The sequence below is a fragment of the Stegodyphus dumicola genome, chromosome X1 (genome assembly GCF_044657685.1).
Source record: "Stegodyphus dumicola isolate Sdum_Otavi_A_Nest chromosome X1, ASM4465768v1".
Classification (NCBI taxonomy): Eukaryota; Metazoa; Arthropoda; class Arachnida; order Araneae; family Eresidae; genus Stegodyphus; species Stegodyphus dumicola.
In genome coordinates, this window is record NC_140780.1 from 132,844,302 (window position 1) to 132,916,390 (window position 72,089).

Here is a 72,089-nt window from a genome sequence, read left to right on the forward strand (position 1 = left end):
TTTTTTTTTTTGTTTTGTTTTGTTTTGTTTGTAACGTGGAAACGAAACAGTTTCTTTTAGAATGATCTTTACGAAAGTATCCCTATTCTTAGGTAGGTACGACTCGCATAATCAGATTTGCCGTAATCAAGTAAACCAAACTTCCAAAAATTCCCAAATTTAATCATTCGGATTTCTTTGAGGAATTTGAGATCCCTGATTGATCGCCAAGCAGATACAAAAACTACGTTTGTAATAGTACTTAAGCAGAATTAAGAAGAATTAATACAGGTACTTTAAGACCCATGGTAAATCAAATTATTTTTACTCAGCTGATAGTCATTTTAAATGAGCCTTAATAATGCTACTGGAATTTGGTTCGATTTTTTGTCACAGGCTACCATTTTCTGTGTGAAAAGGCTTCTCAGAAAAGGGAGGCATGGGCTAAGAAATTGTGACTTGTTGTGGAAGCCCACTGTAACATAATTTCTGTTTGTTTTATTTGAATATAACAAAGTACACCACAACTGTCTGCCTAAGAGAAGGTATGCCTTCGCAGAAGCCTTTCGAGGGGGAAATGGCTCGTATTTTAAACTGCACATTGAATAAATGTGATAATATCCACGCAGTCAGCTCGTTCATCGAGATTCGCAGCAGAGTAGAACTACCAGTGACATTATAAAACGTTACAGCGGCTCATTTCAATATTTGTAGCATTACTTATTATATAGCTTTTCGCACATTCATCTTTGCTTGTATGACAGAAACTAAAGAACTTACAATAATAAACATTCTATCCTAATTGACATCTTATCTCTAAAAATGAATCAGTAACATCTCTCGTTTGGGCCATTTCCATTTATGAGAATAATAGATAGCTATAGCTACATCTGAAAATTGCTTCAAATAAGCTTTTTTCCTGGAGTACTTACTATAAAATATCTTTTCCTTACTATAAAAAAATGCACCAGAGACACCTTCCGTATAGGGCAAGAAAATATCTTCATCTTACCTTGAGAAGCACATTTAGTAGACAATCACAATCAATAGATTCTAATTTTTCCAGTGTCTTTGCTTTAACTTTCTAAGGCTGTTAATCCACTGTTTATTCCTGCCTCTTATTTTTTTTTTCTTCCCAAATAAGATGAATAAATTTTTCATCAATTAAAACGAATTTAGGAGAAAAAGTTTAGATATACTGTTTCGCGTACAAAAGATACTTAATTAAGATTATTACGATACTTAATTAAGATTCTTACCCTACTTGGTTATTATAATTTACAAAATTATTTCCATTACGTTTTGCGCTAATAAAGACTAGTTACTAAACACTAGGCAATAATTACGTAAAAAATGTCATGAAAAACGAAAGGTATGCAATTGAGATATACAATTAAGCGATTCTTATCTTCCTTTCCAGCAAAATATTTTCTTCTACTTTGACGTTTTGAAATGCAGTTAATGTTCAAGAGATTCTTGATCACGTTGAAAAATCTTCCACGCATTCCACAGTTCCCGCCCACAATCAATGTAGCATCAGACTAGAGAAGTTCTTTTTTCCCTGCTATTTCTACAATCCACACAATTGTGGACTATGTCATTTCGCATATACAAATAAAACTCAATCCATCTCGTTAAGATCTACGCAATTACTTCACGTTAATGCAAATAGAACCAGGAGAAAAAGTAAAAGTAGGTGCGGCAAATTGTGATTGTCAGGCTTAATCGAAATTCCCCGCAAACACATTCCCCGGGGTAACAAAACTTCTCATTTTCCCTTATTTCGTTGAGGGGCAGAATGGGAAACCTGATATTCTGAATGGAGCTCAATTAGAACATTAATTAAACTAATGGGCCCTTACTCTGTTTAATAAATTTCCCCGCGTAGAAACAAGCTTGAGGTTGCCAGATGCACTTTGTTTCCTACACCGAAACGAAAAGGGTTTTAATTGCCGTGCGCAGTAGACGATATAACTGAAAGAAAGAAGAAAAAACATAGCAGACAAAAGCGCTGCTGGCTTGAACGTGTTGACATGGTAATAGACTAGATTAATGAAACCAATCTTTTGTCCAATCGATTTAGTGCAATGTATCATATATGGCGATGTTAATCAAGCCGAAGATTAAACTTCGCATTATAAAAGGCTCATAAATTACTAAAAAAATATGCATTGTGTGGTGAGAAGAAGAGTTTTTTCTCCCACTAGGTTCAAAAGGCATGCGAGTGCTAACATTGTTGTTAATGTTACAGCCGAGTGAAAAGTGTGAAAAATAAATGGCCCGAAAATGAAGCAAAATCAATTTATTTCTACGCCCTTACAATAGTTTCCGTTTAAATTCTAATAGAGAAAAAATGAATATTAATCTCGAGGGGAAAAAGCAAAATGCATATAAAAGTCTTTTAAGCTCGTTTCGTGGCATTAGTTTTATTTTACAATGCTTTACAGGAATTCTTTTTCGAAGGCTTGTAAAAGAGAAAATTAATATTACTCTAGGGACAAAATTAATATTACTCTAGGGACAAAAGTGAATATTTAATCTGCATGTTGTTGCATGTTTTCTTATTACTTTGCGGGGCTGAGAAAAATGACTGCAATCTCTCATTTCCCCCCCCCCCTTTCCTTTTTTTTTTTTTTTTTTTTTAAAGATGAAAATGTTTTAACCGAAGTTGAAATCTTTTTTTCACGTAAGTTTTTACTTTCTCACGATGATTGTTAACTAATCATTTAACAGTACACTTCGCATATGATGATAGTAAAATAACCTCATATTTTACATCAAAATTAAATAAAACTATTATCATTTTCATTTATCTTATACCTTAGTATTGGTTCTTCAGTCGCTTAGGACCACAAAGCAGGGACAAGCAAGAAAATTAATCCAAAATATAAAATCAAATCAATCTACGATAAGCGTTTAATTGTTTTAAGTCTCAATGTAATAAAAATGTTATTGCCACAATACATAGATTTCTATAAATGTAAAACTGAATGGATGTAGAAGTCGCTTTTTAACTAATTAACAGAAAATGGTGAATTAACTTCCTATGATCAATAATATGTTATTTAACTTTCTTCCCAAACATTTCTTAATTAAAATATTTTGATCAGCAATGTTCTAGTTAACTGACTCTTATCCTATTTTAGTTAATTCTAATTACAGATACCATGTAGCATAAATGCGGCGTGTAAAAAGCGTTTAAGAAATAAGACTAGCAAATGTTTAACCCGTAAAATTTGGGGTATTAAATGCCTGGTGTTTTTTTATTTTTTTGTTTATCAGATGTGCTTTTAAATCATGAAATGTTATAACATTTCATGATTTAAAACATCAGGCATTCAAAGACTATTTTATATTAAAAATCTTTATACGGAGCACATTATTTACTCTGATAAATGTTATGAATACACTCCAGTTGGAAATCTATAACAGTTTGTGACATAAAAAAATGAAATGTATATAAAAGCTTTTGTTTGAGACTAAAACTTAATTGTAAGCCCCTGTTTTTGAGGTCATATATATCATTCATACGTATCTTTTTATGTCTATCAAATTTCACTTATGTTCTGGTTTCACTCGTTCCTACTTCGCTTATTTAATTCACCGAGAGGGCATTAATGTTCAGAGATGTTATACTTCAACTGGTGAGAACTTCAACAACATTATAGATAACTGAATGCTATCTTTTGATGAGGAATTTTCGTACTGAGGCTAAAATCATTATGGGGTAGAGAATCTATTATTGATGTACAGTAGACAATTTTTAGCAGTTTTGAAGGCAGACTGTTTTAAAATGCTTTCTTTATTAAAATCAATAGTACCCAATCAACTAAAGAGGTAACAAAGTCTTTGTTATATCATTAGCAAAATTATTAGATGTATTATACTTTAAAATATCACTTTACGATTTTGTGCTTGGATGAGTCTAATTAGTGTGAGGCTTTTCAGTGACCTTAAAGCCTTCAATAATCATCAATCGTAAAAAAATTAGGTATAGTACAAAAGTCACATCTTTCCATATAAATATTAGCTGAAATACGTATTTTTCCTTGTTAAAGGTCATAGTAGCTTTCACTGTTTGTTAAAGGTCATAGCAGCTTTCACTGTACGCTTATTAAAATTCCGTTCACACTACAAATATTTAGTTCTTGTTACACGATATGCTAAGTTGTTAAGCATACAGGTACCATAGTATTACGAAGATCAAGTATGATGCAAAGATATGTAACAAAAACTAAAACTATTCTTCTGATGAAAAAGTAGACAAACAGAAATTGTTATGTGCGTTAATCTAAAGACATGATTTTCAAAACTTTAAAATGAAATAGAATAAGGGAAAAAATTGCTGCAAGCAAAGGTATTGGGTTTTAGACAACTAAAATAAAATTGCAAAGAAATTTGGAGGTATAAAAAAATATCTTTTTCTTGAAAAATATATATTTGAACAGTAAGTATACGCATTCCATGTCAAGCTAATAGAAGTTAAAATATGCTTATTTACAAGCAAATAAAAGAGAAAGTGTAATCAAGTTAAAATCAAGAATCTGAAATAACAGAAACAAAGTCGAAAACAGCTGCTAACACAGAAAATAACTCCATTTTCCGTAAATTTTACTTTTCATACTGGAAATAAATTAAGAAAGACGAAATTCATAAATTTGGCATTAAAGTATGAAACAACGTAAAAGCTCTTACAAACACTAATAGCTGGACCCAAATATAAGATATTAAGTTTTTCTGTAATACAGATTTATGTGATCAAATCTCAAATTTTGAAAAAAAAAATGCATGCAGATTCGAAAATATTAAAAAATCACTCAGTGTATTTGTGATAAGAAAATGAGATAATAACCTTGAAAATGCGAACAAATGTTTAGCAAGTTTCGAAGCATGAAATGATTTTGAACTCTTAGATGCAAAAGATAGTTATTTTTTATTTCCAACTAGAAGAGTAAAGAAAAGAAATACATATCCAGTAAAACGATCTCCCGAAGCAAAGCCATTATGAGAAAACCAAAAGCGCTTTAACCAACCTCATATGGGAAAATCCAAAGAAACAAAGTACAATGGTAGATTGAGTAATGAGGGAAGACTATTACCAAGCAGGTAAATCCACGAAGAGGATAATCTCAGTCGTACAGACCATTGATAGATAAATGTGCGTGAAAGCTAGAAGACGGTAGATTTCGGGGAGTGGCAGACCTCCGAGTCATTAAACAGCAAGAGGAGGTGTTTAATAACTACTTATTAACGGCGTTAATGATGATTTATTAATGGATTTTAATTGGAAATGTTTATTCAGCAATGCAGTATAAACAATATATCTGTAATTGAGCTGGCCGAATTTGCTTAATGTAAGAGACAAATAATTTAAACTTCAGGACATTCTAGAGCAAAAAACAAACACACGCTTTTAGTGTTCCCTGTATTGGTTCAATTAAACATTCTTATATACATGTGTAGGTTTTTTTTTTTTTTCGCTTTACGACGTTTCGTTTTGACGAAAGACCTTAATTAATACCTTTTCTTCGTCAATAAAAAGAAAGGAGTTTTCCTCTTTTACGAAAATGGTAGAAAGCAAAAATATTCATTGTTTGTTTTATGTAATGATCATAGAAAAGTATAATTGTAATTGTGAAAGAGTAAGCAGATTAGTTGCATTATTTTCGAGATGTCTGAATGAGTGTTCGTTGCGTGAGAAAAATTGTTTGCTAGTTCAAAATATATCAGCCTTAACAGCCAAGCACAATTTCAAGCACAACAAAAACTAACAAGACTTCTGACTTTAAGCCATATATGCATAGGGTGTGTAGTCGCGATAACTCGAGGGATATAAATGACAAAATGATATTAATATATGATCTTTGTTCTTTCTGGGTATTACATCGTATGCCCTATATCATTTACTACCGAAGTTTCGACGGTTCAAATTCGTTCATCGTCACTGTCATCACTTTTAAGTTTTGTAGTTTTCTCTTTACATTTCTAAAATGTGAAAATATGCTGGTGCAGATGTCATTTCTATTTATATACACTAATATATATATCGCTTAATTACTTGCCTTAGCGTTATAATAGATTTTGAGAAATGTTTGGCATGACCTGATAAGTTTCTTCAGATATCTAAGAACACACTCGAAGACTTTTACTTTATAAACTGAAGATAATTGTTTCTTCCCTTAACGCCATGTTGATTTAAGAAACGTTTCTCAAGAAAGCTCGATTTTAACAAAGCAAGAGAAATTCAGGAAAGTATGCTTATAATAATATTTATTCCTATACAAGGACTGATTGAAAAGTTTTGAGATTGTCTCGATATCTTTCCCCTAATATTAAATATGACATCTGTACTATTACAGTCTGCTGGAGGAGGAATGGGGAAACTTCTCTGGGTAAATGCTGCAGAGGTATGAATGAATTTTGAACTAAATTCGGAAAGAGTGGTAACAAAGTAAACAAAAAAATGTAATGTTATGGCATGCATATGGTGGTGAAACATTTTGCCGCGCTTCAGTATTTAAACAAATGAAAGCACGTCAAAGAACTGTGAAAGTTAAAGCCCATTCTGGCAGGTCATTCTCTGTGGTTACTGATGTCAACACTGTCTGTTCATGGGCGAATTGCGTAACGTTGACAAATATGTAAACTTCTTGTAAAATCATTTGCATGGAGCCATAAGGAAGAAGTATCGACTTGTTAGAGAAACTGTGTTTTTTGTTTAATTCAGGTCAAAGCCTGTCCGCATGCTGCTGCTGTGGTATTGGCAATACTATATATGAACTGGTTTAGAGCAATACTAAAATGCCTCTCTTCATACAGCCGGGACTAAATTCCAGATTATTTCTGCGCATACTGAGAACTAAAAAGATAACTGAGCGGTAAGAGGTTCTCAAATGATGAAGTTAAAATATGCCTCGGACACAGTGCTGAGAAAGATAAACAAAACAATCCGTTTCATATTTTTTAATCATTCATAAAAAGCCATAAAAAGAGTAATTTAATGCAGTGCAAAATGTAATGTAAGGACTCTGGAAAGAATATTGGAAAAGAAAAAGTGTAAGAAAAAAGCGTAACGACATTTAATTCTGAATAAAGATTAAGTTAGGTTAGGTTAACTGAATATCATACTAGCACACTAGAGCTATCTGCCTAAGGAGGAAAGATATCGTTGTGGAGGACTTTCTAAGAGAAATTTCCTTGTAGTTACATTACACACAGGGAAAATTACGAAATTCAACCCCGCAACCAGCCTGTTTGCCAAAGCTTGAACTGATTCTGAATATAGGAAAGGGAGCTTAAAAGATTTTAAACAGCTTACATATATTATTTTTATTATTAACTTATATTTGTCTCAATAATCATAGTAAAAAACCCAGTGTTTACAAAATAATGATTGATTATTCTTCTAACTATAGTGAGACGGTAATAAAACACAGAAAAATATGAGAATGATCTCCAAATTTGTATTTCGTTAATGTTAAATGTGAGCTTCAAAAGAAATATTAAAACAATAAAAACGTGCATTTTAAACGTGCAAAATATCTTTTCAAGGCATGGGAAATTATGTAGATGAATAAATTAAGTGTATTTTGATGAAAATCTCTATTTTTCTATAGTACAGAACATTGCTGTAATTATTAATTTATTTATTGCTACTAAAACTCTTATGCGTCTTAGTAGATAGAAAATGACAGTTCTGCATCAGGAGGAGCTGAGGGCGTGGTCAATGACATCACAGAGGGCGGGGCCAAAGGCAACGTCATCACACTAGAAGGCGTGGTTTCGAGTGGAGTTGAGGTGTTCGTAGACTGCTGATTGAGTTGTAGACCTCCTGCTTTTCATTAAAAGTTAGTTTTTTTAATATTGGCAACGGGAAATATTTTCTGCATCTTAATTTTGATGATATTGCGATGCTGCCCTCTATTAATGAAAAAGTGAATTATATGTTTTAGAAATATATTTTTTAAGTCTGGTGTTAAAATGATTCAATGCGCGACTCTGAAAACAATGTAAAAGAAACAAATATAAAAAAGACTTTCCTTTAATGATAGTTCATCATGTTATGAAAATGTAACTACAAGATAATTTGTTTTTATTACTCAGTTTTATTCTGATACTTTTATCCTTTATAGTTTTAAATGAAACTTTAACTTATTTCTTAGGTTTTCTGTTCATAATAACATATTCATTTACTGTCATATTTTTTTAATACTTAACGTTTCTAATTTGTAATATTTTATTTAATTTCCGCATACTATTTTTTTTTCATACCTTTCATAAATTTCAGAATACCCTGATTTTTAACTTAACGTTATATTTCACAAACGTTCCCGCACGTGCTGTTTATTTGTTACATTACTTAATTTTAGATGCAATTTCACACTTTTTTAACGTTATAATGTTCAATATATTCTGAATTTTAACTTCATTTACTTTTTTTAAACCATTCTAGTATTCTATACACACTTTAACTTAGCGATATGAAATTGTATTTAAAAAGAAACGTTTATTTTTCGTGATCTTAGTTCTTTTACTAAATTTTCTACAGAATTTCTAATTTCTTTTACATGTTTAACAATATCTTCCTTACATTACCGAATATTTTTTTAAAAAACTTAAGTCTATAACTGTTAATTGCTTTTCTTACGTTCATGATTTCCCTTCTGTGTTTATATTTCTTAATTCTAGCTTAACTTATTTATTATAATGTTTATATTTCTGTCTCATCACTCGTAATTCCAAAATTTTATCCCTTTTTATTCATTTTAACGATATGGATTGTTTTCATTTACTCCATATTCAAATATTTCCTTACAATTTTTAAAATACTTGTTTTATTCTCCGATCATAATAGATCATCTACAGTTTTTACTCAGAAATTTCCATTCACAACTTTACAGTTTAATACCATTTATATCTAAATGTATTTCTTTCTCATATAGTTTTATGGTCTTCAAAGTTTCTAACATCATGTTTAGTTTTAAATCCCGATTACCTTTAAGTGTGTTGATAATTTTCATTTCTAATTTTACAACCACGTTCAGTGTTTCATCCACACATACCAAAATATTTCTTACATTTTCTGATATTTAGTCTATGTCATATTTCAGTACTTCAAATGAATTTACACTGCTCACACTATTATTTTTTCATGTTTTAGAGACACTAATTATACTAATTTTACTATTTTTCCTGCACTAATTGCATCTATGTCAGCACTCATGATAAACTAGCAACTGTTTTGCATCACATGCATAAAGAAATTCTTAAAACCAACTTTTTCAATATCGTACTCAAATTACTGTTTTCCAGATGGGAATTACCAGTATTCTTTGGTTTTACTCTATTACATCTTTTTAAATTTTAACATCTTACTTTTAATTCTAACATCTTTTAAACAGTTTTTTCTTTTAATGATAGCCTTACCTTATTTGTTCAAATTAATTCTTTCATTCACCTTCTTTACTACCTTTCAGTACCTTCATAATTCACTATGCAAACGCAATGTCTTTCACTGACATTCTGTTTAATAATACCACAAGTTTCCTTAATTGACAAAAAGCGAATTATTTCTCATTTCAAAATAGAACTACTATATTTTTGCACAAACATTAAATTTATCCATTCAAGCCACCCCTTAACCTGTAACTGACGTAGCGATAGGAAAGGAGATTCTTATCATATGCTCTTTCGACATTTGAGGTTTCTAGAACTTCTTTGACAAGTATATCAATACCATCAGAAAATATACTTAACACTTTTACCCAGTTTAAAGGCAACATACTGTTATAAGAATGGTTTTAGTTAAATTTATAACACAAATAAACGCATTTTGTGCTAAATAGGCATAAACATTTAGATTCATAATATTTCTTTTTAATCCGATGTAAGACTTGAATTTCATTCATGATACGGATTGTCTCTTGATTTTCTTTTTGTTTACCTTACACTAATAGAAAATTTTTATTTTACAAGTTCAGCTTTTAATGAAATAGAAATAAAAACTACGATACACCTGCTGTTTTTAAGAAAAGGAACTTTGATATATTTCTGGAAATGTAAATGCTTTTAGAGTTTTCTTTCAATAACGTTGATTTTCATTACTTTACTAACTTCAATAATTCTCTTATTAGCTAATATGAATGAAAGAAGATTGTCAAAAATGTGACACAGTATAATTCTTACGAACATATGTACCTTTACCAGCATACAGATATTACCGATTGAAATGAAGAAAGATACAGATATTTTACTCCAATCTACATTAAATTAAAAAAAAATATTTAAACTTTCATACATTCCAAAGAATAAACGAAAACTCAATAGATATTGTCATGTTTGTATATATGAGATAAAAGTTTTATGAATGGTATTTAAAGTAATGCTTAGAACTTCATAAAAGCGAACCTTCACTATGTTAATACACATATCATCAGTTATTTACATTAATCAATGTAATATTAATCATTACATGTACTATATGCATATATATTTAAAGTTTAATTGTCTTACAATTGAATAATTAACTATTGAGAGAAAGAGGTTCATATCTTACACTATTTAATTCACATGGAACAAATTTTTCCATCAAGCACATTGAACCAAGTTTATTAAATTCGCCAAAGCTCTTTTATTTCTGCATTTTCACACTCACGACACATTTTAAATGAAACTATTGATTACCATTTCAAACACCGATATCATAACTCAGTGTAAAAACTACATCATAACTCATTTTTTCCCTACTAACTACAATTTTATATGTTCAAGAAGTACATCTAAGACATGATCATTTTCTATGTTCTAGCAAATCGATTCAATTGCGAACATACTATTAAGACTTGCGATTTTAGAAGACTTGCATGTATTAACGATGTCAACGTTTCTTCGTTTTTGTAAGATTCGCATCAAATCATGTCGCATTCGAATGTGGTGTAAGAGATCACTTTTTCTTTTAAACACTTGTAAACAATGGATGCAATTTATAAGAAGAGAAGTATCATGCTGTTTCAAAACATCATCATCAGCATATTTCTGTTTCTTTTGACACCGGCAACATTTAAAAAAAAAAGTTTCGTGAGATATTCTTCAAATTCTGTTTTACTTGAAAAAATGTCCGAACTTTCAATACGATGTAAAGATTCATATTGTTTTAAATTCTTATGCTCACTAAATATTTTTTATCATGATTTACTCTTAAAAGTAACTTTATAAGTTTTTATATCCTTTTTACATGAAAAGAACTTGTGATTATTCACTACAAAATTCTAAGACGAGAAGCTTCGCGACTTTTCAAACTATAAACTTAAATTTCTTAGGACATACACTACATTTGATGTTTCTTTCATGAGATTTCAAATATCTCTTCAGATTACTCGTATTCAAGAAACCTTACAAATATATCACATAAGTTCAGCGAATAATCGCTTCATAAACTCTTAAATTTTCAACACGAGTGAATCCCTTGAAGCATATACTGCACTGTAAACATACAATACTTACAAAAATTGTTATAAAAAATAAAAATACATTCATTTTACCAAGAAGCTTTTCTATTTAAATACATTTATTTATTTCCAAAGAACAAGTTTCTGTATTATACATAAAATATACTTAGAATTTTCTTTCATTAGTTAATATCAAATTAACAACAATATCCATTTACTGATATTTGATATACATGTTTGCTTTAAAATTAAAACTAAAATTTCAATATATTTCTATTAAAAAAAACACAATGAAAAAAAAATACTCATAACATCAACCAAAGACAGAAATTTAAATAGAATAGCTGTACTTATATTAGTGCATTTTTATAATCTTCATAACATTTCGATTCAAAAAACCTATTACAAAATAAATGAAACATTTTTTTCTGCCTTAAAGAATCTCTTATATTTTTAAAATTAATACATAAAAATATATCTTCACCAATATATTTAATTCTGTCCTCAACTCTTATTATAATGCAATCATGTCTTGTTTGTGAAGGATGATTTACAATGCAACCTTCGCATTTATATAGCTTTTTTATCACTGAATTTAATTCAGTTTTGATAGAGTTTATGAGTTCTTTAAAACGTTCATCATCATCACTTACCATATCCGAACAATTGTTTTTACATTTGATTTGCAACGGTAAAATAATTTCAAAAATACTTTTATATAAAGTATTAGATACATCAGGAATAATTTCTTTCAATTTTTTTAAAATATCACAGTTTACTTTTAGGTATGTAGGTTTTAGTTTAAAAGAATTTTCATCTTGTTTAAAAACTTGTTGAAAAATACACTCACCTTCTTTGTTGAAAACTACCAACTCATTATTGCAAATGATGCTGGCACTCATATAGACAAGACAAGATTAAATTCATATATTTTTGAGGAAAATTCTTGCCATGTTGCAGGAGTTATAACAACACCGCGTGTAGTAGAGTATAATATTTTATTTTGTTCCACACATTCACGTATATGAATGTTCATTCTGTTTTCAAACTGATTTATGGACACAAAATATCCCCAACCAAGAGTTCACTGTGCAATCAACTTCGAACTTTCTTTTTTCTGTTCTCGATTATTCGGCATGAAGATATTTTCAGGAACAGACTTCATATAGTGGGCAAACCAGTCATCCTCTGGAAGTTCATCCTCATTATCTTCCAAGCGTCGTTTTTTAATTTTCGAAATTTTTATGTTTCGGAATGTGATACTAATTCTAGGATCTTTAACGTCAGGTTGAGAGGGTATTCCGTACATCCAAAATTGATTCGTTGGGTGTTTCATTACAAGGAGAGTTCCATGAGTTAAGTCCACGCTTTGAGATGTGAAATTTCGCCTGGTAAATACCATTTGACGTTTTGCACCTAAACTGATGATAGGTATATCACTTTCAGGTTCGAGACAAGTTTCATTGTCTTTATGCGTTGAAATTTTCGCCACTCCGTCAGGATAATAGTTCAATAAAGCAAAATTATATTTTTTGCCAGTTATCGTTTCAACATAATCTTTTACATTTAGAAGAGTCCATGGTTCTGCACAAATGCTCGTTCCAGAGAATTCGTAACTAAGTCCTTCATCACCAAAACCGAGTACTTTTCTTCGTGGAACATACTGAGTCCCATTAATTTCAAAACTAATATTTTTAAAATCATAATTTGATAGTTCATCTAGCAAAATATCAGCTTCATTTCGTGAATAAAATTCTTCGTATAATTCCACATTTAACTCTGTATCACATATATTTCTCATATTCGCTTTTGAATCTAACGACAATTCTGAATGATATAGAAATACGTAGCATTCTTAAATAGCAAAAATTATCTAAAACATACATTAACGAAATGATTTCATCAACACTTATCGTAATACATTCTTGTCATGTCTTGTTTGTGAAGCCAGTCTTTCCGGCGTCATATGTGTAAAAATAATCATGATAGGATAGTGGGAAAGAGTTATAGTGTCCTAATGTTGTTATTCTGAACCTCGATATTACATATATGCATAAGGAGAATCTTAAAAGCATCATCCACTTATCATGATAGAGTAATGGAAAATTTCTAAAACTCTGATAATCATACGCGAAAGAATGTATTATCTTAAGGTTGTTGTTGCTATTCCAAGTTTGACAATACATACAGAAGTGAAGGAAGACCCTTGATGAGTGCTGCACGTTATCATGATAACGTGAAGTGTACAGCGCTTATCAAGGATCTTCCTTCACTTCTGTATGTACTGTCAAATTTGGAATAGCAACAACAACCTTAAGATAATACATTCTTTCGCGTATGATTATCAGAGTTTTAGAAATTTTCCATTACTCTATCATGATAAGTGGATGATGCTTTTAAGATTCTCCTTATGCATATATGTAATATCGAGGTTCAGAATAACAACATTAGGACACTATAACTCTTTCCCACTATCCTATCATGATTATTTTTACACATATGACGCCGGAAAGACTGGCTTCACAAACAAGACATGACAAGAATGTATTACGATAAGTGTTGATGAAATCATTTCGTTAATGTATGTTTTAGATAATTTTTGCTATTTAAGAATGCTACGTATTTCTATATCATTCAGAATTGTCGTTAGATTCAAAAGCGAATATGAGAAATATATGTGATACAGAGTTAAATGTGGAATTATACGAAGAATTTTATTCACGAAATGAAGCTGATATTTTGCTAGATGAACTATCAAATTATGATTTTAAAAATATTAGTTTTGAAATTAATGGGACTCAGTATGTTCCACGAAGAAAAGTACTCGGTTTTGGTGATGAAGGACTTAGTTACGAATTCTCTGGAACGAGCATTTGTGCAGAACCATGGACTCTTCTAAATGTAAAAGATTATGTTGAAACGATAACTGGCAAAAAATATAATTTTGCTTTATTGAACTATTATCCTGACGGAGTGGCGAAAATTTCAACGCATAAAGACAATGAAACTTGTCTCGAACCTGAAAGTGATATACCTATCATCAGTTTAGGTGCAAAACGTCAAATGGTATTTACCAGGCGAAATTTCACATCTCAAAGCGTGGACTTAACTCATGGAACTCTCCTTGTAATGAAACACCCAACGAATCAATTTTGGATGTACGGAATACCCTCTCAACCTGACGTTAAAGATCCTAGAATTAGTATCACATTCCGAAACATAAAAATTTCGAAAATTAAAAAACGACGCTTGGAAGATAATGAGGATGAACTTCCAGAGGATGACTGGTTTGCCCACTATATGAAGTCTGTTCCTGAAAATATCTTCATGCCGAATAATCGAGAACAGAAAAAAGAAAGTTCGAAGTTGATTGCACAGTGAACTCTTGGTTGGGGATATTTTGTGTCCATAAATCAGTTTGAAAACAGAATGAACATTCATATACGTGAATGTGTGGAACAAAATAAAATATTATACTCTACTACACGCGGTGTTGTTATAACTCCTGCAACATGGCAAGAATTTTCCTCAAAAATATATGAATTTAATCTTGTCTTGTCTATATGAGTGCCAGCATCATTTGCAATAATGAGTTGGTAGTTTTCAACAAAGAAGGTGAGTGTATTTTTCAACAAGTTTTTAAACAAGATGAAAATTCTTTTAAACTAAAACCTACATACCTAAAAGTAAACTGTGATATTTTAAAAAAATTGAAAGAAATTATTCCTGATGTATCTAATACTTTATATAAAAGTATTTTTGAAATTATTTTACCGTTGCAAATCAAATGTAAAAACAATTGTTCGGATATGGTAAGTGATGATGATGAACGTTTTAAAGAACTCATAAACTCTATCAAAACTGAATTAAATTCAGTGATAAAAAAGCTATATAAATGCGAAGGTTGCATTGTAAATCATCCTTCACAAACAAGACATGATTGCATTATAATAAGAGTTGAGGACAGAATTAAATATATTGGTGAAGATATATTTTTATGTATTAATTTTAAAAATATAAGAGATTCTTTAAGGCAGAAAAAAATGTTTCATTTATTTTGTAATAGGTTTTTTGAATCGAAATGTTATGAAGATTATAAAAATGCACTAATATAAGTACAGCTATTCTATTTAAATTTCTGTCTTTGGTTGATGTTATGAGTATTTTTTTTTTCATTGTGTTTTTTTTAATAGAAATATATTGAAATTTTAGTTTTAATTTTAAAGCAAACATGTATATCAAATATCAGTAAATGGATATTGTTGTTAATTTGATATTAACTAATGAAAGAAAATTCTAAGTATATTTTATGTATAATACAGAAACTTGTTCTTTGGAAATAAATAAATGTATTTAAATAGAAAAGCTTCTTGGTAAAATGAATGTATTTTTATTTTTTATAACAATTTTTGTAAGTATTGTATGTTTACAGTGCAGTATATGCTTCAAGGGATTCACTCGTGTTGAAAATTTAAGAGTTTATGAAGCGATTATTCGCTGAACTTATGTGATATATTTGTAAGGTTTCTTGAATACGAGTAATCTGAAGAGATATTTGAAATCTCATGAAAGAAACATCAAATGTAGTGTATGTCCTAAGAAATTTAAGTTTATAGTTTGAAAAGTCGCGAAGCTTCTCGTCTTAGAATTTTGTAGTGAATAATCACAAGTTCTTTTCATGTAAAAAGGATATAAAAACTTATAAAGTTACTTTTAAGAGTAAATCATGATAAAAAATATTTAGTGAGCATAAGAATTTAAAACAATATGAATCTTTACATCGTATTGAAAGTTCGGACATTTTTTCAAGTAAAACAGAATTTGAAGAATATCTCACGAAACTTTTTTTTTTAAATGTTGCCGGTGTCAAAAGAAACAGAAATATGCTGATGATGATGTTTTGAAACAGCATGATACTTCTCTTCTTATAAATTGCATCCATTGTTTACAAGTGTTTAAAAGAAAAAGTGATCTCTTACACCACATTCGAATGCGACATGATTTGATGCGAATCTTACAAAAACGAAGAAACGTTGACATCGTTAATACATGCAAGTCTTCTAAAATCGCAAGTCTTAATAGTATGTTCGCAATTGAATCGATTTGCTAGAACATAGAAAATGATCATGTCTTAGATGTACTTCTTGAACATATAAAATTGTAGTTAGTAGGGAAAAAATGAGTTATGATGTAGTTTTTACACTGAGTTATGATATCGGTGTTTGAAATGGTAATCAATAGTTTCATTTAAAATGTGTCGTGAGTGTGAAAATGCAGAAATAAAAGAGCTTTGGCGAATTTAATAAACTTGGTTCAATGTGCTTGATGGAAAAATTTGTTCCATGTGAATTAAATAGTGTAAGATATGAACCTCTTTCTCTCAATAGTTAATTATTCAATTGTAAGACAATTAAACTTTAAATATATATGCATATAGTACATGTAATGATTAATATTACATTGATTAATGTAAATAACTGATGATATGTGTATTAACATAGTGAAGGTTCGCTTTTATGAAGTTCTAAGCATTACTTTAAATACCATTCATAAAACTTTTATCTCATATATACAAACATGACAATATCTATTGAGTTTTCGTTTATTCTTTGGAATGTATGAAAGTTTAAATATTTTTTTTTAATTTAATGTAGATTGGAGTAAAATATCTGTATCTTTCTTCATTTCAATCGGTAATATCTGTATGCTGGTAAAGGTACATATGTTCGTAAGAATTATACTGTGTCACATTTTTGACAATCTTCTTTCATTCATATTAGCTAATAAGAGAATTATTGAAGTTAGTAAAGTAATGAAAATCAACGTTATTGAAAGAAAACTCTAAAAGCATTTACATTTCCAGAAATATATCAAAGTTCCTTTTCTTAAAAACAGCAGGTGTATCGTAGTTTTTATTTCTATTTCATTAAAAGCTGAACTTGTAAAATAAAAATTTTCTATTAGTGTAAGGTAAACAAAAAGAAAATCAAGAGACAATCCGTATCATGAATGAAATTCAAGTCTTACATCGGATTAAAAAGAAATATTATGAATCTAAATGTTTATGCCTATTTAGCACAAAATGCGTTTATTTGTGTTATAAATTTAACTAAAACCATTCTTATAACAGTATGTTGCCTTTAAACTGGGTAAAAGTGTTAAGTATATTTTCTGATGGTATTGATATACTTGTCAAAGAAGTTCTAGAAACCTCAAATGTCGAAAGAGCATATGATAAGAATCTCCTTTCCTATCGCTACGTCAGTTACAGGTTAAGGGGTGGCTTGAATGGATAAATTTAATGTTTGTGCAAAAATATAGTAGTTCTATTTTGAAATGAGAAATAATTCGCTTTTTGTCAATTAAGGAAACTTGTGGTATTATTAAACAGAATGTCAGTGAAAGACATTGCGTTTGCATAGTGAATTATGAAGGTACTGAAAGGTAGTAAAGAAGGTGAATGAAAGAATTAATTTGAACAAATAAGGTAAGGCTATCATTAAAAGAAAAAACTGTTTAAAAGATGTTAGAATTAAAAGTAAGATGTTAAAATTTAAAAAGATGTAATAGAGTAAAACCAAAGAATACTGGTAATTCCCATCTGGAAAACAGTAATTTGAGTACGATATTGAAAAAGTTGGTTTTAAGAATTTCTTTATGCATGTGATGCAAAACAGTTGCTAGTTTATCATGAGTGCTGACATAGATGCAATTAGTGCAGGAAAAATAGTAAAATTAGTATAATTAGTGTCTCTAAAACATGAAAAAATAATAGTGTGAGCAGTGTAAATTCATTTGAAGTACTGAAATATGACATAGACTAAATATCAGAAAATGTAAGAAATATTTTGGTATGTGTGGATGAAACACTGAACGTGGTTGTAAAATTAGAAATGAAAATTATCAACACACTTAAAGGTAATCGGGATTTAAAACTAAACATGATGTTAGAAACTTTGAAGACCATAAAACTATATGAGAAAGAAATACATTTAGATATAAATGGTATTAAACTGTAAAGTTGTGAATGGAAATTTCTGAGTAAAAACTGTAGATGATCTATTATGATCGGAGAATAAAACAAGTATTTTAAAAATTGTAAGGAAATATTTGAATATGGAGTAAATGAAAACAATCCATATCGTTAAAATGAATAAAAAGGGATAAAATTTTGGAATTACGAGTGATGAGACAGAAATAAAAACATTATAATAAATAAGTTAAGCTAGAATTAAGAAGTATAAACACAGAAGGGAAATCATGAACGTAAGAAAAGCAATTAACAGTTATAGACTTAAGTTTTTAAAAAAAATATTCGGTAATGTAAGGAAGATATTGTTAAACATGTAAAAGAAATTAGAAATTCTGTAGAAAATTTAGTAAAAGAACTAAGATCACGAAAAATAAACGTTTCTTTTTAAATACAATTTCATATCGCTAAGTTAAAGTGTGTATAGAATACTAGAATGGTTTAAAAAAAGTAAATGAAGTTAAAATTCAGAATATATTGAACATTATAACGTTAAAAAAGTGTGAAATTGCATCTAAAATTAAGTAATGTAACAAATAAACAGCACGTGCGGGAACGTTTGTGAAATATAACGTTAAGTTAAAAATCAGGGTATTCTGAAATTTATGAAAGGTATGAAAAAAAAATAGTATGCGGAAATTAAATAAAATATTACAAATTAGAAACGTTAAGTATTAAAAAAATATGACAGTAAATGAATATGTTATTATGAACAGAAAACCTAAGAAATAAGTTAAAGTTTCATTTAAAACTATAAAGGATAAAAGTATCAGAATAAAACTGAGTAATAAAAACAAATTATCTTGTAGTTACATTTTCATAACATGATGAACTATCATTAAAGGAAAGTCTTTTTTATATTTGTTTCTTTTACATTGTTTTCAGAGTCGCGCATTGAATCATTTTAACACCAGACTTAAAAAATATATTTCTAAAACATATAATTCACTTTTTCATTAATAGAGGGCAGCATCGCAATATCATCAAAATTAAGATGCAGAAAATATTTCCCGTTGCCAATATTAAAAAAACTAACTTTTAATGAAAAGCAGGAGGTCTACAACTCAATCAGCAGTCTACGAACACCTCAACTCCACTCGAAACCACGCCTTCTAGTGTGATGACGTTGCCTTTGGCCCCGCCCTCTGTGATGTCATTGACCACGCCCTCAGCTCCTCCTGATGCAGAACTGTCATTTTCTATCTACTCGTCTTCCCTAGCTTGACTTAAAATATTTTATTACAGAGAATAATTATTGACAACTGTGTATTAGACTCAAAACTGATTTCAGGGTGCACCACGAAAAAGATAGGAAGGCAATACCATGTTCTTTGGAAGAGGCAGTAATTTCCTAATTGGCAATGATGGAAATTACGACCGTAATTCCGTAATTTCCATCATTGCCAATACCATATTCTTTGGAAGATGTCGTAATTTTCTTTCTCTCTGTATACTGACTGATCAACTGTTCGACGACTTGGTTTCACAGACTTGGTGCTCCAGCTTTATTTAGCCTACCTGTTCACAAGTTCTGCGCCCATCATGTCAGAAAGATGATGTCTATCATGTCATATTATATCCGGAGGTGGGTTACTTTTTCAAGACCGCTCTTTATATTCTTAATAAATTCATCTCCAGGTGTGAGCTTTATTTATGGTGAATGATACAGTGCGTCCGTAAAGTCATGGTGCACTTTGGATCGGTCACAGGAAAGCAACAAAACATGATAGAAATGTGAAATCTTCATCAAACAATAGAAAATCTCTTAAAGTTTCATACCTATTCATTGCACTTCAATGTGGGCTTCATCCATGCCATCACAGCCTACTCCACAAAGAAAAATGGTCCTATCACTTTATCATGCAACAGGCCACACCACACGTTCACTTTAAGGCTGCAAAGTTCGTACTCTACGTAGGCATGAGGATTTTCAGCAGCCCATTTTCGGATGTTATGGCGACGAACATGTCCACTAACATGGAATGTCGCCTAAATGCTAAACACAATCTCCTGCGGAAATCGGTTATCATTGCCGATCTTATGAAGCAAATCTGTAACAAACGCGAATCATTTGGGTCAATCCGTCGTTTTGATAGCGTGCAACAGCTGCAGTTTGTAACTTGTTCTTTAACATCTTATGAACTGTTGTCTTGTCTTGTTTAGGTGTAATCGTCGAGTACACACACGCACTGGTTTTTTTTTTAGGGCTTCTTAGGTAACTCTCCCGTATAGCCTCTATAGACTCATCGCTGACCTATGGCCTGCCAGAACGAAGTTTGTCTAACAAACTGCCGGTATCCTTTAACTGCTTATCCCACCGATGCACAGAACATACTTAACTTTCCTCTATACGGTTCAGATCTCGACTGGCGTGGGTGGATTGATCTGCTGCTTAGCAGTTCGCGGTGTTGCGTCATCACCTGTGTGCACAGACGATTGCACATCATACTACGGAAACTTGGAGAGTTCTGCTTTTGTTTGGTGAAGATTTCACATTTCTATCTTGTTTTGTTGCTTTCCTGTGACCGATCAAACGTGCACCTTGACTTTGTACTGTATTTCATGAATGTTTTCCGCTATTATCGCAATCAGCTGCAGAAGTGACGTTTCGTGCTTCATCAGGAAGATCAAAGCTAACCTCGAGAACAGGCATAGACTCTGAACTAAAGAAATGAACAATTGGTTGTAATCAGTTGGTTGTAACAATTGGTTGTAACATTTAAGACTATCAATAGAGGCACAAAACTAATATCTAACGTTAAGAAAGGAAGAGCTAGTTAAAAAAATGGAACTCAGATTAGAAACTTAAAAATTCTGGAATGTTTCAAGAATTCAAATCTGGAGGATTATTTTTTCCTAAGCCCCTATGGCGATATTTTAACTTTATGACTATGTTTTTATGACTACTTAAGGATTAAACTGCAGCACTTTAAATGTATCCAATTAAGTGCCTGTTCTACAATAAATAGAATTTCAAAACGCCGATCTCCAAAAACTAGCATCAGTCGTCATATCGGCTTCCTTAGTGAACGTCGTGTACACTTTCTGCTGAGAGATTATTCAATTTTAGTATAGTTACTTTATTTTTTTATTTAAAGTTTAGGTGGGTAATCGAGGTGAAAATTTAGTAATTTGTTTGTTTTGAGATGATGTTGCCGGCAACTGGCTGTAAAATGGGCCAGGTTATGCGTAGTAAATATCGTTATTTAATCTATTATAGCCAAGAATACGAAGGCTATCAACATTTAATAAATAATATTCAAAACTTTATCTTGTCTTAAGAATGAATGCAAAATCTTCTTCGTACTCTGGCTTAAAATTTCTAATAGCTTCACCAGTTTCTTCTTACAGTTTATGAAATCCATCTTCCTTTACAAAACAATCAACCACTGATCAAAAATATTTTAAAAAAAAACTGTAATTTCTAGCTCACGTAAACAACGGCACTTTAAAATGCCCATACCGCAAAGACGATTTTCTGATTTCACCTGACTAGCAGTGGCCGAGTGGATAAGTCCGCTGAACATCGACGGCTTGAACCAAGTCTGAATTCCGTCTGTCATACTGGCTGCCTGATTAATTTCATGCTTTCCCCCATATTTAGTACAAATATGAATCAGTTTCTCTTCGAAATCCCCCCCCATGTAGGCTTCCTTTCTCTTAGATTGGTGTTGGTGTATTTAATTATGGCAAAGCACACTAGGGCTATCTGCCTAAGGGGAGGGATGCCTTCGTAGAGGACTTTCTAAGGAAACTGGCTCGTATACACGTTACACGTGGGAAATCTCTTAGATTGATGGTCTATGTATGCTTTGCCAAACTCAGTTACACAAACAAAAATTAAATCATCTTAAATTCCAAAATATAGCTATACATTCCTCAATCATACAACTGAAAGGTAAACCACTTAAAATACCTCTGCAATTAAGCCAATAAAAAAAACAAACGACGTAGTCTATTTCAAGTGTTGGTACCTTAGCCCATTCTTTCGTAATCATAGGCTAATAAAAAATTTCTTGTGTCGAATCTATCGTAAAATTTGTAGCTCGAATTCTTAAATACTATTCGAATTACTTGTCATGAACTTTAGTTTTAATGTAATAATCCCTGAATTCTTTCTCATTAAAAAAAATTGTAAATCTTTATTCATTTTCCCGATACTTTTGTATTAACAACGATGCTAAAACGAGCTCGGATTATGAAATTCAACGAGCCATGTTTTGTGCGCTTTTGATATAATATGCGTTAAAGTCATATAAATGTATTTCGGAAATTTTCTTCAAATGCAACGTTTGTTTAAATCGATTATGGAAAATCCGGCAGAGCTGTACACCAGGATACAAATCGATATCAAACTACCAGTGTTCAGGTGTCTTATCCGCTCATATTTTGATGGTTCTAAGCCTCAGTGCAAGTACAAACTCCTTTTTTATTAAATACGCTACAATCATAAATGTCAGCCGTATTCTAATCCTAATATATTTAAGTTTGGTTATTTTAATATGACAAAACACACAAGGCCTAAGGAAAGAAACATTTCAATACAGCAAAACACACAAGACCTTCGTAGAATACTTGCTAAGGAAGATTGCTATATGCATTTACGTTACGCATAGAGAAAACTACAAAACATACCCATGCAGTCAACCCATTTGGGCCTGGTTTCGAAGCCAGGTCAAGTTACTAACATCAGCGGATTTTATCCTAATACGAGAATGCTCAGCTTTCAATACTTTGTGCAAATGTCTCTTAGTTCTAGAGTGTCCCACCTTATCAATTTTATCTGAACTTATAATTCCCTCTGCCCCCACCTCCGTTTACAAAATTTTATAATGATTTCCATCCGATGTTTTGTTGATCCTTCGGTGTGTCCGTCAGTTCTTTCACGTATTTTCATTAGCGAAAAAGCTTGAATCCTTTGGAAACTCGATATCTGTTAGGTTACACATCGATATCTATTAAGTTACAATCAGGCGAAGAAATATGATTTAAACATCATACTTATTCGCCTGATTTCATCCATTTTTTTAGAGACCCTTAAATTTAAGAAAGTGTATGCCGCAAACCACAATAATGATTTTTCTATTGACGGAAAATTCTCTTTTATAATAAGCCTAAATTTTGAATGTTAAACTGCCTTTGGATGGGAAACCAATGTATCAGTTTTAGAAATGTATTGTTATTGAGTGTTAACCCACTTGAAAGTATATTGCACCCAGTTCCTCACAATAAAGAAATTTTGAAAATTTCTCTTAATTTGGATTTTAAATATGTTAACACACCGCTTTGATGTGTTTCTGATGAATTATAACTGTTGATCCTGAAGGAATGGAAAAAAGTGGATGACGTATATTGTCTTTTGTTTTGTGCGCATAGATTATATCGGTGATTTTTTATTTCTACTTTAACTGCTTTTGATTTCCCCGAACCAGTAGTTGGAAGATTTAAGATTCAACGTATTTAATACAAATAAATTAGTAAAATAAGTTCTTTGTAGCACTTTAATTCAACCTCAGATCTTTCTTCAAAGAACAGACATAATGCTTTCAACCAAGTATTGCTCAATCAGATTTTGGAATCCATTTATAATTGAAAAATAAATATTTTTGCCATCTGTACAATTCCTTTTAAATTGATAATTCATGTAATTAGAATTTCTTTGCAGTTTAAAATGAAAGTTTTTAAATTATGAAATTCATTATATAATATATGCATACTGTATAACGTATCGGTTTGCAAACGCACTGAATGTAAACTGTCAAAGTTACACCTGTCGACATGGCAAGGAGAGGCATCGTCTCAGGGCATGCGATGCATGCTTATAAGCATTTATATATAAATTTGGAATTGTGTAAAAGGAATTATTATTTTTTAATTCATTCGCAAGTAAAATCCTTTTTAATTACTTAAACGTGAAGTTTTGCATTGTGTCATCGAATTTACTTAGAATCAGAAATTCAAAACAGAACGAGTTGCTCATTGTTATGTCTTCTCTAAATTCTGCCTCTAAGTACTATCTTATATACCATCATCATTAATGAAATAACGTTACTTCGCTATGCCTCAAAGGGAAAACTTTTGACCAATTTTTCCCTAGTCGCATGCTGCCTCGTCATGTAGGAAGAAATGAGTGCCTGTTGCTTAGCGTTGAATTTCTATTACGTTTTAAGGATTACTATTATGCAAAGGCGAATCTTTTGCTTAAAGTTGTTTAGTTAAACTTGGCTTATTGTAAGGACGTTTAGTCTTATTTCTGGGTGTCTTTGAGAATTCCGCCTGATAATGCATCAAACCTGTAATATTAAGTGGTTTTTCGAACTTTGAAGCATAGCTGAAGATGAAAGAAATGGGCTTTTAAAGGACTTATTTCAACCGATATTTGGATTTTGATAGTGCTCTGAAAAATAAAAAATATTTTAAAACGATAAACCTTAAAACGGGCATGTGCAGTTAATATAAAAATACGAGACATACTAAAACTACCTAACGCAAAAAAACTAGTTAATTAATAGTTTATAATATTTAAAAAAACGTTTTCTTTTGCCATGATCATTTTCTAATTTATGAATTTAACAAGTTCAATGTGTTATTAGTATCTGTTTTATAAGACATGAAAAATTTCGCTGAGATCAAGACTAGAGAATTCAGCTGGTTTTCTGTTCCGGTGTTTCTCAACTGTTTGATTGAAATCATAATTCTTGCCAGAAGATTAGAATTATAAACTAGAAAAGTAGAATAAAAATCAGAAAACTAATAAATATAAAATAAATTAGAAAGCTAGAAAGAATTTCTAGAGAACTAGAAATTCATAATTGCTTGAGTTTCAAATCAGACAAATTCCGTTGTACACCTGAATTGAAATATTAACTGAGAATACTCTTAACAGAAAAATTAATGCCATATTTTGTTTAATAGTTAGTAAAACCGATATTGGTACTAGAAACAATTGATACTAGACTGAAAACGATATTGGTACTAGACTGAATTCACATGGAAAAATCAAAATGTGTAGGAAAACTTCAGCAACTGAGGAAGAAATCCGCCTTGTAAAATTATGAACCCAAAAAGAAATTTTTATGGGCTATATTCATTTGATCAGAATGTGTTTAAATGGATAGAAGCCAAAATAAAAATATACATATATCTCAGTGCGAAGGAAAATATTTTTCATTCTACTGAGATATAAGTGCATTTTTGTTTTCCTCTGAACAAAAATGTTCATTTTTGTTTTATGTTTCCCTTGGACTATACAGCGGTTAGCTGAGATTGACTACTAGTAAGGGTTTGAATCCCATGTAAGGATTATTTATGTGTTCTTACGCCTTCTCGCGAGCATAATATTTGACCAATTCCAGTGGTGTACACTATATAACGTTCTGATTAATGAAATGGCTGTATAACTGATTGGTTCGGCTATTCTCAACAAATGCGGAAAAGTATGTTCCCGGCCATTTAAAAAAGAGAGAGAAAGAAGAAGAAAGAAAACCTAACTTTTATTCTCTGTATTGTCTTATTATTATGAACTTACTTACTTTTCATTTCTTTAATTATTTCACTTAATGTTTTCTAATTTATGTTAGTTTATTATTAATTTTTTCCTTTTCATGTATTTTTTATGATATTTTAACTCATCATTTACTTAATTAGTATTAATTTAATTTATTAATATCTTCATCCCTTTCTATTTTATTTAATTATCCATTATCTATTGCTTCATCTATTGTTTTGTTTATTTATTTTTCGTTCCAGTTTCTGTTCGACATTCCATAGAATTCCAGTACTTCTGATGTTAGAAGTCCTGGCTGTAAAATTAGAACATGTTTAGAGCTTTTCATATGCGAGCGATAAAAAACAGATTTTTAGTAAATTTAGCAAATGAAAATATTTATGAATAAAAGATAATAAAAGCAATCAAATATTAAATCGATTCATAAATTATATACAAGCCTTCATAAAACAAGAGCTACCATCAGTTTGCTGATTACACAAACAGATAAAAATTGCATAAAATTGATAAATTAAGTAGAAAATGTAGTCAAAATTTAACATGAATATTTCTCATTGTTTGAATTGAAGGATTTTATAAATTGCAATTATAAATTCTATATCTCTATATATAATAGGGGGACCAGAAAGTAATGTGGTTTCTGCGCATGTCGACAATAAAATGGCCAGAAGTGGAAGCAAATCCATGTCAAACAGTCTTAACCAACCTTGGTCGACCATCCAAGAACATTTAAAGCAGAATGGAAAAATAAGCAAAGCAAGTGTTTGAGTACCCCATAATCTGTCCGAAAAGAACAAAGCCAACCTATCCATCACATGCAACGTATTGCTTCAACGGCACCATACAGAGAACCGTTTTTTGATCGTTTGATTAGTGGAGACAAAAAAATAAGTCCTGTATGATATTCCAAAACTCAAAAGGCAGTTTTAATAAGTGTTACAAAGGGTTTACATCCCGAAAAGGCGCTTCTGGGTGTTTGATGGAGTATTCGCGGAATTGTTCATCTTGAATTACTGAAACCTGGAAAAACTGTTAATGTAGACCTTTATTGCGAACAACTGGATCTAGCGAACCAATCTTTAATCGAAAAATATCTGGCGATCTCAACGGAAAAGGTGTCATTCTGCAACACGACAATGCAAGACCGCACTGTACAAGACGAACACTGAAAAAATATAAAGAATTGGGGTGGGAGGTATTGCCTCACCCACCATATTCGGCCGACATCGTACACAAAAATTTCCATTTATTCCGATCCCTATAGCATTTTCTTAGTGACAAAAATTTTGAAAATCTGGATGATGTCCAAAATGCCATCTCGAGATATTTTACTCAAAAACCAATTGATTTTCATCGGTCTGGGATTGAAATCTGCATACTAGATGGCAAAAGGTTGCTGATAACGAGGGTGATTATGTTATTGATTAAAAATAATAACTTGTTATAAATTTATTAGTTTGAATTTAATGTAAGAAAGCGACATTACTTTCCGGTCCCCCTATTATAAAAAAAAGAATGTCTGTTTGTGCGTGTGTTTGTTCGCGATACACTCAGTCACTACTATAGCTATCATCACCAAACTCTCTACAATTCTTTTCTGGGTCATGGGACAGGTCGACGTCCACGATTTTTCAAAAAAATTCAATATACGTATATTTTACGCGAATTTAATAAACTTCTGATTAAAAACTCAGCAATCTGAAAGATTTGCATATCCACTCTGCAAATACGTAAGCTATGTATGTTACACATTTAATCAGAATATTAGGCGATATAAAAAAAATTGTTTTGCCTCTCGGGAAAACGCAATTATATTGTCTCGAATTTAATAAAAAAAAAACTCGGCTATGTAAGAGAAATGTGTTGCACTGCCCAAATTAAAATATTTCAAAGTGTGTTATCGTTCAGCAAAGCATAAGACGTACGCATCAACATGCGTGTTATTGCATCACACGCATTTTCTTTACTTTTGAAAGCGAATTTGTGATAGTCACAAAGTGTTACTTTTGTTGTGAAATCAATTAGACCGCTAGAGCGAAAATCGGTTGCTCGATTCGCACCTTAAGTACGATAAAAAAATTAAAAAAAGGGCATCACAAGTTTCAGGAACAAACTGGCAACGGGCAGCAAGAAAGAAAACGTTTGAGTACGTACTGCTCAAGCCCGTTCGTATGAAACAAACGAGCAACGAGAAGCAAGACTGGAAAATATTCGAGTGCGCACTGCTCGATCTACGACGAACACTGCACGCTGATTTAAGTCACTGTGCATTCTACTACAATGCTAATTATGAATACAGTCTTCATTCAAGTGTGGTCTTTGGAAAGATGGATAAATTATAATGTATTTCAGAGCCCTCAAATTTAAGAATTAAGCACCAGGAATGCTGCTATGCGAGTAGAAAATTGCCCACACCAGATGGAGAAAAAATACTGTATACCCAAAAGCATTTCAGTAAACAATCAAAACACAAACACTTTCTTTCCTTTAAGTAGTACTACAACACATGCCGGGTAACAGCTAATACCATATAAAAGAAATAGCCATTTCTTAGTTCCTTTCAGCTTTAGGTTACAAAAAGGCCTATACAAGTTCCCGCAGTCTCCAAACAGAATGTGTACCGAAAAATGTGAAATCAGTTATCTGTATTGTGAAAGTGTAGTATGTCCAAAAAAATAAGCGAAAAGCTTGATTGTAATAATAAGCGAATCTGTAAACTTTTGTGAACGCGGGGAAATTTCTTTCTTCTAATTTCAGTTTATCCGAAATTTTATTAAATATATCTAACACTAGTCTTACGAATTATTTGAATTGAATGTTTTCTGTGTTGCTCTTGAGATTGAAAATAAATTTGCACATAAATGTATATCATGTTTAAATACTACCAGTATTAGTAACATGATAAGCGAAATTTAAAAGACTAAGTCGCTGATTTTGTCAATATCATCATTAACTGTACCAGTGTTCAACTTTTATCTGGCGCTAGAATGAATTAATAATTGATTAGCATAATTTATTTACTTATTATACTTGCAGATATATTATTATGTGATATGCCTCAGCCAAGCAAAATTGAATCCTGACTCTAGAATAGAAACTGTTCTCAAATTTTGGCTGAAAAAATTTCCATATCACCCTTTCAGACCTTTCAGGCTGATGAATTTTTTATTTTTATTGTATGCATTTCATTATTTTACATGCTGCGCAATATTTAACTGTATATTAACATGCAAATATCATAGACAGCATTCGAATACACGTAATTCTAACTTACATTCATAAATACACTTTTTTAAAATCTGGTGTTCAGCAGCATGCCCTATATGAAATCTCAGGATACGCCCCTGAAGGTGTAGAGGCATTATGTTGTTTTGAAGGCAACATGAAAACTGAGCAATGCCCTAGCCGGGACTCGAACCTGGACCTCTCGAATAAGCACCGAGTGTGCTAAGCGTTACACCATGAAGGTAGAAGGAAGGAGAAAATACCATGTATACAGAGTGGACGCTATGGCCTCCTTTTATTAAGCAATATGTATGTTGGAGATTACTCATGTATTTAAAGAAATGAAATTTGTAGCGTTAGTTTTTTGCAAGAATCAAACAATATAAAAAAATATTTTCTCTCCAGTAAAGAACACAAACTGTTCAAACTAGTTAGTAATAACATGAAGGATAATGAATTCTAAAATTATATTAGATCAGATTAGTCTATTCGGATTAGGGAAAAGCACGCAAGAACTGTCAGCCTAAAAGGAATGATAACTTAAAAATTTTAAGGAACTGTTAAAATTTTAAGGAAAACTGGCTCATGTTAAATGAATTCTAAAATCGAATTTAAATATCAATATCAATGTTGCTGGGCCATTTATTGTGCCAGAAGAAAAAAATTACTTGAAATAAAATGATTAACTGCTACAATTACAATTATCCATTTAGTCGGCTGTTACCTAATGTTACAACTATTTTTTAGTCTTTTCTGTCATCAAAGTTCAAAACTACAACATTTGAACTCATTATTTGAAACTACTTTTGTGAAACAAAAGTTAAAGGAAACGAATTTTTCTATATAAATGTGGTTTCGATTGTAGATATCAGAAGGAATTACAATTTCAGACTGAAAATTTTCCTTTTCAGTTGCAAAATCTGTAATGAGCATTATATTAAAAAGAAGTTCAAATCAAAATTTCGCACGATTTTTTCTTTCTTATTACACCAAAAATTAAAATTTCGTTAGTTGTAGAAATTAAGTATGATACGAATTTTAAAATGCTAGAGAGTTTTAAGATGGAAGCACAGACTCTCCGAAAAACTACTGAAATTTTAATATTTTTGCAGCCACAAAGATTTGTATATTTATAATACTTCAAAGCTTCAGTGATGTGTCCAAATGAAGCAAACTGGAAAACAATTAATAGAAAGAGAAATAGTTAAAAGACTACAAATGCATATGTACACACTTTCTTGCAAATTTGGTTGCCATTTCTATTTACTGTTACAAGTAAAACTGTATTAACATATAAAATCAGAAAATATATCATTTCCATGTGTGTAGTTCAAATATTAAATAATATGCAGTAGATTCTGTTGCCTACGGAAATTCGGTTTTGGTTCATTTGAATCACAATAATTGGAATTAATAAGTATTATCAGCAAATTTACCATTTTTCGCATGTGCAGTTCATATCTGAGCTAATATGAAACAGTTTGTTTCATCGACATTAGTCATGTTTTGAATGGTTTTCCCCCGACTTGTTACATGAATACGTTCTAGCTTCTCTCAGAAAGTCCTCCACGAAAGCATCTTTTCTTTCAGGCGAATAGCACTAGCTTGTTTTGCTACATTACAAATATCCCAATTTCGATTCAAATTCTTACTAATTTTTTCTTCAATAATTTGAAATGGCAGATAAAATCAGGCGAAGAAACCTAAGTATTTGAAAAGAAAGGGAGAAAACCTGGGTGCAACTGTCCTGAGTGGCCCTTCAGCGGTTGAGCGGTAAAGTCGCTGAACACTAGTAGTTCGGTCTGGGGTTCGAATCCAGGCAAACGGATTAGCTCCATGGGTGTTTTCGTGGTTTACCCAATGTGTAACATGAATACGAACTAGTTTTTCATTACAAATCTCGCACGGAACATCCCTCCCTTTCGCGAATACCGTTTTGTACAACGCCGTAATAATAATAAACTATCCTGGATGTTTGCTTATCACAAGCATTGATAGTTCAAACCACGCTCATATCCTGGCAAATGGGAGGGCTGCATCATTGGGCATTTTTGTGGATTTCTCCCGCGTAACGTAAATATGGGCTTCTCTTCCTGACAAAGCTCTCTTTGAAGAAAGTATCACTTAGGACTCTATAATCGGCAGGCCGCACAAGGATTCTCTACGGAATTGGTAAGCGTAGGGAAACCGATCTCTTGCTGCAAATCAGTATACAACCAAAGTATCAAAGAGGAAGCACTCAGTGAAGGCATCCCTTTCTTTGGGCAGATAGTTCGGGTCTGTTTTACCTTAATCAATTAATCTAAACTAACAGTTTAGAGATGCTGAATTTTTCTTTGGGGGGGGGAAGGGGTGACATAGTATTTTTAAATCATTTTGGATTGGTTTAAGTCATCGTTTCTGCAGCTTGTTCCATTTTCATTAAAATTTTAATCGTAAATATTTTGCAAATTACGAATATTATATTTTCGAAATTAGAAAATGAAATAAGTTTAATTTCCTATTTCGGCCCGTAATACAGATTATTTTATTATACAACATTAAGAGCAAAAATGTATTTACCTTTCTGCTTATAACATGCCTATAACATTCTTTTGACAATTAATGTTAAAGCAATAGGTTTCCTAGATCTTTTAACAAATTCAAACTCGCTTATATTCCTTCCACCAAGCAGTTCGATTTAGTTTTGAATCTTGATGAATGAGCTAGCCTTTTCGTGATTTTCCCCTTACGTAATGAATGAAGTTTCCCTTAAAACGTCTTCCACAAAGGCACTCCTTCTCCTAGGCAACTAGCCCTCATACACTATGTCACAATCAAATAATTCAAGTTAATCCAGTCGAACTGTAAATTTTCAACGTACAAGCGGAAGTAAATATTAAAGCAAGAAATGCTTAAACTATGTATAAAATAAATCTCTAAATAAAGCCAAGAGATAGTACTTGAGCAAACATACTTTATGATCTAGAATCAGCTTCATTCATTAGACTCTAAGAAAATGTTGACATCAAACTATGAATTGCCAAGAAAATTAATACCTCAAGTGAAAGATAGAAAAATGATAATAGTAGAGTTCACTTCCTCTCAGACCAATTACTTAAAGTGTGTTTCCCAATCGGCTTGTCTCTTACTAGTTTAAATTGTGGTTTCGTGAACTTCTTGAACTTTCACTATCATCCATATTTTTTACCAACTCAGTCATTGTCAGACTACAAAACGAAGCTCGAATTGTTCCCGGTATGCCTCTGGCAATCGCGGAAAAGTGGAGTTGGGTAATAAGAGGGTAGCCAAGTAATTAGGCAAATTCGAATTCGTTCTTCCGAAGTGATAAATGTACCAGGTCTAACAACTGAACTTGCAGTGACATGGAATTAGAAGGTCTCTCATTACCACCTCAAATGTAGTTTCAAAATTTCTGCAGCTTTACATCCTAGACACGTACATTTCTTCTTCGCCTTAATAGCGCTATATATCGCCAAACGCAGAAAACGCATCAACAATTCTAATAACCCTAAAACGCTTTGGGAAACAATAGCTGATGGCTTCAATTTTCGTAAATGAATTCTTTCTTTGTTCGTGATGGCTACCGTGCGATGCTGTGTTCTCGGTCGCATTATCTTCCATTAACTTTCATCATACAGAAATATGAATTGCCCTTTCGTCAGCTTCTAATGCTGTTAGCGCCAGTGATCTTTGCGAATTAATCCGATGAATGTTATGTAATGCGATTGATGGATCCCTCAGCGAGAACGTGTTAGGTGTGAGTAATCGTTGCTCAAAGCCCATTATAGGGACCATTATTTCTTAGAGGCAGGGGTGTGAACTGAAATAAAATATTTTACCGGTAGAAATATGGATTGATCGATCTCAGTGAAGCATTTCTGTAACTGCAAGATATTCCCCGCACGTGGGAAGGGGAGGAATAGTTGCGGAAAATGCAATAGTTATCTAATCCACAAATAAATCTATATTGTGTACATCCTCGGGCGCAAGTGGGAATCAACCTTGTGTTAAAAATGCTGTAGAATTCCCATGTGATCTAAATCCGCAGGGAACAAAAATTTTGTTAATTTAAACCAAGCGTTATCTGCGACGCATTAATGCCATTCATCTAAGTTTGAACATATCTACGAAACTAACTTTTTTCGTATTCTAGAACCCAACATGGTATGATTTATAACATCTATTGAACTTAAAATTTAAACTTTAATGTTAAGTTCAAGTTTGCTTGAAGCAAAATTTGTGAAATTAATAAGAAATGAAAGAACGCTCAGAAAAGTTAATAAATAATATCTTACTTCAGCTTCAATCCTAAATTTCCTTAAGTTCTGAAAATTTATATTAACTCTTTTTGTATTAATTATGTGACCATACATTTTATTATAAACTTTTGTAAATACTCTATAAAGCAATTGTTAAATAAGGCTAACAACAGAACGTATGATATCGATTTTCCATTGCTAATAAGAATGGAGCACTTCCTCTACTTTTAACTACCAAAGAAACCAGTTCTTAAACAGGCAGACTTATTCAGAATTCAAGCAGTCATGTCTATAGGAAACTATGGCGAAAGTTTTGTTATAAGATAATTTAACTGATTTAAATGTCAGCATTCACCAAAAATACCGAAAATCTTATTAAATATTGCAAAGCACTCGATATAATCTGTGAATGTTTGAACACTTTCGCAAAAGAAGTTCCGAGAAAAAGGAATTTATGCTAATGTTATGCATGCCCGCCAGCAGCAGAACGGTAAAGTGCCGAACACTAGTAGTTCGTCCTGGGGTTCGAATCCCGCCCAAGAGCTGGCTGCAGGGGCGTTTTAGTGATTTTCCCCATGTGTAACGTGTATGCGAGCCAGTTTCCTTTAAAAAGTTTTCCACGAAAGCATCCGTACGTTTAGGCAGATAACTCTCGACTGCATTATTATAATAAAACCAAACGCAAATTTGCGTCATACATACAAAGTATGTCTACCAACTTCGAACTCATAATATTTTTTTTCAAAAACAAAAAATGGGTAGGAATATGCCTATTTAAAAATTCACAATTATAAAAAAATTAACTGCTAAAAGCTCTGTAAGTAAGCAAATAAAAATTCATAATTTGTAACAATATTTTGCGATGGAGATCTATTTTGTGAAGTTCGAGACTTTCAAAAAGGTGCGTAATTTTTTTATCAATAGAAAAAAAAATTCCTCACACTAGAAGAACGACCTAGAAAGAAGGAATATTGAGAGAAAAAAAATATTCGTACATTATCATGATCTGAAAACAATTTAAAATTTTATGAAGAATTTCTATTAAATACGCTAAATCGTATTTAAATTAATGAAATTTTCATTGAAAAATATTTCAGTACGTTTATCACATAATAATCTTGTAACAAAATAAAAAAGTAACTTCTATAAATGTAATAAACAAACCTGTATAAAATAAAAGGCTAATTTTGCATATAGTGAAAAACAATAGAAAAAAGTGTTCATAAACGTAATAGTAATACAAAAGGAACGATTTTAATACTTACTGCATTAATAGTGGCTTTAAGACATTTAGACATTGAACTTACTAAATGCAAGCATACATCGATTGTTTCTCCCGATCTAAATGATGCTTTAGGTCCCTGTTTATTTGATATTGAGCACTTTTTATGTCTTCCCAAATATGTCCAACTGGGTTTACATGTGGTGACTATGGTGGCGTTTCCAGGATTTGTGGTGTATTGTATACCAACTACTGCATCACAGTTCGAGCTTTGTGTATGAAGACCTAGTTTTTGAGCACTTTGTTTCAAATTGGCTTTTAAAATGTTCAAATAACCATACTGATTCACAGCACCAATAATTATGCGCAAGCTTCCAACATCGCTTGTAGCTATACACTCCCAACACCCTTATTTCCCACATTAAGTTTCAACATTACTTGTAAATTTTACTTCTTGCTTTCAGCCCACCAGCGGCCGAGCGGTAAAGTCGTTGAACACTGGTAGTTCGGTCCGAGGTTTGAATCCCGCGAACAGTCTGGCGACTTCGGAGCTTTCGTGGGTTTCACCATGTGTAACGTGTATACAAGCCAGTTTCCCTTAGAAAGCACTCCTAGAAGGCGTTCCTTCTCTTAGGCAGATAGCTCTCACGTGCTTTGCCATAATCAGATTAACTAAATAAAACCTTCTTGGTTTCCCCAAACTTTCTCCTCTCTCATTCGTGTTCATCAAATTCCGAAACATTAAATTTGCTTTCATCAGAGAAATTACTTTCTGCTAAAATTCTTTAGGTTTCCCAATGATTTCTTCTGCAAATTCTAATGTCTTCTCTCCATTAACTTTACTTATGAATGGTTTTCATTAGCTTCTCAAGCATGATATCCCAACATTTTTAACAAATTTCTAAATATTCTTTCTAGAATGTTTTTTTTTTACGTTACACAAAGCATTGACGCAATCGAAGAAGAACTGAAAAAAGATTTAATTTTATTTTCTTTAAAACGAATTGTTCGACTCTCCTGCTAGTTTCTTCGTTAGTTTGTTCTCTTGCTCAGTTTCTTGCTTATTTAGTTTGCTTTTTTCAATGGTCTCCCAGAATGATACTTAGTTTGTGTATTTCCTGTCTTTTAAATTTATACATTACACAGTAGCAGGACTTTTATTTACCTTACTTCTTATTTCGCTGAGAGATTTTCCATTATTGAATAAGTTTATAACAAGATTTCAGGCAATTGTTTTGGTGCTCATTTTCACAAATGTAGATAAATATTTACTTGACTAGCAAACAGAAGTAAGAAATAGATTGCGTAACTTTAGTTGTTGCAATGATAAGAAAGAACAATTGCATCCGAGAAAATTTAAACTTTTTAAATGTAGCAGTTTTTTCTTTCTTCACAATTTTAAGCATTTCTAAAGTTTTAACAAATATTGTTATGTGAATTTATCACATTTACAGAACGTACATTGCTCAGAGCAATTATAGGAAACTATGATTTTTTTATAAAAATTGTGGGTGCAGAAAAAATTGTTAGCTGATGTATGATACATGGGTCCTATAAGGTATGAGGGAAAACTATTGTGCACGGAACAAGGAATAATTAAAAATTTTATTCTCGCTTTTTATCAGAAAAGAAAGAGGACATATATTATACATATAATAAAAAAGAACAAAAGAATGTGATTTCTCAAATAGAAACTAATTTTAATAAGAAGTATTATAGACCCTGCTCGAAAGCAATGTTGTACATCTGTTGGAACATAATTATTTAGGTTATAGAGGACAGACTGAGTTATTCTCTCCCACGCCTGTAAAAGTGTGGTTTCCAGTTACTGAACTTTTTCTAGGAGTTACACGCAATCAGCAACCCTTCTCCCTAGAAACTGCTTTACAGTTTCAATTTTTGTTCGGAAAACATAGTGTCCAGTTCATTCAAAGGATTCTTCTGTCAAAAGGAAATTTTCCGTTAGCTAAACACGATGTGGCCCGGCATGGTCATCAATAAGGATGAATTCATTCCCGAGTGCTGCTGAGTGAGGCACTACCAACGGTCCGAGGATATTCTCCTTATAATCACTGAGCTGTCGGTGGTCCACTTCTGGAGATGTTTGTTCAGCCCTTATTCAGCCCAGCCAGGTAATCACTTCGCCTCCTCATACAGGACGTTTTCGTTCAGAAATGCAGAATTATTTTGATAGCCAAATGATAAGTCGTCGATTGTCAAGTTGTGCACTATAGTGAAAATCCTCTATGAAGAAAACGTTGTTCCATTCCATCTGCATCTTAGTCGCTCTTGGGTACATCTTCTCTGGGCAGGCAATACGGAAATCCTGTGTTAAGGAAACACAACCCGCAGATCTGCGATCATACAAACCAACACTATGCATTTCGGTTTCAAACCTGTGCCAGTATGTGCTGCTGTAAAATAATAGCTTTCATACTGTGGTTTCTTCTAGTTACTGCTTTTAAATATAGGTGTTTATTTTGTGCTCTTGTACCACCTACGGCCGTCTCCTGGTCTCCGCCTAAAGTTTTCAAAAACTGATTTCATAGTCTGGATTGGATTGGATTATTTAATTATAGCAAAGCACACGAGGGCTATCTGCCTAAAGGGAGGGATGCCTTCGTAGAGGACTTTCTAAGGGTGTGTGTGTGTGTGTGATTATGGCAAAGCCTCGAGGGCTATCTGCCTAAGGGGGAGGGATGCCTTCGTGGAGGACTTTCTAAGGGAAACTGGCTCGTATACACGTTACACATGGGGAAAACCACGAAAACGCCCATGCAGCCAGCCCGTTCGCGGGATTCGAACCTCGGACCGAACTACCAGTGTTCAGCGTCTTTACCGCTCGGCGGCTAAGCCTCGGAACACTCTAAAATTCTTCGCTGCAGTGGGTTGCGTTTGGCTGGTTTCTAAACGACTGATGACCCTCCAGGCTACGGATTCAGCTACTTCATGTTGTTGAGACATCATATTCATTTCTAAGAAGCATTCAATAAACTATGTCAGTTATTTCTAATCTCTTCCGTACATAAAGAATATTACAGATTCCCTTTAACTCCTCATCGAAACTTGTAATTTTCGAAATCACAGAAAAAAACTTGCGTATTCTGAAGTATGTAATCGTTGTAAATATATTTTTTATTTACTCTTCTTTCACTTTTGTTCGATTACTAGTCAATTATATGGTTGCTTCATATCAAACTCACAGTATCCGCTGATTGTTTTAAGTAGTGTACTTCTAGATTTAGGTGATCATTGTTACTTGTCATTTTGACATATTTTACAAATAGGTTGTAAATTAATTAGCATAAGTTAGATTGGGTTAAGAATTTGTATGCATGTTATATGGGTACTTTTCCCCTCACCGTACTTAAGGTTTGGAAAATGGGACGAGAATTCAGCTAAACTCTGAAAATCATTTGATTGTAACAAAAATGTTCCATAATTTAATTCGTGCTATGCAACAATGCACGTTTCATGTAAAAATGAGTACAATTATTACGGATTATTATTACAGATAAGGTAAGGTTAAAGATACGATCAACGCATTCACATGAACTAAACTGAACAATTGTAAATTGTAACGTTCCTACTAAACGCATATCACCTATAGCAACAATTTGTCTTATATAAAGGTATATAAGTAAACAAGAAGTCTATAATATAAGTAAAGCAGAAACAATTTCAAGATGTGTATCAGGAATTTAATGAAACGCCAAGGGAGTAGTTCCAATAAAGCTGAGAAATTATTTGCCTCAATTAAACATTCTAAATTTCATGAATATTTAAGGAATACAGAAAAACATTGCAAACTATTCTGCTCACTTAATACTACACAATGTTAAAAAAAATTCTTCGAAGCCTCTATAGTTTTAGAGGTATATTTTTGCACACTTAAGTTTATAGCATGCGATTCTGAACCACAAATAAGTTTCTATTCCCTTTTATGGCTAAAAGTATTAATATTATATATCCCATAATACCGTCAACACATTTTAATTGGTAAAAAGAGCATTTCACTGAAGTTTAAAATGAAGCCAAACATTTTGATACCAGTTTGAATATTTTCTATATGGGAATTAAAATAAACGTGTTCTTAAAAGTCTAATAAAAGGGGAAAAACTAAGTTAAAATTCATTGCAATTGATTGTTAAGGAAAGTAAAGTTATCCAAAAATTTCTCGCCTTTCAACCTACTTTCATCGTTTCACGTAATAGCTGACAACTAGTTTTGTTCTTGTTCTTTGTGAAGCTTTTGTGGCTAACGATTTTCTTTCCTGAAAAGAGATAAAAACATTTCGAAGACACCCATCCATGCAACTTAGATAATCTGAAAACAAAGCTCTAACCACGAATAAAAGCAAATAAATTTCAACACCAAACAAAAAGTAATCATTTTCTTTCATTGTAAAGTCTTTTATAACTAAGCAAAACATGTATTTACTATCCATAAATACATTCAATTTAAATATATTCGTGTGTGTTTAGTTTGTTCTCTTTTGTGAATGTATCAAGCTAGATACATAATTACAAACATACAATTGGAAACATCTTATTTTATAGCTATTGCTACTCCTTACCAGCATTTCTTATGACGCAGAAAAATTTATGCTGTATAAGTTATAACTTTTAAAAAAAACTATAATTACCTCCAGTGTGGTACAATTTTCTTTATCTAGAGACCGGAATTTTTTCCCTTTGTCGACTTCAATTATCAGTTCCCTTCTTTTCTTCATCTGTCTTCTTGAATCTTTTATACTAGCCTTCAAAAAACAGAATATTTTACTACAGAAGACGCTAAAGGTTCAAGCTATAATAAGAATTTCGACAAATTCTTATTTCATCAAACTGATTACACAAATAAAACTTTCAAATTATAGTGATTACTTCATGGAACAATTTGATGTTTATAGCATTATCATGAAGTAAAGGAAATATGCTACTACATTATTTTGCAATTAATTCTGGAAAAAAAAAAGAAATAGAAAATTTCTTTATCGGTCACATTATCAAAATTAACTCCTGAAGTAACTGCTTTTATATTTCATTGAATACTAGAGAATTTATTCTTATTAATACCTGAAGAATGTCTCATGTTATTAAAGGAAGATAGCAACTATTTGTATTCATAGCTCTAGTATGATAGTCTTTATGTAATTATTAACGTGGATTATGAAATTTTTCCCTCGTAAGTTCATTCATTTTAATATCTTTTGGACTTCTAATTAAAAGTGGTATGAGGGCAATTTCCGTGTTACAAAAACGAGTCTCTCAGAATTCATACAGAATAAACGCATGCGAAGGTAGAAAAAATTTATTAACCCTATAATATGTATTAAAAACTTATAATTAGTGATTTATGTTAAATAATAATTAGTTTCTATTACAGTAATAATATCATATCATGAATATGTATATGTTTGTAAAAAGTGCTACATGCTTTCATTGACGTATAAGATCGTACGACCTTCTTCACTCGTTCATGAGTTTCATAGTGATAGTCGCAAATGGAAAAAAGAAACGCAAACGGATGCTAATGCTGAAAAGCCAAATATAGCAATCTTGTGACAGAAGTAACAAGTGCAAAAATGTACGAGAATAATCAAAAGCACATCTGACGCAAAAACATAGAATTATTGAAAATTGAAAGAATTAAGTGATAGAATAAAAAGACGCTTTCAAAAACAAAATTGAGAATAAGAAATACTTTAGATTAAAAGGAGAAATAAAAGTGTTAAAAATAAAATTTGACCAGTATTAAATGAATAACTGAATTATAATTATTGAGAAAAACTTAAGAAACTATTATTTTAAGGAAAAGAATAAAAATTAATTAATAATATTAAAGAACGTGTTATTAAATAAAAATATGGCACATCGTTCAACGCAAGGTCTTGTCTCTCAGTAAATGAGGCCAGGAGCGCCTCGTGGCCACCCTTGCCTTATTTAATGACGCTCCGACGCACAATTTGGGAACTCCTGATTTAGAGAATAAGAGCAATTAAAAGAAAAAACTAGCAGTCTGAGCATAGCCACAACACTTAACCTACAAATATGGAAAATATTTATACAATTAAGTGTCCTATGAATGAGTATGCTGAACACTAAAAGTATATTATAATCTGCCAATGGATAGCACTGTAAAAGAGACGACGATAATTTGCGAAAGTGCATAGCGGATCTAATGGCAATGTGTTCCGATCTCCCAGCATGCGAGTGAATGTATATACGCAAAACATATTGTGTCAATAAATTAAAATGTAAGAAATAATAAAGTGCGTTCAAGCTAACTCCAACAACAAGCTAATAAGTTCAGGTTCATATTTGTTACACAGAATCTTACAGTACAAAGGTGAGAAAAAAATACCAAATGTATCTGCTATTGCTGGTTGTGAAATTTTACTGCTGTGATAAAAATATTTATTATAGCGGAAATATACATGCGATTTCGAAGAATCTAGTGTCCAATTAAAGCCCACCGTAAGAGACATCATTTGGGATCGCTCTTGGGCGGATACGTCCTTTACTTTAGGAATTATCAACGACTTTAGATTAAACTGGAATTGCCATCAATGCTGTAATGATCCATTGCAAAACAGTGAAAGTTGCAAGCTGGAATATCAAAATAATCCTTTGAACTCTAAGGAAACTCAATTTGGACTGAAAATTCTTGTTTGGGATTTATATGGATATGTCACATCTGTTGAGTCTGTGATTTTCTCAGGAATCTTGCTATTTAGAGTTTTTCAAGAAACACTTGGAGTGAATTTAGTTAACGTGTTTACATTTAGTATCAGTGTATTTTTTTTTTTTTATACTTATTACGTGCTTCGCCCTTAGGCACTACACGGAAAGGGAGGGATGCCCCGTAGAAGTCTTTTTAAGGGAAACTGGCTCGCATCCACGTTACACATGGGAAAACCCACGAAAACGCCCATGCAGCCAAGCCCGTTCGCTTGGACTCGAACCCCGGAACGAACTCCAAGTGTTCAGCGGCTTTTACCGCTCGGCCGCTGGTGGCCCAGTATCAGTGTATTAGTGCTTAAATAGTCTTGTTATTTTGTACTTTTAATTAGATTTTTAATTAGTTTTTGAACGATATTTATTTATATTGATGGTCTTGTAATATCACATTTGTATCTATCACATATATGATGTTTTGTCATTGCTAAATAGTTTTATTATACAGTTGTGTTGATCTGTATCATTATTCCCCTTAATTTGTTTATTTTTGCTTTCTCTGAATTCTTTGAATTTTAAATGTTAGTTGCCACTCTCAGATAGACTTTCTCTACCATTTTATAATATTTAATTATACATCTTAGTTGTCTATACATATCATTTGAGTTGCCACATTGTTTTTATATTTATCTTTCATTATTTTCATTTAAACACACCGTGTATTTCATTTTTTTCATATGCTTTGTGGTTCATTTTATTTTGATCTTTCATAATAGTATCAATAACAATACTGCCTTAGTGTATTCTTGATACCTTTTAATACAACTAAATAACAAATCTTTGTCCTTTAATATCCCTCTCAAAAATAAAGTTCAAAAATTAATAAAGTTCGATTTTAAAAAAAGTAAGGGTAGTGTGATTATCTCCAACCACTTTGTCACCTGTTGACCAATTTTCATAGCTATATCACCAAAATTTAATTCTCATAGAAATATCATTGTGATTTTCATTTTAAGATTACCAGTTACCTAATCAAATATTAAGCCCCTACAACAGCATTATTCATTATATATGTTGTTTTAATGTCAGAAAAAGGGTCATGTTAGTGTCACTACTGTGTCAAATTAGTGTTTGGTGTTTATTTTTGTGAAAAAATTATCTTAATTATTTCACTTGTTAGTACTAATTAACTATTATTGTAGTAACTGGGCTTTTACCATACCAATTACTGCACTATTACAATTAATAGACAAATTTATGATGGATTTAAATACTTTGACACAATCAAGGAAACACTCTTGGCAGGATGATGCAAAGGAAATTGACTATTTTATAAGTGGGCAAAACTAAAAATATAGTGAAATTCGCCAAACAGGATACAAACCGTTTGCGAGGTCTACTGAAATCTCATAAAATTAGCATTCAATTATTACAGTCGATTTTGCCATTGATGAAATCTCCGCAACCGCGGTCTGCTGCAACTCGGGACAATATTTCAGCGGCATTGCAAGTGCGGAGTGAAGCTACTGCTGCTTTACGCGAATTGATAGAAAAATTTAACGAAACATTGGCTACAGTTGCTGAGATAATAGATGAATCTGTTAATACTGATTGGACGGGTATTTTAGTCAAAGATGAATACATACTGGCTTCTGAATGTGTTCTCGACAAAAGTTCCAACGAAACACAGACTTAAGAATGTGTTCTTGAAGAGATCCCTAAGGCTTCCGAGTTGGTGGAAATGGGTATTTCCTGTTCTCCGAATTTACAAGATAATACAGTTAATACAGAGATTAGTATGAGTCTACGAGAAAATTTTGATTTATTAGACGACATAGCGTTTTTTCGAGAAAAAGTACATACTCAACAGGAATTGAAATTAAACTCATATGAATAGATTTCGCTCTCTTTTAGTGGATCTACAGACCTTGGTGTTCTCTCATCAAGATCTTTCGAAGCGCAATTATATATTGATGAAACAGAATAAAGTTCTTACTCACCCCATAGTCCTACTGAACAAATTAGGGTTCAACCTGTTGCGAGTATGTTAAGCATGCTTATGTTTCTTAAGAAAAGCAGGTAGTTTTAAAGATGACTGATGTTACCTTTCAAACTGATCCAATGTCTGATACTTATAGTCCTAGTGAAATGGTTACAGATCTAGAAGAGAAAGAATCGCAAACAGATTCAATCAGCAAAAAAGAAAAAATTGTTCAATCAAAATTTGATTCCCCGTTCTCGTGTTTATTCATCAGATTCAGCTACCTTGAGTTTGGAAGAAAATCCGGGTGGTGTTGGAAGTACCAGGACAGATTGTTCCTTATTAATTTCTACTATCAATACAAAGTTGAATCCTAAATTACTTTAGCAAAAATTGAATCAACTAGTGAAACCAATAAAAAATAAATTTCGAATAACTTCTCTTCTCAAGAAACAAGAGAAATGTTGGTTTCATGCTCGACTTCAGAGCAGAGAAATTTACTGCAAAATACTTTACTTGCACAGTCTTCGGGAGATATCAAAATACGAGTCCCAAATAGAGAAATGGAGAGAATTATAGTTTTTGGTGTACCTTCAGATGCAACGGAGAATGATTTAAAACTTGCATTTCAAACTTTACTACCAACACCAGAAGACTTTAGTTTGTCAATAGTTTCTAAATTTCAGAGAAAAGACAATACTATTAATTTGATCTTGAGAATTGAAAAATATATTCTGAGGAAAATTGGAATTAAAAGAAGAATTTATATAGGTTTCATGGGGTGATTTTTTAGGAAATTTGTCACAGTATTGAGGTGCTATCATTGTCAGGCCTTTGGACATTTTGTTCGAGACTGTAAAAACACATTTACCTGTGGACATTGTGCACGAGGTTATGAAAAAACACAGGATAGGTATCGTGGCTCTCCATCATGTATTAATTGCATATGTTCAAAATTTGACGAACTAACTAAACAGCAAACTGTTCCAGCTCATCATAGTGGCTTGGCTCTGTGTCCTATTTTCAAACTTGAGTTTCAAAAACAACTAGCGCAAATTAGTGATTAGACTTTGTTATGGTATAGTATTAATGTGGATAATTAATAATCTAGTCTAACTAATGTGGATAGTTATATTTCCTGGATACCACCTTGTTTGTTATATTTTCCGGATACCACCTTGTTTGTTATATTTTTATGGATTATTTTATTACAATTTTATGAAAGTGTTTGTGTTAGGTAATAATGCTCTTTATGTACCAAGTGTTGTATAATTTTTGGAACACCTTTAAATTGTTCTTATTTAGGATCTTGTATAAACATACAGTTCATATTTGAATATTCAGTGTCAGAAAATAATGGTTTATGAGATCTTTATAAATGAAAGGATTTTCCTCTGTGGAACAATTTATTTAGTTAATTTTTTAGTGATTTGATAGGGTAACTCCGCTCTCGAGCAGAATTTTATAGTCTTATCTGATACTGAATATTTTGGTTAATGAGAATCTAATGATAGAAGCGAGTCCGGTGTTACCTTATTCATTTTAATTGTATTGCGTATTGTACAATCCTTATTGTATTATATATATTATAATTGAATTTAATAATAGAATATTATTAGCAGTGTTGGTAGAGACTGGAACTTCTGATATTCACAGCAATATATCTCTATTTATGTTTGCATAAATGTATATGTAGTTAAATAATTTATTAAGTTATAAACTTATAGTATGTATTGAATTGTAATAGTTGTGTAGTATGTATTGAATAGTTGTATATATTGATTTGTACTAGTATAGGTAATTCTGATTATATTATTACTGTGTTAAATAGTATAAATATAAAACTGAAAAATAAGCTTTATTTGTTCATGTAGTCTTAAAAGTCTTCTTTAACTAAAGACATTGATATAGCAATTTAATTTTCATAGATCATTCATGTACTTCAAATTAATTGTACAGCTTCATAACTCTATATGCTATAAATATGCTAGATATTATAAAAATTGTACCATGTAAATATTATATCAAGTTAAAACCCCTGTACTTTGCTGGCATTGTTGCCCATGTAAATTTTTCTTTTGACTGAATAAATCTAGGGGCAAGGGCATTTTACATGTAGGGTGAACTATACGTTCACCAGGTAATAGAGACCTTGTTCTCTGGTGTAAAGTGTAAACTACAAATGTGAAATGATTACAGTTATAAATCAGTTCTACCAGTACTGAGGTATGTCCGTGTCTCTGTGCTCATGAATCAGACTTGTTTAATAGACGACAGATCCTATGTAAGATAGACGAAGAATACGATGGCCATTTAGGAAGAGTTCAATTTTGCTTTGCATATGCTGTCGCGTATTGTCCTGGTACCTGGCCTCAGATATGGCCTGAAAATATGGAACAACGGTAATTCTCAACACCTCAGCGCTGTAACAGGGGCTGTTCAATGTACCAAGAACGCACTCAAAGCAAGCGCAGTTGGAATCCAAATGCACCTCATTTCTTAACACCATGTTGCAGATTGGTATGTCATGTATGATATAAGAATCATTCAGTTTCTCGCCTTGGTACAATCGTACAAGGACTCGGTCACTATGGTGCTACAGACAGAAGTGGAAAATGGAACTGAAGGAATGATGTTTTTCCTTCCATCTGGGATCATAAAAGCACCACTGAAGTCACAGATGCCTATGACGAACAGACAAAAGTGAATAAAGCTATGGGCATTTTGTTAAAATTTCCCGATGCTACAGGCTACGTCGAACCGTATGTGAGGAAAAACTTATAAATAATAAAAGGCAAATAATATTAGTGTCAAAAATATTGTTTTTAATATATTTCATGACATACAAGGCTTACTTCTAAACGTATGTTTGATAGAAAAGCACTTAACATGGAGAAACTTGGTATTGTGGTAACATGGAAAGATGGTAACACTTTGTTATATGGTGACTAAGTGAAAATAGCATTCTGTAGCATGTTTTCTAAAATTAACAGTTAAAGTGTTTCGTGTAGACTGGGTTAACTTCCTAGGTAAAAATAGCATTGTGTAACATGTTTTTTTAATTAACAGTTATTAACGGTCTAAAATTATAATTCTAACAGTTATTAATAGCTACCAACAGTTATTAAAAGTCTAAAGTAACATGCTACATATTTTAAACGGATGGGTGTTTCGTACAGACTAGGTGAACACTCTTGGTGAAAATAGAATTCTGTAACATGGTGAAACATGATAACATTCTGTAACATGGTAACTAGATAAAAATAACATTCTGTAATATATTTTCTAAAAGTATCAGTTATTAACAGTCCAAAATGTTTCGTATAGACTAAGTCAGCGGTTCTCAATCTTTTGACTAACGCGTACCATCTAAACAAAAATTGAAAACCTTTAGTACCACCACTACATAGTACTGCTACCACCACCACTCTTAACAAAGCTCAGGTCGCATAAATTTACGAGTGTTAGAGAAAAAACTCAACCAGGATGTTGTTGTTTTACTTCTTGAATTTAATAGTTAAAAATACTTTGCGTCTTTGCGTGCCACCTATTTATCTCTTGCGTACCACCGGTTCAGAAGCCCTGAACTAGGTGAACTGTCTAGGTGAAAATAACATTCTGTAACATGGGGAAACTGGTAATATCGTAGCATGGTGTTTAACTGAAAATACCATTCTCTAACATACACTCTTAGACCAAAAAAAAAAAAAAAAAAATTACGACGCACCGAAAAGATATAAAGCAAATCGGACACAAATTGATATGCATACAGTTTTCAACGAAAAATGCAAAATTATACATTTTGGCTGCCAATGAATGAACGGTTGTCGCTATAGCGCATCTGATCTGCGCAACTGAAAGGATATTTAAGAAGAGAAATTACGATTCCAGGTCATAAATTCTTCACGAATTTCCTTCCGTGTACTCTGGTAGACAGTAACTATGCCTCGCATACAGGTGCGCGAACAATATGCGCAGGTGTCAGAATTTGAGAGAGGTCGTGTAGTTGCGCTCAAAGAAGCCGGTTGGTCTTATCGGCGAATAGCTCGACATTTGAGCAGGAGCTATGCCACTGTTAGACGATGTTGGCAGGAATGGTTGAACCATGGTCGCACACAACGTCAAGAAGGAAGCGGTAGGCCTAGAGAAATGACAGAAAGTGAAGACTGAGCAATCGTCAGAGCGGCACTCACAGCCCCAGATGCATCATTATCATCAATTGTACGTGCAACTAGTACTTCAGTGACCGCAAGGACCATTCATAGACGGCTCACAGAAAGGGGGCTGATGTCACGGCGCCCCTTGCGCCAACATTGACCTCTGTATTACGTCAAGCCCGTTTGCAGTGGTGTCGGGCTCATTCGCAGACTGGAGTAAAATAGTCTTCAGCGCTGGGTCCCGCTTTGATCTGAGCCTCGTTGACCAGCGATGGCGAGTCTGGAGACACCCCGGACAGCGGTGTGATACCAACCTGACTGTCTTCCGGCAGACAGGCCGACAACCAGAAGTGATGGTCTGGGGTGCCATTTCATTTCATAGTAGGACCCCTTTGGTTGTCATCCGTCGCAACCTTATAGCACAGCGGTACGTCGACGAAGTTCTAAGGCCCGTTGTGTTGCCCTTCATGTCATGCCGGGCTTGCATTTCAACAAGATATGCCCGCCCCCACACTGCACGTGTTTCTACTGCTTGCCTTAGGGCTTGCCGAACATTACCTTGGCCAGCAAGGACGCCGGATCTCTCTCCTGTTGAGCCCGTTCGGAGCATTATGGGCAGGGCCCTCCAAGCAGCTCGGGTTGTTGACGATCTAACGAGCCAGTTGGACTGAATTTGGCACGATATTCCTCAGGAGAACATCCGCAACCTCTATCAATCGATGCCAAGCCGAATAATTGCTCGCATAAGGGCCAGAGGTGGACAAACGCGTTACTGACTTTTTCACTTTGTGAAGCTCTATCACTTCAATAAATTATCCACGTTTTCTACTGTAATCATTTGTTTTTCTGTACATGTACATCACTTCTACCGACTTTCGTCCCATTCGGATAACTCCTTGGTGCGCCTTTTTTTTTTTTTTTTTTTTTTTTTTTTTGTTGTTGTTGTTGTTGTTGTATAAGAGTGTATTTCCCAAAATTAACAGTTATTAACAGTTTAAAATTATTATTCTAAATTAAGAGTCTAAAATTAAATCTAGTCGGTAGAGGAATTAAATTTATCCTCATACGTTTTAATCCAAGAAAATGTCAAAATAACACCCTAAACTGTTCCTTACAATTTAATATTTTTCGAAACTCAAAAAATTACTGTACCATTAGTCAAATAATATCTTTATCAAAAATATTTTATTTAAGATATTTCTTCACCTACAAGACTTACTTTCAAACCTATGTTTGATAGAAAAGCTATAACTCAAATGAATCATAAGTTATGTTTCTATACCTGTCGAAAATTTGATATTATAATTTAATGCTGATTTGATAGAAATCATTCCTTTGCTCAGAAATCATCAGAATAATTTAATATGCTTTTAACTTTTTAAGCAATAAGAATATGTAGCGTATTTTATATTTTTAGATTTAAATTCCTTTATCTTATTTGATCTTTTATTTTTTTAAAAAATTTCAAAACTTTCTGAAAATAATTTTTGAGAAGTGATTGACTAGGTCACAAACGTAGCTAATAGAATTATGTATATATACGCCGCACCCTTATAACCTATACGTACGATTCCCTTATCTATTGACTATATTTATTTTGCTTTCTACTTTTTGCATGGCTTCTGCCTCGGAATTTTAAATTAAAAGGAAATATGTAGATTTTTTAGGATATTACTGTGTAGTGATTCAGATGCGAATATTAGTCACACAAGTATGTACAAATATATTCACATTAATGCTAGGTTTACTCTATACAGGAGATCCCAGTTGACATTCCCAATTTTAAACCCAATTAAAAAAAAAAAAAAAACTATTGGATGTGGACATGTAGTATATTTTTAAACTGCATGACAAACATTGCTATAAATTTTTCCGATGTTCAGGTAGTCTTATTGACTTCAGGTATGCCTTTGAATATTAGATTACGAAATTTAGTACCCTGTGCTTCGCATAATCATTCACGTACAAACTAAGAAGTGTCCAGCATAATGAACCGGTCCTGCATTATAAACCATACATTAAATGCGGAGTAAAACTTCAACTTCTTGTTTCAGTGGAGTGTAAAATAAATAAATAAATAAATAAATAAAGATAAAACTTTGTTAGTAACTAATGGTAAACAGCAAAAAATTTATTTCTTAATACCTTATTACCTCTCAAGAACTGCAGGTTTCCTTGACCTGGAGCATTAGGAAGTCCAAAGAAAGGTTTCTCTTGGTAAGAAACGTAGAAAGGGCCTATGCCTGCTGGAGCTAATCAAGGATCTTCCAAGGAAGACCCAATTAAACTGATTTTATATGCCCTAAACTGAGAACTGATTAGAAGTTTGGAAAATTTCAGGTTAGTGGAGAGACAAGAGTTCTCTTTTAGCTTTGTGAGACGCCAATGAATGCCATCTTACTGAAGTGAAATCAACAGATAGGCAGACTTGTTTTATGCAAATGTCATGCACTGCTGCAAGATGATCATGGAAAGAAGGAAGACTTCTTTAGACAAATTCTTGAAGTGTGGGCCATCGAAGAAATCGGAAGCAGATCTGGTATAGAACAGCTGTAGGTAAAATAAAAACTGAGACTTCACACTTAAAGTGAAAGACTTTAGGACTAAGACTAATCCGAATTAAAAATAGCTATGAGACTGTGTATAAACATAATGAATATAAATACTTTTATATTTAAATAAATTAATACACATGTAGCATTTCCTATGTTAACGCGAGGTAATTTTTCTAAAATGTTTTTATGATTTTTATGATTTTCGACCGAATTTGGAGGAAAAATAAGATTATTTTCCTAGTAACCAATTGAAAACAGCGTTCCAGATGAAGAATGCCATTGCAGAATGGATTACTTTCATTATGTAAAGTATCACTATACTGGGAAACAAATACCTGAATGTCGAACCGGAATCTCAGTAGTTATATAACTATTAGAAAGAGTAAACTTCTATCATTCTAATAGTTCTTCTCTTGAAGCTTATTCCTTCCTTCTGTATAAGTTACAAAATTGTATTCAGTGCTATAATATGAGTAAATTTCTAGAACAAGATCTGGCTGGTAAGTTTTAAGATAACCTTTGCGTCTTCTTGATATTAAACGTGATAACACTGTACTAGGTTTTGTGAAATTAAACATCGATAGATTAGAACGTGTAATTTCATAACCCTGCTCTTTAGTATTTGGTCACAGCAAGTGGAAAAATGAGTGGAAGCATATAGTAAGTTTTTATCATGCGAATGAGAAAGGTAGCTATATGAATCCATGGCTGAGGTGTGATTGAGTTCTGTGTTAAAATTAAGAAGAACAACAATTGAAAAGTTCTTGAAATGTTACGGCATGGATATGGTGTGGAAAACCCCAAACATGCTTCAGTATTCCAATAGTGAAGGCACTTAATAGGTAGTAGTACGCGACTATCAACATCGACAAAGTGCATTATGACAGGCACTTTACGGTAGCATATGTCAACACTGCCGATCCATAGACAGATAGTGAGTGGGGTCATTATGCAGCTTTCCGAAAACCTCATTTGCATAGAGCCATCCAAAAAAAAAAAAAAAAAGCACCGAATTTCCTCAAGGAACAGAAATTTTTGCTCCAGGACAACTCCAGTCACATGCTGTTGCTATGGTTGTTCGAATATGACGAGAAAATAATTACTGTATATCCTGGATTTAACTCCAGGTGATTTATGGGGTCATTCTTAAGGATGAAAAGACAGCTGTGCGGAAAGAGATTCTTTCCGGGTGAAGAAGGATGTTTCAAAACAGTCTATTTCGTATGTTTGAATTGTGCCGCCCAGATGGAAAAGGGTTGACTTTAACTGCCATATCAAAGGGCAAGGGTTCGAATTCAGGAGAAAACATGGGTATAAACTGTCTGTCCTTTCACAGGATGCAACGGTGGCCTTCTTATTAGGTGCCTCCATAATAAAGTTACCACCTCTTTCAGACTTAGTAGTGGCCTTACAACGACTAATGCCCGCCATTGGAAAAAAAAATTGAATTGTTCACAATACGCTGTAAAAGGTTTAATTCACTGTGAAGAACGTTAAGGTTAAGTAGCACTCTGATTTAATACTGAATAAACATAACAGTTAAAATTTTTCAATCAGCAAGTAGGCTGCTGATTTACAAAAGGAAAAAAAAATCTTAATTATAAAAGTTCTTAAAACAAGACTAAGCACTAAATGTATGAAAAATTAGAATAGAAAGAAACCACTTTTTATATTAAAGGGACTGTATTTTGATTAGCAGTGTATCATAGCTCGGCATAAGAGATAAAGGCAAGAGCCTAAAGGTTTCTTGCTCATTAGAGGACTAAATTTGGATTTGTTGCATGTTACCTAAAATTCAAAAAGAGAAAAAACATTAAAGAATTTAGTTAAAAAATAACACCGCGGTCCGGAAGATCTCGTAACTGTTAAGAAACTCTAAAACATAATTATTAAAAAGAACAAAATAGTCATCCTGTGCTATTCCATATTCAATTAAACAAAGAAATAAAAAGAGAAAAAGTGTAAATATGCGTTTTTCGAAAAGGAAAAAGAAAATATTTTGATAATTTTGAACTCAAAAAACGTGCATAAGTGCTGTAAACAAAAACACTAAATAGAATTTTTCCTGCTTAATACTTCTTTTAGATATGTATGGAAGATAAACATCTCAATATCAAATGTAAAATCTTGCAAAAATCAACTTTCTATTGACTTCAAAACACAATGTCAGCCTAAGGTCTAATTATGAAGAGTTTTTTAACTTCTGTTAAGCTAAAATTATCTAAATAAAAATGCAAACAATTTAGGAAATAGTGGAATTTAGAGAAACTTTAGTAACGAAGATAAATCCGCCAAATTTAATTTACAGCATTGCGGAATTAACCCATGAAATCTGATTCGAAGACATCTTAATGCTGCTTTCACTGGTGAGAGTTGGCTTAGAAAATCATCCAAGGAAACATCCCTCCCCTTAAGCAGATAGTGTCGAGTGTTTTCCTATAATTTAAACAATCCAATCCAATCAACTGATGGTTCAACGAATCACGGCTAAGGCTAACTAAAATTCGAGAGGGATTTCTGCTATAATTGTTGAAGTTCTCCAATAAGAATACACAGCAATATTAACATTACAATATCTTACGGATATTGAGTCGATATATGAAGGTAACTGAGCAGGATACGTCGCACTCATGCTGAATTACCTTGCAAAGCCCAAGGTGCACCTAACACGAATGAGTCTTGATCAGTTTCCAAAGAGGACATCGGAGGAACCGAATGAGAAAATGGGTGGAGGAAAGACCCGAGTTTCGACGGATCCAACACACATCAGCAATAGACAAGGCTACAGTAAGCTGAAACGTAAATAAATCGCATGTAAAATAAAATCACATGCTTGAAAAGTTTCTTAAATGTGAGAACGCCTGCCAAGTCCGGGTAGCTTAACGAAGAATCTGCACAAAATACATTTCAAATAATAAATGCAAGTTAATATAAAATGGATTAAATGCTAATTTAAAAACGCAAATACAAACTGAATGCACTGAATAAAAATTAAAATAATCAAGGGAATACTATTTACACATAAAGTAGCCTTCAAAGAGAAAAATTATGTACAGCAAAGGAAGGGGGAAATTATGAGAATATTTTAAAATTTTGCAGAACCTGAAAGCTAAAGCTTCAGCGCTAAATTGCTAGTGGGAAATATATGCGAGGAAATACGGTAGCTCAGACAAAGAATGGCTCAGAGTCAGCAGTGTCAAATTTTTACGATCACTTCATTACGAAGATTGCGGTTAATTGCTTGTTTTTCAATGAATAAATAAATAAATAAAATAAAGTAAAATAAAATAAATAATAATAATGATAATGAAAGACGAAGCTGTGAAGTTTCTGAAAAGATTTTAATCGGTTTAGTACGACTGCTTTCCTACCACTCCAGTGAAATTTATGGTTCATAAATATATTTCGTTGTTTTTTATGCCTACTTACTTTTATTTAATGACAAGTATGATGTAATAAAGACAATCTTGCTTTTGCTTGTCTTGAAGGTAATATCAATACATAAAAATACCTCTTCAGCTTTCTTTTCATATGAGCTTAATTTATATAGAAAATCACTCGATAACTATTTGACTAGAAAGAGATGCCTAGGCAGAGAACATTTTAATGAAAACTGGCTCATATTTATGTTTACACATCAGGGGGGGAACCCTACACCCGTAACCGTCTATCATCCGCAGATTTACCAGTATTCAGCGTTTCAGCCATTCTGCTACTAGCACTGCTAAAGATGCTTTATGTGAAAAGCCCACCAGCGGCCGAGCGGTAAAGTCGCTGAATACTGGTAGTTCGGTCCGAGGTTCGAATCCCGCGAACGGGCTGGCTGCATGGGCGTTTTCGTGGTTTTCCCCATGTGTAACGTGTATACGAGCCAGTTTCCCTTAGAAAGTCCTCCACGAAAGGCATCCCTCCCGTTAGGCAGATAGCCCTCGTGTGCTTTGCCATAATTGAATACACCAAGCTTTATGTGAAAAAATAGATGTTACTTATTTTCCCTAACATTCTTAAGCAAAGGATTTTACTGTAGACCGTGTACGAATTAATTTTCTTCCAAAACCCCACAAAAGAGGTAAACACATCCCAAAATCTACCATTAAAGCTAAAAAAAGGGCATCTTCTATAGATAAATTTCAGCCTTACCAGAGTTTGAAGTAAAGTCTATACTGTCCGTATTTTAAAGAAAAACAAAAGGGGGGCATATAAAAACGAGTTAGTTCGCAAAACTTAGGATATTAACTAGTGAAGGCAGTTAAAAATATATGGTACTGCCATCTATTGACAGGAAAGCAAAGTACATTTTTAAAGTACTGATACGTTTCTTTCCGTATTTCTAGCATCGTTTCAAATATTTCTTTGCAAGAAATCATGAGATCTGAGCTATAGACACCTGAAACTTTTCATCATGTTCTTGAAGTTTATATTTTTAGCAGTTGGAATTTAAATAAATAAACAACTGGTTTGCTTAAACAGGCATTAATTAATTATGCTATCTAAATAGCTATAAATTGCCTAAATAAATATAGTTTAATTTTAATAATTGGTTCCCTGAATTACAGATGCTTCAGAAATCCATTCTGTCAAACCTATGGGAACTGATTAAATTCCATCACTGTACATATGATAACGGTTCTCAGTTTTTCATTTCATTTAACCCTTCAGAAAGTTATCCCCCCCTCTTTTCTAAAACTGTTCTGACTCCAAGATGCAGCACAAATAATGTGTAACATTTAAAGTAGTATACTATGATGTTGTTACTAATAATTTAATATGATATGATGTTGTATAAATTTACTTCGATTAAATAAAAATTAAAAATATTTTTATAAATAATTAATTTTAGCTAAATTAACAATAAAATAAATTAGTCACTAGACTAAATCAATAAAAAGGTTCAAAATAATAACAATATTTTTAAACTCGCTTTAATTTTGAGGAAGATTAGAGTTAATGAGAATTGGATTTTGTTTTTTATTCACCAAATCAAGAATACGCGGAGAAGTATTTGAAAGAGTACAGACCATATTTAATCTTCCAGTTGTTTCGTTTTCATTTGCAATAGAATTAAGAAATTTGTCTCTTAAAGATGTCGAAAGAAATGGAAACAATGCACGGATATGAATCGTACATTTGTCACGTTTGGATAAGAATTGCACATCAAAGGACAAAACTCTGATACTGATTTCTCATAGAACGCATCTCCTGCTTTTGAATCAGTTTTTAGATCCGAAATTAATCTTCACTTTCAAGGAATCCTTTCATATCTCCAGTACTGTCAGATGCTGCAATATTTATTTTTCAGAAAATGTAAAAGCACTTTCAAGTTCTTTCAAATCAGAATCAAAAGTCGATGACATTTTCTCCACCAGTGAAAAATGTTTAACATTGTCGTTTCCAGTTTTCCAGATTTTTTCCAAAATCTTTCAACGAATGAATTAATTACATGGTATTTTCATTCGAATTTTCAGATATTTTATCTGCTCAAAAACGGCAACCAAGGAGAAGAGGCGTATTTTTCATTCCTCATCTTCCTCTCAGGAGTAAATTCCAGCTCATTTTACACTTTAAAAATATAATTCTAGCTTATCTTTTAGTTCCAATATTCTGGCAATCATATGTACTTTTGAAAGTTATCAAGCATTTGCTTGGAAAAGAAAAAGATAATGGTCTGCATCTGTCGATAAACATGCTTGAAACGTCATACGTATAGAACTCTTTTTTTTTTTTTTTTTTTTTTTTTTTTTTTTAATTTACATTAGAACTCCTTTTTTTGATTTACGTTAGAACTCCTCTTTCTCACTGCAGTTTCCCTTACTTGATTTAAAGCCTTTCTTAATACAGCTAGTAGCCTATCTGAGGCCAGTACCGGTAGATGATACAAGGCGGAGAAATGTGGGAAACAATTTTCACTTAAGTCAGGAAATTTTTCCCAGCATGGCTGATGCTTTCTTTATACGGTATACATAGACAATGTCCCACGTAAGATACTCCAGTTCAAAGAAACTTAGTTTTTTTTTTCCTTCAGTAGTAGTTCCGAAAATTAAACAAAATATAATATCCTCTTTAAATAATGCTTAAAGAATATACCTTTCAAACACCAGCAAATAAGGACATGATCTACATCTGTCGATTCATGAAGCTGAGTTCATAACAAGCCAGATGCTACAGTCACTGTCTCCCGTTTAGATTGATCTTTAATATTAATGGCCATATCACGGTTCTTTCTTTGATGAGCACTGTTTGGTAGGAAAATGCTCTGAATTGTCTTTTCCTCCGAAATTTATTTTTGCATATATAGTTTCCAACATGCATGGGGTTTGATCCAAGTTTTTCCTTTTGTGTGAGGTTTTTTTCGCTTTGTAACCTTGTGCTACATTATAGAAAGCTTCTGTAGTCTTATAATTCAATTCGTCAAATCTCCCGGCTGAATCTAGCTCCCTCTTTTTTAAGAGAATTCCTACAACGCTTTAAAATACTTTTGGCTTTAACCATGTGCTGACGGTGATTATCTACAAACGTTGCCTCAGACTTTGTTGGTTACATGAAATAATTCCTCGTAATGTTTTTATAAGTAACATTGAGGTCTCTCTTTTCCATTAATGACAAAGGCTATAAATTTACATTAAATGTATGAATCATGGTATACTTTTATTAGCTTTCTTGATGGACTTTTACCCCCAAAATATGTACAAATGTGAATTAAAAAGTGTTTAAAAATAAAAACTTGGAAGGATAGCCATTGCAATTTTCCAGATTATAAAGCACAAGAACAAAATCAGATAACTCACTCAGTGGCAGAGATCGGAGAGTTAATAACTATACCAAATTTTTTTTTTTAAAAAAAAAACGGTTTTATTAAGGAAAGAAAAATTGAAATAGAGGAAGATATAAGCAACATTAGGATTCCTGCAGAAAAATAATAAAAAAAAAAAAAGATTGGGAGAAATCGGCACGCTCTCGGAATAGTCATACGTGAACAGAAATGAATGCTGCTGGAGGCTTGCAGCTTAATGCATTTCTTGGGAATGGCTTATCCGTCTCATCACCGACAGCATTGTCCAGAGTGCACTACAGGTAGGGAACCGATATAATACCACTAGAAGGGTGTAGGAAGGCTTCACACAAACAGCAAAGAAATCTAATTTTTCACTACTCCTTACACCATGTTATATTAAACTTTCCATTCGCTCAGGTTTCCTGTTTCAATTATTACAGTCTGAAGTCACATGATTCTTTTCTAAAACCATGAAACTACTCCTCAGGAAAAATTCTCTATTCGTTGAGGAACCCTGCTTTGCAGTAATGTTTTATTCTTAATATATAAACTGAATTTTTTTAAAGAAACTGTAAGTGATAATTTATTTGAGAAATGCATAATAGAACTGCCTTATTGTTGAACCTTTGATTGCTGGAAGTGTACTTTCATCATTACTCCGTAATTTTATTTATTAATTTATGTAAACCTTCTATATCTTGATTAGTCATTCAATGTAACGGACGCGAATAGATAATTAATAACATTACATCCAGGTAAATATTTAAAATGTACTGAATTAAATTGTATAAGTTACAGTAAAGCATGAACAGGCCCTCGTGGACCTTTTAAAGGAAACTGGCTCGTATTCAAGTTACATGTGGGGAAAACCAACTATTTCTCGAAGATTTGAACTGGAATCGAACTACCATTGCTCAGCGATATAACTTTTTGGCTACTAGTGGGCACTAAAAATGTATTACAATCCCTCATAACATCTATAGAAAAACATGATCCAAAAAAAAGTACTGTATAATTTTTTAAAACGGAATTTTAAAATTCAGTATGAAGTAAAAAATATTTAAATTTATCATTCGCAAAATTTAGCTGTCATGAGAAATTATTTTTACTCTAAATTATGTCGGGAAACTAATTTCAAAAACAGTTCTGCCAGTTACTTCAAAAATAAATGAAGCACTACCGAAAACGAATCCAGGGGTTATCAAAGTATTTACCAAGACTGTTGAAGAAATAATAATAAGGTTCAAATCTAGATTTATAGGAATAACAGTTTGCTAAATTCAAATCTTAAAAGTTCTTCAACATCAGCAAACAAAAAAAGTTCAGAAATGAAGTAATTTTATGATTAAATTGCAGAAAATTTCTCATTTATTCATTCTCATTTAAAGTTTTTATTTTTATTTATTTATTTTTGTGTTGTTTACAATTTCTATAACTGAAGTACCATAAAAAATTGGTACTAATGAACCTATGCCTGCAGCGAGTAAATGAAGTGATAGACCACATATGGGAAACTTGTAGAGTTGTTTCCCCCTTAAGAATGACAAGTTTTTAAAATTTAAGCTTTTTCTAACGAGGTCTCTTGAGATGTGTCATAACATTTTAAAGGTAGAGTCGAAATGTCTATGCACTTGAAATTTATACATACAGAAGTATGTTCACGTATGACTATTTCGTGAGTGTCTTAAGTTAAACATTCAACTTAGGACAGAGTATAGTCATAAAAAGACTTTGAATGAGCATGATCAGCATAGGCTGGCAAAAGTTGTTTCACTTTATTATGGTACAAGACTGCCTCAAGTAATATCGGAATGCAATGCGATGACCTCAGCAAACTTTAACGTGAGGTCTAAGGATCGTTTCGTTCATTATATGGGATTTAGAAGATGACACTCCAAAACACCACGAATCCATGAATCTCACATATCAAGAGGAAACTGTACAAGCTATGGTGACCCCTAATGGTTTGCTTAGCTGGCGTTCAGGGGAATACCTGGTATATCTACAAACGTCTGTGACAGGTAACCTCTACAGCTAAGTGTTCCGATGAGATACACTCTTTCATGCCCTACATTTATTTTGACGTGTTTGTCCTCTTCTAATAGGACATTGTACTGCTACGCATCTCTAGAAACGCAAAATTCGAGCATTCATCTAAATTTGGATTCTTGACATGGCCATTTAAACCATTCTCAGCACTATCAAGCATTTTTGAAGGGTATGCAACGTGCTATGAAATACCGAATCCCTGCATTTCCGAATACAGTAAAATTATAGACCGCTTCAAGAAGTATGGTGGTCATTGTCTGCGAAATACTCCCGCATTACTCGTGGAGTCATATTTTCTGTAGATCTGCGTTCTCATGAAACACATAGTAAGCTAAGAATGTATTCATCTGGTGTACCAGTACTTTTTTTGCACTTCATTGTTGTATTTTTTACATAACTCGGATGTTGACGTCTATATATTCATAGCAAATTATAATGTTTGCCTCAGTTTAAAACAATGACTGCGATTGTATTTTTTACAGTTAAAAACGTCGGTGATAAATAAATAAGATCATATAAATCCCCTCATATTTAATTTATTCAGAATCGGTTTATATATTTTATTTTTTTTTGTTCATAAAAGCTATATAAGATTTATTTGTATTCAATTAAACTTACAATTTAGTTTCTTATCCTTAAATCTTTTTGAGCAAATTTTTTCTGAATGGCAGCCTTCATCACATGGATAAATTTCAATTTCCTTTTACCTTTTCAAGTTGTTTAAGCATTAAAACTTGATGAGACCAACATGCTAAATCATACATGAATGTAAGAACGGAGACCACGCATTTGCTTCCATATGAAAACCTCCATGCAAAATACCCATGTAGCCTGCACATTTCTCTGACGTTCGAACGAGGATCAAACTACTAGTCTTCAACGGTCTTATACATTCGTCCCCAAGTGGACAAGTTTCCTTAAAGGGAGAAAAACGCCGACGCTCAGTTTCTGACAAGTGGCTACCTAAAAAACTGGTAAAAATGAATAAAAGCAAGACCAAAACAACTATGCAAACATTTGCAAAAACGTTTGGTTTTTCACACAAGTTTATTCATAAAACAATGAGGGAAAACTCATTAGAATTTAAAAAACATAATAAAACTTCAAAATAACTGGCAGACGGTTTGTCAAAGTTCCGAAATTCTGTTGATTTCTGATAAATGTAATTTTGCAAACAAAAAAAAATTCAGTATTTTGGCTGAGCCTATTTTTCATTTTTAAACTTCATAAACAGCTGAATTGGTGAATTTTTAACAAGGACGCAAATAAAAGCTAAAAACTTCAAAGATAATTCTTTTGTTCGTACAGTTGATTATGACAAAACGTATGAGAGCTATTTGTCAAACGGACGAATGCTTTCGTGGAAGATTTTTCTAAACGAAACTGATTCATTCTTATTTACGTTATGCATGGGGAAAAACCATTAAACGCACGTGCAACCACTTTGTTTGCTGTTATTTATATTCGAATAGGATTTACCAGTGTTTAGTAGTATTACTCACTCAATTTTTTTTGTGAACGAGAAACAAATAAAAAAAAAATTGAGCTGTAATTCTTACATTAGAAGTCTAATGCGAAATTCATATTTCTCAGCCTTTTATCAGCAAAAATGAGAAGGGAACGACGATATTTATGTCTCTAAATGTTCACTTAAACTGGCCAAATTTATTTCAGGAAAGAATTAGGATGATGATGCAGCATTCAGCTGGAACCCAACTCTAATCACCATGAAAGAAAGTAAACTGAATGATTGAATATGCACACTATAGTTTTCGTCACTAAAATAAGATAGCAAATATTGTTCAAGTTCATCATAGTGAGTATTTTAGGCTTTGTAAATCTTTTAGAGTCATTAGGTTATTTTGAAGTAGGAGTACATGAAAAATTAGCAATGCCCTCGCCGGTACTCGGACCTGGACCTCTTGAATACGCGCCGAGAGTGCTACAATTACACCACGAAGGAGAAAGGAGGGAGAAATACCTTATAATCTTTTTTCAGGTTATAAAATAGCAAGCCTTAAATCTAGAAGAAATCAGTAGCAAAGAATTAGGTAAGGGATAAAAGGAATAAATGTTTTAAGTCCTCCCCAGAATGATGAGACAGCATGTCTCTCAAAAAGAACTTGCAAAATACTGAGAGTTAGAAACCAGCATGTTAAGGCTAATTTCATGAAAATCTCAAAATATATAAATTAACGTATGAAGAAAAAATTGTAACTCAATTATGAATAAATTAAATGTGCTGTAATTTGAATTTCCTTATTTATTTCCTCAGACGTTGTAAGAATCTTAAGTTTTACTAACGTTTATTTTATTTTAAATATTTACTATCACTTCTTATTTTCTACTTCCGGCTAGAATTAAAAGTTTTAACTTATCTATGCAAATTTGTCTGGCGAACGCCAAGTACTTAAGTTGTGGCTTTTTGCCAAGCAAGAGAGAGGAAGGACTTAGCAGAAGCAGGCCGCTTGCCTTAGCAGTTTTACTCGGTTGCTGGTTGCCTTCCAGGCCAGAGGTTTAATCCTCTTAAAAATTTTAAACGTACTGTAGTGTTAACAGTTCTCTGTACTACATACGGCTTCCTGTTAACATACGGCCAATCTTCCACGTAGGCCCTTGTTTATTATTCCAAAGTTAAGTTAGAGTTTAGTTAATATTTTTATATTCTTACGTTCAGACCACAAGTGGTTGGTCTCTGTATTCCGAAGTTCGGAAATTATTGTAAAGAGTGAAAAATAAAGGGTTTCGTATACCCATCCTGTGTATCTTGTCTACTTCCCACATTTATTGAACATAGCTTTAGTAAGCTCCCTGTTCCGAGTCAGGTTCTGGAATGTTCCCCAAGCAAGTAAGGCGGAACACAGAACCTGATAGTGGCGCCCGACGAAGAAGAATAACCATGGCCGTGTTTCAAGAACCTGTGCTGCCTGCAGAAGCGGCTCAGAATCCAGAAATGCCAGCTGCCGCCCTGGAAGGATTTGGTTACATCGTCCAGACCATGCGCGCAGCGATGAAACCAGAAGCAACATTTAATGGAAACTCACCGGTAACCAGATTTTTGGAAAACCTAGATGACCACTTCATGATGTATCCCGTGCACGAGTTCCAAAAAGTCACATTAGCTACTAGCGCTTTGAGGGGCCAAGCGCTTAATTGGTTCAAATGTATAGGCAGAAGTCTCTTGGGTCAAGCAGGAAGTCCCACCTATACTTACGAAAATTTCAAGACTGCCCTAATAAACGCCTTCCCTGTCGTAAGGGATCGTGCGAAATTAGAAGCGGAACTTTTCAGCATATACCAGAAACCAATTGAAAATCTCTCAAGCTTTATTTTAAGAAAAATTCACGTCTTCAAACTCTTGTATGGAAACCGTCCGGATCCTGAGATAATTCAAGTGATTTTGCCGAGGTTACTTCCCCAAGTACAAGACTTTATTGAATTAAGGAATCCGACTACACTGGAAAAGTTATTTGAGCTAGCAATCCAGTTTGAAAGTAGAAGAACGGCGGACATTGAAAGAAGACGCCAATATCAACAACGAAACCAATTTGGTGAGCCAAGACCACAGCAAAGTCAAGCACACGGCTACGGAAGCAAAGCAAATCAGTGGGCAAGGAAACCCGAGCATTCAAAAACAGCCGGCGAACGTCGACAGTTCAATAGCAATCCAGGAAAAAAGTCTCAAGGCCAGTGGAAAAAGAAGGAAAGCATGGAAATGAAAAATGATTTAAACTAAAACGGATTTCTGCTGACGGGAGGGTGCGGAAATCCGAAGGCCAAGAAAACCCCTCTTCCTTCAAGTTAAATACAGTAATGGTGAAAAATTTGACTCTTCCGAAGATTGAAGTGTTGGTGAATAACATCCCAGCCACCGCACTCTTGGATACAGGCGCGTAGTGTTCCTGTGTGGCAGAAGAGTTTTTTAGGAAGTATTTTCGGAAATACCGCATATATAATTCGGATAATACGACAGTGTTAGCTGCGCAAGGGGAAAGATGCAAGTGCATAGGTAAATTACCGCTATACGTCCGTATCAAGGACGAACAAGTAAAGGTTATGTTTTTATAGTAAAGAATCTGCAAGCACATATTATCTTAGGGATAGATTTTCTTTCAGAGGCAGAAGCAACGCTAGATTTTAATGAAGCGTCCCTTAAGCTGACGATGAAACCAGTTCGAGGAGAAAAATCGGAACCGCCAATGTTAAACCTTGATCACCTGCCTAAGGAAGAGCAACAAAGAATCCGACAAGTGGTAAGTGAATTTGCTTCGTTCTTTAGTGATATTCCAGGATTTACTCAAGTTACTAACCGTAGTATTGACACCGGAGATTCAATGCCAGTTCGCCACAAAGCATACCGGTATGATAAGAATAAAGAAAAAATTATAGAATGGCACATTAGCGATATGCTACGTAAAAAGATCATAACGCCCATCTCAAGTAGTTATGCTAGCCCGGTGGTTTTATGTAAGAAAAATAATGACTATCCATTAACACATCCAAAAATGTGGCGTTTCGCGATTGACTATCGTAAATTAAACTCCATAACTAAATATCCGGTATATCCGTTACCTATTATTGAAGAAATTCTAAGGAACATAACGTCTACCAAATATATGACGACTTTAGACTTAACGACTGGTTATTTTCAAATAGGGGTTAGACCAGAGGACGTGCCTAAGACTGCTTTTATAACCAAGTCTGGCACTTATGCATTCCTGTGTATGCCGTTTGGCCTTTCAGGGGCACCGGCAACATTTCAGCGATGTATGGACATTGTGTTAAGGCCTTCGAAAGTCCACATTTATCTATTTAGACGATATCATTATTACTAGTGATAATCTGGACCAACATGTACAGGATTTAAAACAGGTGTTTTCTTTATTAAATGAGGCCGGTCTAAAAGTTAATGTCGAAAAGTGCAAATTTGCAGCCCCTGAATTAAAATATTTAGGTTACAAAATATCTCAGAAAGGAATCGAGACAGACGAATCAAAAATAATCGCTGTGCAAAAGTATCCGCCACCAAATACAGCGAAGAAGCTCTCTTCTTTTCTAGGACTTTGTTCATATTATAGGTCCTTTATAAAAGATTTTGCAGCTATTGCTGAACCATTGTTAAAATTAAAAAGGAAAAAGGTAAGATTCTCGTGGACGACCGAAGCCATTAGTGCTTTCGAAAAATTAAAGCAAGCATTAACGCAAGCCCCTGTGTTGAAATTTCCTGAAAAGGATGAGAATTTAGAAATTTCAGCGGATGCTTCGGATTATGCGGTAGGAGCGGTACTTTCGCAAAATCAGCAGCCCGTGGCATTTTTTAGTCGAACTTTAAATCAAACACAAAGAAATTATTCCGCGACCGAGAGAGAGGCACTTGCAGTTCTGTTAGCAGTGCAAAAGTTCCGAGTCTATTTTGGAAAGGCGCCGATAACAGTATATTCTGATCATGCGGCGGTAACTAGATTGTACTCAGGGAAAAACTTATCCCCAAGGTTAATAAGATGGGCACTCAAGCTACAAGAATATAATCTGGTAATCAAGCATACCCCCGGAAAGGAAAATATCGTAGCAGATGCCCTATCCAGAATAAAAATAGATGAAGAAGGTAACACTGTAAAGGTGGCAATGCTCACAGCATGTACAATAAATTCCCGAGAAACTGTAATAACCGAACTGGGTAAGGATCCTGAGTTTGGAAACATTTATGAGTATTTAAAGGATCCTGAAAATTTTAGCCACCAAGATATTGTGGCGATAAGAAATAGGGCGGCCCATTACGAACTAATAGATGGTCTATTATTTTATACAAAAACTACAAATTCCAACAACGAATTTCGACCTGTTATCCCAGCTAGTCTTAGATTAAATATCCTGCAGGAGTTACATGACAGCCCTTTAGCTTCTCATGCTGGTATTCGAAAAACTATCCAACGCGTACGCGAGGCAGTCTATTTTCCTGAACTGCAAAAGTTAAAAAGGGCGTATGTCCAGTCCTGCCCAACATGTCAAGCAGTTAATTATATTAATTTCCGCCCGGCCGGGTTTCTAAATAGTATTAAATCCGAATTTCCAAATGAAATAATTGGCATCGATTTATTGGGCCCTTTCCCAAAAAGTCAGTTAAATAAAAGTCGGTATCTCCTTGTTATGGTTGATCATTTTAGTAAGTGGACCGAAATTGTTCCCTTAAAACGAGCCTCCCCGAAATTAGTTACTGATTCTATTTTAAATAAATATATTTTAAAATACGGGGCGCCCCTAAAAGTTATATCGGATAAAGGTCCTCAATTTGTAAGTAATATATTTGAAGACATGTGCCAAAAACTGGGCATACGTCATTTAAAAATGGTCCCCGTATCGGCCGCAATCAAATATAGCGGAACGGGTCAATAGAAATATAGTGAAAATTATCCGTAGTTATGTTAAAAATTTTCATAAAAGCTGGGATAACTATGTCAATGAATTTGCTTTCGCCCTTAGGACCGCAAAACATGATACAACGGGCAAAACTCCTGCTGAGTTATTTTTAGGCAGAAAGATTATAACGCCGTTAGATAAATGATTTTATGTTCAACAAAGAGCCACAGAATTTAAAATGGGTGATATAGAAAAATTAATTAAAGAAGCAAAAAAGAACACTGAAGTAGCACAAAGAAAACAGAAGCTCTATTATGATTTGAAACGACGGGGAGTAACTTATAAAGTAGGAGATGAAGTATTAAAAATTAAGCATTCACTTTCTTCAGCACCAGAAGATAAAATCGCCAAATTTTTTTTACGATTTGAAGGACCATATGTCATAGAAAAAATAACTCACGCTGTAGTGGTGTTAAAAGCCAGGAATGGTGAAACATCCTCCGCAAACATTGACCAAATAAAACCATACTATGACCGTAATAAAATGCAAATATTCAAAGATCTTTTGCAGGATCCGGCACGGCAGGCACAAGTTCCAGAGGTGGAACAACGTCAAGCACAAGGACAAGCCATTAGGAGGCAGGAGCAATTGAAAAGAAATTTTCCCCGTTGGAAAATTGAAGGTAACAAGAAAAAGAAGCCGTTCCACTGAACACAAAAGAGAGCGCACGACCACCCCCAGAAGAAGAAGGGAGAAGTACGACGAATGCAAAGAGAGCCAGGAGAAATAACGGCAACTATAACCCGGCTCCCAAACGGAAGATCTACTCATCGGACAGGACTCTACGCAGCAAATGTCGCCGAATTACGGAAGGACCACCAGCGGCGGAGGAAAAGATACAAGGAAAATTTGAACGGCCAGCAACGAGGTCCAAGCAGGAACGAGAGAGAAGTGTCCCGGTTCCGCCAAGACCAGCGACCATCAAACGGCCAGGGCCACAGGCAGAGGCGAAAAAGAAGGTATTCAAGGGTGACCGAACTGGAGGGAAAAGAAAGCTTCTAGAGGAAGGCACTGAAGGGCGAGCCCGCACAAGAAGGAGGATAAATCAAACACGAATCGTTGCTACCTTCCAGGGCTGGGCAGAGAAAAGAATGTCCGAATATCACAAAGATAAGTAAAATTTTATGTTACTTTGCAAACTTAAGTTAATCTTTCATTCTTACTGCAAGTGGCAGATTTCAAGAAGTTTTACCTCATGTGAGGTCTACCTTTATCGCCAAAAAGGCGAGAAATGAGTTGTTACCTATTTTGGTATTATGTTTTTCAATTACTCGCGAGTAAAACTAAAGTTGATGTATAATATGAATGTGTAAATACTTGAATATTGTAAAAGTTATTGTATAAATTTTATTTAAAAGATTCTGGCAAGAAAGAAATTTTGGTCTGAAAGACTTTTGAAATGTAGTGTTTCAATGTAGAAGAATTGGCACTTGCTTGGAAAAGAATAGAAGTTAACAATGTACTACTAATGTATGTTTTAAAATGCTTAAAATTAACGGCATGTTAATATGTTCTTATATACAATGTGAACTGTTATTTTAAATGTTAAGAAATACTGTGATATGGTAAAAGTGAAAGTAATGCCAAAAATTTTAAACTTATTCGTGTGACTGAAAAAAAAAAAGAGAGAGAGAGAGAAAAGTATTGTGAATATGTGTTAAAGGTTGAATGAATGTAGTTAGGCTCTCTGACGCTACACTTCAGAGTTAGCCACTTTCAGAATAGTACCTCAGGGTTTAGAGATGAAGATAGGGTGTGTTACGAGGTCTTGTTATGTTGAATTTTAACACGTTAGTGTTTTGATTGTAGGAGGCAGTGTTGAACACGTATACATAAAAACATTCGTGTTTGGTGTTTTGTTTGACAACACATGTCAGAGAGCACGGGGAGAGATAATTAAAATAAAAGTCATGAATGAAATAAGAATGTTAGGAGAAATATAAATATTCATGTTACTTGCCATTTAATTGTGTAACATTTCATTAAACTAGTTTTCCTTCCAGATCTCTGGAAGGAACCAGATTTCAACTAAAAGCTCCTGTTTATATGCAGTACAGATGAAAAGTAATTGTCCATGGAGCTGATAATGTAAAAACAATTTTTTTTTAAATTTCTAGTTTCTAGTGAGGAATATTTGTAAAAGATTGGCCTCGCGTTAGATTCTAGAGCTAAATGTTTTCAAGAAGGTCGTTTTAGACCTCAGTTTCAAACTAATTAACTCTGGCGGGAAGTATGTAAGGATCTTAAGTTTTACTAACGTTTATTTTATTTTAAATCTTTACTATCACTTCCTATTTTCTACTTCCGGCTAGAATTAAAAGTTTTAACTTATTTATGCAAATTTGTCTGGCGAACGCCAAGTACTTAAGTTGTGGCTTTTTGCCAAGCAAGAGAGAGGAAGGAGTTAGTAGAAGCAGGCCGCTTGCCTTAGCAGTTTTACTCGGTTGCTGGTTGCCTTCCAGGCCAGAGGTTTAATCCTCTTAAGAATTTTAAAGGTATTGTAGTGTTAACAGTTCTCTGTACTACATACGGCTTCCTGTTAACATAGGGCCAATCTTCCACGTAGGCCCTTGTTTATTATTCCAAAGTTAAGTTAGAGTTTAGTTAATATTTTTATATTCTTACGTTCAGACCACAAGTGGTTGGTCTCTGTATTCCGAAGTTCGGAAATTATTGTAAAGAGTGAAAAATAAAGGGTTTCGTATACCCATCCTGTGTATCTTGTCTACTTCCCACATTTATTGAACATAGCTTTAGTAAGCTCCCTGTTCCGAGTCAGGTTCTGGAATGTTCCCCAAGCAAGTAAGGCGGAACACAGAACCTGATAGTGGCGCCCGACGAAGAAGAATAACCATGGCCGTGTTTCAAGAACCTGTGCTGCCTGCAGAAGCGGCTCAGAATCCAGAAATGCGAGCTGCCGCCCTGGAAGGATTTGGTTACATCGTCCAGACCATGCGCGCAGCGATGAAACCAGAAGCAACATTTAATGGAAACTCACCGGTAACCAGATTTTTGGAAAACCTAGATGACCACTTCATGATGTATCCCGTGCACGAGTTCCAAAAAGTCACATTAGCTACTAGCGCTTTGAGGGGCCAAGCGCTTAATTGGTTCAAATGTATAGGCAGAAGTCTCTTGGGTCAAGCAGGAAGTCCCACCTATACTTACGAAAATTTCAAGACTGCCCTAATAAACGCCTTCCCTGTCGTAAGGGATCGTGCGAAATTAGAAGCGGAACTTTTCAGCATATACCAGAAACCAATTGAAAATCTCTCAAGCTTTATTTTAAGAAAAATTCACGTCTTCAAACTCTTGTATGGAAACCGTCCGGATCCTGAGATAATTCAAGTGATTTTGCCGAGGTTACTTCCCCAAGTACAAGACTTTATTGAATTAAGGAATCCGACTACACTGGAAAAGTTATTTGAGCTAGCAATCCAGTTTGAAAGTAGAAGAACGGCGGACATTGAAAGAAGACGCCAATATCAACAACGAAACCAATTTGGTGAGCCAAGACCACAGCAAAGTCAAGCACACGGCTACGGAAGCAAAGCAAATCAGTGGGCAAGGAAACCCGAGCATTCAAAAACAGCCGGCGAACGTCGACAGTTCAATAGCAATCCAGGAAAAAAGTCTCAAGGCCAGTGGAAAAAGAAGGAAAGCATGGAAATGAAAAATGATTTAAACTAAAACGGATTTCTGCTGACGGGAGGGTGCGGAAATCCGAAGGCCAAGAAAACCCCTCTTCCTTCAAGTTAAATACAGTAATGGTGAAAAATTTGACTCTTCCGAAGATTGAAGTGTTGGTGAATAACATCCCAGCCACCGCACTCTTGGATACAGGCGCGTAGTGTTCCTGTGTGGCAGAAGAGTTTTTTAGGAAGTATTTTCGGAAATACCGCATATATAATTCGGATAATACGACAGTGTTAGCTGCGCAAGGGGAAAGATGCAAGTGCATAGGTAAATTACCGCTATACGTCCGTATCAAGGACGAACAAGTAAAGGTTATGTTTTTATAGTAAAGAATCTGCAAGCACATATTATCTTAGGGATAGATTTTCTTTCAGAGGCAGAAGCAACGCTAGATTTTAATGAAGCGTCCCTTAAGCTGACGATGAAACCAGTTCGAGGAGAAAAATCGGAACCGCCAATGTTAAACCTTGATCACCTGCCTAAGGAAGAGCAACAAAGAATCCGACAAGTGGTAAGTGAATTTGCTTCGTTCTTTAGTGATATTCCAGGATTTACTCAAGTTACTAACCGTAGTATTGACACCGGAGATTCAATGCCAGTTCGCCACAAAGCATACCGGTATGATAAGAATAAAGAAAAAATTATAGAATGGCACATTAGCGATATGCTACGTAAAAAGATCATAACGCCCATCTCAAGTAGTTATGCTAGCCCGGTGGTTTTATGTAAGAAAAATAATGACTATCCATTAACACATCCAAAAATGTGGCGTTTCGCGATTGACTATCGTAAATTAAACTCCATAACTAAATATCCGGTATATCCGTTACCTATTATTGAAGAAATTCTAAGGAACATAACGTCTACCAAATATATGACGACTTTAGACTTAACGACTGGTTATTTTCAAATAGGGGTTAGACCAGAGGACGTGCCTAAGACTGCTTTTATAACCAAGTCTGGCACTTATGCATTCCTGTGTATGCCGTTTGGCCTTTCAGGGGCACCGGCAACATTTCAGCGATGTATGGACATTGTGTTAAGGCCTTCGAAAGTCCACATTTATCTATTTAGACGATATCATTATTACTAGTGATAATCTGGACCAACATGTACAGATTTAAAACAGGTGTTTTCTTTATTAAATGAGGCCGGTCTAAAAGTTAATGTCGAAAAGTGCAAATTTGCAGCCCCTGAATTAAAATATTTAGGTTACAAAATATCTCAGAAAGGAATCGAGACAGACGAATCAAAAATAATCGCTGTGCAAAAGTATCCGCCACCAAATACAGCGAAGAAGCTCTCTTCTTTTCTAGGACTTTGTTCATATTATAGGTCCTTTATAAAAGATTTTGCAGCTATTGCTGAACCATTGTTAAAATTAAAAAGGAAAAAGGTAAGATTCTCGTGGACGACCGAAGCCATTAGTGCTTTCGAAAAATTAAAGCAAGCATTAACGCAAGCCCCTGTGTTGAAATTTCCTGAAAAGGATGAGAATTTAGAAATTTCAGCGGATGCTTCGGATTATGCGGTAGGAGCGGTACTTTCGCAAAATCAGCAGCCCGTGGCATTTTTAGTCGAACTTTAAATCAAACACAAAGAAATTATTCCGCGACCGAGAGAGAGGCACTTGCAGTTCTGTTAGCAGTGCAAAAGTTCCGAGTCTATTTTGGAAAGGCGCCGATAACAGTATATTCTGATCATGCGGCGGTAACTAGATTGTACTCAGGGAAAAACTTATCCCCAAGGTTAATAAGATGGGCACTCAAGCTACAAGAATATAATCTGGTAATCAAGCATACCCCCGGAAAGGAAAATATCGTAGCAGATGCCCTATCCAGAATAAAAATAGATGAAGAAGGTAACACTGTAAAGGTGGCAATGCTCACAGCATGTACAATAAATTCCCGAGAAACTGTAATAACCGAACTGGGTAAGGATCCTGAGTTTGGAAACATTTATGAGTATTTAAAGGATCCTGAAAATTTTAGCCACCAAGATATTGTGGCGATAAGAAATAGGGCGGCCCATTACGAACTAATAGATGGTCTATTATTTTATACAAAAACTACAAATTCCAACAACGAATTTCGACCTGTTATCCCAGCTAGTCTTAGATTAAATATCCTGCAGGAGTTACATGACAGCCCTTTAGCTTCTCATGCTGGTATTCGAAAAACTATCCAACGCGTACGCGAGGCAGTCTATTTTCCTGAACTGCAAAAGTTAAAAAGGGCGTATGTCCAGTCCTGCCCAACATGTCAAGCAGTTAATTATATTAATTTCCGCCCGGCCGGGTTTCTAAATAGTATTAAATCCGAATTTCCAAATGAAATAATTGGCATCGATTTATTGGGCCCTTTCCCAAAAAGTCAGTTAAATAAAAGTCGGTATCTCCTTGTTATGGTTGATCATTTTAGTAAGTGGACCGAAATTGTTCCCTTAAAACGAGCCTCCCCGAAATTAGTTACTGATTCTATTTTAAATAAATATATTTTAAAATACGGGGCGCCCCTAAAAGTTATATCGGATAAAGGTCCTCAATTTGTAAGTAATATATTTGAAGACATGTGCCAAAAACTGGGCATACGTCATTTAAAAATGGTCCCCGTATCGGCCGCAATCAAATATAGCGGAACGGGTCAATAGAAATATAGTGAAAGTTATCCGTAGTTATGTTAAAAATTTTCATAAAAGCTGGGATAACTATGTCAATGAATTTGCTTTCGCCCTTAGGACCGCAAAACATGATACAACGGGCAAAACTCCTGCTGAGTTATTTTTAGGCAGAAAGATTATAACGCCGTTAGATAAATGATTTTATGTTCAACAAAGAGCCACAGAATTTAAAATGGGTGATATAGAAAAATTAATTAAAGAAGCAAAAAAGAACACTGAAGTAGCACAAAGAAAACAGAAGCTCTATTATGATTTGAAACGACGGGGAGTAACTTATAAAGTAGGAGATGAAGTATTAAAAATTAAGCATTCACTTTCTTCAGCACCAGAAGATAAAATCGCCAAATTTTTTTTACGATTTGAAGGACCATATGTCATAGAAAAAATAACTCACGCTGTAGTGGTGTTAAAAGCCAGGAATGGTGAAACATCC